At 36.9% G+C, this 72,089-nt stretch overlaps 1 protein-coding gene and 3 pseudogenes across 1 annotated transcript; 1 reads left to right on the forward strand and 3 right to left on the reverse strand.

Annotated features, from left to right (window-relative positions):
* Positions 1-13,658: 13,658 nt before the first annotated feature.
* On the reverse strand, positions 13,659-14,541 carry LOC124969849 (olfactory receptor 2M2-like; annotated as a pseudogene).
* A 21,922-nt stretch (positions 14,542-36,463) lies between these two features.
* On the reverse strand, positions 36,464-37,442 carry LOC124969918 (olfactory receptor 14C36-like; annotated as a pseudogene).
* A 10,978-nt stretch (positions 37,443-48,420) lies between these two features.
* LOC124969919 (olfactory receptor 2M4-like) lies at positions 48,421-49,174 on the forward strand (annotated as a pseudogene).
* Positions 49,175-65,169: 15,995 nt separating this feature from the next.
* Positions 65,170-66,105, reverse strand: LOC124969920 (olfactory receptor 2L13-like). The gene has a single exon (XM_047532938.1). It carries the CDS (start codon positions 66,103-66,105, stop codon positions 65,170-65,172), a length of 936 nt encoding a protein of 311 aa, XP_047388894.1.
* Positions 66,106-72,089: the final 5,984 nt, after the last annotated feature.

Here is a 72,089-nt window from a genome sequence, read left to right on the forward strand (position 1 = left end):
AATATGAGAAAACAAGGGAAGAAAATGTCCAAAACAAACCTAGATACTACATCAATAAAACCCAATGACAGCACAGCAGAAGAAATGTCAGAAAGGGAGTTCAGAATGTACATAATTAAAACAATCAGAGAAGCAAATGAGGACATGAAAGAGCAAATGCAGGCATTGAAGGAGGAGATGAAAGAGCAAATGCAGGAATTAAATGATCGCACCAATCAACAGTTAAAAGATCAAATACGGGAAGCAAGAGATCATTTCAATAAAGAGTTAGAGATACTGAAAAAAAACCAAACTGAAATACTTGAAATGAAGGAAACAATAAACCAAGTTAAAAATTCCATAGAAAGCATAACCAATAGGATAGAACACCTGGAAGACAGAACCTCAGACATTGAAGACAAATTATTTAATCTTGAAAACAAAGTTGGCCAAACAGAGAAGATGGTAAGAAATCATGAACAGAATCTACATGAATTATGGGATATCATGAAAAGGCCAAATTTAAGAATTATTGAGATTGAGGAAGGCTTAGAGAAACAAACCAAAGGAATGAACAATCTATTCAATGAAATAATATCAGAAAATTTCCCAAATCTGAAGAATGAAATGGAAAACCAAGTACAAGAGGCTTATAGAACTCCAAATATACAAAATTACAACAGACCCACACCAACGCACATTATTATGAAAATACCTAACATACAAAACAGACAGAATTTTAAAGGTCGCAAGAGAAAAGAATCAAATTACATTCAGAGGGAAACCAATAAGAATATCAACAGATTTTTCAATCCAGAAGCTAAAAGCTAGGAAGGGCCTGGAACAACAATTACCAAGCCCTGAAAGAAAATGGATGCCAACCAAGAATCTTATACCCAGCAAAACTTACCTTCGAATTTGACGATGAAATAAAATCCTTCCATGATAAACAAAAGCTAAAGGAATTTACAAAAAGAAAGCCAACATTACAGAACATTCTCAGCAAAATATTCCATGAGGAAGAGATGAAAACAATGATGCAAATCAGCAACAGGAGGCGCTAGCCTAAAGGAATAGCCAAATAAAGGAGAAACCAAATCATGTCAAAAAACAAATATGAATCAAATGACTGGGAATACAAATCATATCACAATAATAACCCTGAATGTTAATGGCCTGAACTCATCAATCAAAAGACATAGACTGGCAGATTGGATTAAAAAGAAAAATCCAACAATATGGTGCCTGCAAGAGACTCATCTCATAGAAAGAGATACCCATAGACTAAAGGTGAAAGGATGGGGAAAAACATACCTTGCACACAGACACAGCAAAAAAGCAGGAGTATCCATCCTCATTTCAGATAATGTGGACTTCAAGCCAAAACTAGTCAGAAGGGATAAAGAAGGACATTACATGCTGCTTAAGGGAAGCATAAATCAGCAAGACATAACAATCATGAATATCTATGCCCGAACATTGGCTCATCCATGTATGTCAAACAAATCCTTCTCAATTCCAGAAATCAAATAGACCATTAGACAATAATACTAGGCGATTTTAACAACCTCTCTCACCACTGGATAGGTCGTCCAAACAAAAATTGAATAAAGAAACCATAGATCTCAATAACACAATCAACAATTTAGACTTAACGGACATATATAGAATATACCATCCAACAAAGAACGAATACACTTTCTTCTCAGCAGCACATGGATCCTTCTCTAAAATAGACCATATTTTATGCCACAAAGCTACTGTTAGCAAATACAAGTAGATAGAGATACTACCGTGTACTCTGTCAGATCATAATGGATTGAAATTAGAAATAAATGACAATAAAAAACAGAAACTACTCCAATACCTGGAGATTAAATAATACACTATTATATGATGAATGGATAACAGAAGACATCAGGAGGGAAATAAAAAAATTCTTAGAAGTAAACAAGAACAAAGATACATCATATCAAAATCTCTGGGACACTATGAAAGCAGTACTTAGAGGAAGATTTATTTCATGGGGCTGCATTCAAAAAAAGAAGTAGAAATCAACAAATAAACGACTTAACACTACAGCTCAAAGCACTAGAAAAAGAAGAGCAGACCAATACCAAAAGTAGTAGAAGACAGGAAATAGTTAAAATCAGAGCCGAAATCAACGAAATTGAAACAAAAGAAACAATTGGAAAAATTAACAGAATAAACAGTTGGTTCTTTGAAAAAATAAACAAAATTGATAAACCCTTAGCCACACTGACAAAGAGAAAGAGGGAGAAAACTCAAATTACTAAAATTCGGAATGAACAAGGAAACATCACAAGAGACACGATTGAAATACAAAACACAATTAGAAGCTATTTTGAAAATCTATACTCCAACAAAACAGAAAACCTCGAAGACATCAACAAATTTCTACAGACATATGAATTGACTAAACTGAATGAGGAGGACATACACAACTTAAACAAACCAATTTCAAGCAATGAAATAGAAGAGGTCATCAAAAGCCTACCAACAAAGAAAAGTCCAGGACCAGATGGGTTCTCAGCCGAGTTCTACAAAACCTTTAAAGAAGAGCTCATTCCAATACTCCTCAAAGTATTCCATGAAATAGAAGAGGAGGGAACCCTCCCAAACTCGTTCTATGAAGCCAATATCACCCTGATACCTAAACCAGACAGAGACACATCGAGGAAAGAAAATTTCAGACCAGTATTCTTAATGAACATCGACGCAAAAATTCTCAACAAAATTTTAGCAATTCGCATACAAATATATATTAAAAAGATAGTGCACCACGATCAAGTGGGTTTTATCCCAGGGACGCAAGGTTGGTTCAACATTCGGAAATCAATAAATGTCATTCACCATATCAACAGACTTAAAGTTAAGAATCACATGATTATTTCAATAGATGCAGAAAAAACATTCGATAAAATACAACATCCTTTCATGCTCAAAACACTAGAAAAAATTGGAGTAATGGGAACATTCCTTAACATTATAAAGGCCATCTATGCTAAGCCCATGGCCAATATCATTCTAAATGGTGAAAAACTGAAAGCGTTCCCCCTAAAAACTGGAACAAGGCAGGGATGCCCTCTTTCACCACTTCTATTCAACATCGTCCTTGAGACTCTAGCCAGAGCAATTAGACAAACCAAAGAAATTAAAGGGATACGAATTGGAAAAAAAGAACTCAAAATATCCCTGTTTGCTGATGAAATGATTATATATTTAGAGGAACCTGGAAATTCCACCAGAAAACTTTTAGAACTCATAAGTGAATTCAGTAAGGTAGCATGTTACAAGATAAATGCTCATAAATCCAATGCATTTTTATACATAAGTTATGAATCTTCAGAAAGGGAAATTAGGAAAACTACCCCATTCACAATAGCATCGAAAAAAATAAAATACTGGGAATAAATCTCATAAAAGAGGTGAAAGATCTCTACAATGAGAACTACAGAAAACTAAAGAAAGAAATTAAAGGAAACCTTAGAAGATGGGAAGATCTCCCATGTTCCTGGATAGGCAGAATTAATATTGTCAAAATGGCCATACTACCTAAGTGCTATACAGATTCAATGCAATTCCAAATAAAATCCCAATGATGTACCTTGCAGAAATAGAGCAAGCAATTATGAAATTCATCTGCAAGAATAAGAAAACTAGAATAGCTAAAGCAATCCTAAGTAGCAAGAATGAAGCAGGGGGTATTGCAATACCAGATCTTCAACTCTACTACAAAGCAATAGTAACAAAAACGGCATGGTATTGGTACCAAAATAGACAGGTAGATCAATGGTACAGAATAGAGGACATGAACACAAACCCAAATAAATACAGTTTTCTCATACTAGACAAAGGGGCCAAAAATATGCAATGGAGAAATGATAGCCTCTTCAACAAATGGTGCTGGGAAAACTGGAAAACCATATGCAACAGAATGAAATTAAACCTCTATCTCTCACCCTACACAAAACTCAACTCAAAATGGATCAAGGACCTCGGAATCACACCAGAGACCCTGCATCTTATAGAAGAAAAGTAGGTCCAAATCTTCAACTTGTTGGCTTAGGATCAGACTTCCTTAACAGGACTACCATAGCACAACAAATAAAAGCAAGAATCAACAACTGGGATAGATTCAAACTAAAAAGCTTTCTCTCAGCAAAGGAAACTATTAGCAATGTGAAGAGAGAGCCTACAGAGTGGGAGAATATCTTTGCCAACTATACTTCAGATAGAGTGCTAATTTCCAGAATCTATAAAAAAAAAATAAAGAACTCAAAAAACTCTACACCAAGAATACAAATAATCCAATCAACAAATGGGCTAAGGAAATGAACAGACACTTCACAGAAGAAGATGTAAAGCAATCAACAGATATATGAAAAAATGTTCAACATCCCTAGTAATAAGGGAAATGAAAATCAAAATTACCCTAAGATTTCATCTCACCCCAATTAGAATGGCGATTATCAAGAACACAAGCAACAATAGGTGTTGGCGAGGATGTGGTGAAAAAGGAACACTCATACATTGCTGGTGGGGATTGCAAATTAGTGCAGCCACTCTGGAAAGCAGTATGGAGATTCCTCAGAAAGCTTGGAATGCAAACACCATTTGACCCAGCTTTCCCACTCCTTGACCTATACCCAAAGGACTTAAAATCAGCATACTACAGAGATACAGCCACATCAATGTTCATTGCTGCTCAATTCACCATAAGCAGATTGTGGAACCAACCTAGATGCCCAAGTTGATGAATGGATAAAGAAACTGTGGCATATATATACAATGGAATATTACTCTGCAATGAAGAATGATAAATTTATGGCATTTGCAGACTAATGGATGAAATTGGAGAATATCATGCTAAGTGAGATAAGCCAATCTCAAAAAACTAAAGGACGAATGATCTCGCTGATAAGCAAATGAGGACATATAATGGGGGGTGGGAGGTGTTAGCATTAGGTTTAGGGTTAGGTTTAGGGTTAGGGATAAGGAGTGTGGTAAGAATGAAGGAAAGAAGGACTGTATAGAGGGAATAGAGGGGTGGGAAGGGTGTGGGGGAAGGGAAAAAATAGTGAATCAAACATCATAGCCCTATGAAAACGTATGATTACACAAATGGTATGCCTTGACTTCATGTACAAATAGAGAAACAACATGTATCCCATTTGTGTACAATAATAATAAAAAAAGTTTATTATGTATTTCAGGGACATAGCAAGTTACAATAGGTTACATAGTACAGTTAGCTTTGTACAAGTCCAGATCACATAACTTGCTTGCTTGTCAGAGTCCACTAGTACCGAAGTTTATTATTATAAGATTATGTCTCCAGGTCTCAAAGACAGAGGAGTTGCAGAGCATCTCTAAGCCATTAAAAGAGAGACCATATTGTACCCAGAGTAGTTTCCTGGACTCAAAGGACTGTTTTTCCTCTGTAATTGACTGACCTAAAATCCCTACAGTGCAGTTTCCTCTGCACTGGGAATAGCACTGTTGGGATGGTGGAATGCAGAAGTGTGGGGAGGGACTGGGAAGGTTACTTTGCTTCATGATAATTAATGTAAATTCTGCAGGCACATCTGGCTTATGTCAGCCTGTCAGAACAGACAGCTCTGAGACAAAGTTAAGGAAGGTGGGACCTTCCATGCTGTGCTTTCCCTTGGTGATTATACATGACCCAGGGAAAGTCACATACCATCTATTTCTAAGCACATGCATAACCACCCGGCATTCTTGAAGTAAGGGGTAGAATTTACCAATTTGGCTGTTAAAGGATGTTTGAGTTTAGAGAATCCTACATCTATGCTGCTCAGAACACACCACACAGATCCACATGCAGAAATGACCAAGCAAACCACATGACAGACAACCAAGGGCATGTTCACAAGGGGCCAAGTTTTTTCATCTGAAAAGTGAATTTGGTCTCAACACTCTCCTGTGCTCCCAGAAAGCACCAGGAGGGAGGCTCCCAGGGTAGAGCCAGCATGACTGTCCACTTTACTCCTCACCTAGGACTTCCCTCAGTGAGGATGGTTCCAGAACTCTTCCTGTGTTCAGGTGATATTGAGACCATGGAAATTACAGGAGTCTATGACTGTGGACCAAGGCTTGTGTACTTTTGTTACCTTGTTGAGAGTTGACATCCAGTGAAAGGCTCCAAGGCAGGGGCAGCACACTAGAGAAAAGAGTGTGATGTTTCTGGAGTTGCCCTTTCTCATGTCAGTCTTGGTGGGAAATTACAAACCTCTTGATCCAGGAGGAAGATGGTGATGAGGACAGGCCCCTACCACACAATTAACATGCTGGTGCTGCCAATGTCATGCCCTCTTTGACCCAGTGTCACTTACTGAAAGAGGCAATCCACTCCCATTGCCAAGGAAAGCTCCATGTCATATGTCATGTACAATGACACATTTTCATACAAAATTTCATTTGAAAATAAAACAACAAACTCTTTCCCATGTAATTGGGGCATCTTACCTTGGCATTAGAGGGGCCTCTAACTCCAGCAGAGCTCCACAAAGTCTGTACAACACAGAGTAACTGTCAGTACATTGGTGTGACTTCTCATGAATCACTCAGGGAGTGAGCTCCATGTGGACAGGATAAGAGTGATAGAGGAGTTTGCTTCACCAGCCTGGACTGAGTTGCTGCTGGACCTCTGTTGTGGGTGGAAAATGCCTGGAGAGTAAAGAACAGCACAGGAATGAGGCTTAGGTCCTTAGGTGTGCAGTAGAAGGACACTATTTTCAACTAAAATGTTCAGTAAACAGATGGCACTATATTGTGTGTTCTGCTTTTCTGGAGGGCTCATGGCTCACATTCCTCCTGGGCTGTCCATATAAAATTCTTAGTCCAAGTTTGCATTGCTGCTGAGATTGAGAGTTTAAATTTAGATCCCATTGTTCACTAGCTATCCCATAGTGTCTCCCGAGTCAGAGTGGGTCTTCAAGGAGATCATGGAGATGGGCTGTCAACACACCTGCAGATGGAGTATGTGGGAACCATGTTCATGTAGATGAGACAATGCAGAGCCATCAGAGCAGAAGGCATTGTACCTGGGTGCTGTTGCAGGTGGCCTGGGCTCACACCAACGTGGAGCCCCATGGAACTGGGGAGGTCATGTAATCCTGTGTCCTCAGTTCCCTGTACTATCCTTTGAGCACTGAAATGTGCCTCCATATTGGTGTCCTGAGACTGAATGAAATCAAATGTAGGTAAAACTTCAGGAAAAATGACTGGCTCATTATATTTTATTTGTTTTTTTTTTTTGTTTCTTTAATGTGGTGCTAAGGATCAAACCCAGTGCCTCATGCATGCTAGGCAAGTGGTTTGTCACTGAGTTACAGCCCCTGGCTCATCATAAAGGAGCATGTCCTTCAATTTTAAATTTCTGGAAGGAAAAGTCACACATTGACTAGTGGCCGCATCCAGGGAGGCAGCTGTGTGGTTAACAAGAGGGAACGGTGAAGGGCTCCTCTCCTCCTTTGCTGTGTATGGTAATTGCAGCTTATGGGGAATGTTTGCATCATGACTTGTGATTCCCATGTCAACCCTGTGACACGGGCTAAGTAGAGATATTTCAAAACTGAGGACATTTTCATTTACAATAAGGGACATTCCAGAGCTACCAGACCTGGCATTGTAATGCAGGTCCTTCCCTGAGGAGAGAGACTCCTGATTCCTGAGATCTTTAGTCACACCCTGTATAATAGAACCAGGGGCTCCCCCCACAGTCTTCCTCAAACATCATGACAAAACATTTCTGCATGGAGAACAGCTGCCATCTTGGGAGAGGTGGTTGAGCCACAAGTGTTCAGGCCATTGACCAGCCTTCCATCTCTATGTTTCAGTCACTGACCCAAATGAGATGCACTTTACATCAAAGGAAGGTCCTCTGGAAGACAAGATGAAATTTTACATGGGGTCACACTTTGGCAAATCCACAGTGCCAGCTGCCTCATGGTGGACCTTCCTGGTGATGAGTACACCACTTGGGGTACCAGTGTCCACCTGGCTCTCCAACTGAATCAGAACACAGGACATTTCAAAGCATTTCTTGCTACCAAAAGGCACTTTCCTTCAACTGACCGGGGCTTGGCAAACATTTCCTGGTGACTCCTTTATAAGTGGAAATGAGTAGGTGTTTCTGTGGCTACTGAAGTAGGTCTATATTCCTCACTGTCTCACTTGACCTGGATTGAGAATTCTGCGTGCTGCCTGGACCATATCCTGTTGTCGATGGACATGGGTTGTGACTCATCTGAGTGTGCCTTTTCTGCTCATTCCTTCCTCACTGAAGGTATACCTACATACTCTCATCCCCCTGAGATCCCTGAGTCAGAAGGAACTGGTCAATCCTCTCTCAGAGGGATCCCTCAGTGGCCACAGCCGGTGACCTCAGTCAAGGACTGCCCCTGAGGAGCACCCAGGTTCTTCAACACTCTCTCACAAAATGTCTTCTCCTCAAACTTGTTGTGACTGTCAGTAATCCACACTCTTCCACTACTGAGTGGGAGTGTTTGAGAGGGTTAAGGATAGGATATTTAATTCTAGGCAAAACACTGCAAAGATTTTAATAATTAGAAGAGATATTTGGTTCTTCTGTTATTCAAACAAAACATTTTAATTTCTTGATTTGCTGAAAGATATGCTGTTAAATTTACATATATCTAGGGAAAAACAATCATTAAGAATGACAAAGCAGAGAACTGACACATGGAATTGTGTAACATCAATATTAAAATACTTTAAAAATATATAATGTAATATTAAATTATATGTACATTCCAGGAAATATGCTGGTAAATGATATCATTTGAATTCAACCTGGGTGACTTAGAAAATCCATATCTCATAACAAAAATTTAAAACAAGGACTAGTGGTGTAGATCAGTGATAGATGATTGCTTAGCATGTATGAGACCCTGGGTTCACTTCCAGCACCCCCAAAAAAAGTCATTGCCTAAAATTAAATTGTGTCATTATTGTACAATCCTGTGAACATATTAGGAGCCATGGAATTGTATCTTGTGTTTGTAAATTTCATGGTAATTGGAAATATATATATATATATATTACACTCTATTTATGTATGATCTATCAAAATGTAAAAATGCATTCTACTGCCATATACAACTACTTAGAACAAATAGAGTAAAATAAAAGACTGAATGACTATTTTCAGTTTTTAGTGAGATTGACTTTATTTAAACATATATTAATGGTGTTCATTAGATTTGTTTAAAACACTGCCACAATTATTTCCAGATCCCACTTGTCCTTACTGCTTGATATATCTTTTTTTAATTTCCCATGTCTGGAAAGCACTGAGCTGTTTCTGGGAGGATATGATCACTGTCATTTTACAGATGGGGAGGCTATGAGGAAGGCAGAGCTGGGAGCCTGCTCCTTCCAGGTAAGCTGGAAACTCTCTGCCCTGTACCCATCAGCTGCTGGGCAGGTGATATTCACACAGAGGTTCAGTGAAAGACCCTGGTCCAGTGCTCGCAACATGACACCTGGTGTCTTTCCCAAGTCTTTAAATTTCTGATTCTTTAATTTTAATGTCACAAAAAATTGAAGAAAGGAAAAATTCTTTTTGTCATCTCCTTAGAAAATAGTATGAATAAATGAGAAAATATTTAAAACAAACAAAAACAATAAAACAAACAGTATGATTATCCTTCATATAATAAATACTCTCAGTGGCCCAGATCAGAGTCCAGGCAACAGTTCTGCATGAGGAGGAAATGCCGGGAGCAGGTGGCAGTGGAGCTCCCAGCTTCCCTCTGTATCTTCTTAGAGGACCCACAAGCTTCTCATCCAGACCTGCATCCCTGGGGACCTGGGCTTTGCAATGGGTAAGGGAAGTTTCTGGAGACATCCATGGGGTTCCTTGGGTTTATCAGAAAGAAATACAGGCAAGTATAAGATGTGGGAAACAGCTTTTATTTCATGAGACCCTGGTAGTTCCTTGTCCATATAGCTCTAAGCATAGTGGAGAGTGGCCATAATCCTTACTAAAAGCTGGAGAAACCTCTCAGACACAGAGGGAAGGTGAGCTTAAGAAGTGATGCGTAATTTCCTAAACCATAAAGAGAGGTAGAAGACACACTGGAAAGACCTTCAGAAAGCACAGGTGTTAATATGCACAATACTAATCACCACAGATAGGAAATTGCAGATGGCCAACACCATGCAAGCAGGCCAAGCTGTGCAAAGATGATTTGTTCAGAAATGAACCTTAAATAGTTCAATAGCTGATAAGTAAATTAGAGTCTGTTTGATTCCCTCTTACACACACACAAACACACACACACACACACACACACACAAACAAATCCCTAATGATATTATTGACAAAATGCCAAAATTTATTCAATTATCATTTTAGTCTTAATGAAACATTTCTGTAAGTTGATAGAATTTCAATGAATTGAAACAAGAAGCATTTGCTTGTTTTCCTTCCTTCCTTCCTTTCTTCCTTCCTTCCTTCCTTCCTTCCTTCCTTCCTTCCTTCCTTCCCTTTCTTTCATCCATCCATCCATCCATACATCCATACATCCTTCATTTCTTTCTTCCTTCCTTCAAGGTAAGTAGTCTAGAATACTGGGCATAGGGGAATGTATGGGAAATAAACTGCATGCATGGAATGGAGAATATTCTATTAAATGCTGAGAAATAAGGTTGAAGAAGAAGCTGGAACTGGAGGATGAATCACAACAAACTAAGGTCATATTAGATTAGCTGATATTATGTGGAAGGAACAAAGCCATTTGTAATTGATTGACAGTGAATCATCTTCCAACGTGACTGTTCTGTTTTGCATTCAATCAGCAAAGAGAGTTCCAGCTGCTCCATAAATTTCCCTGCATTTAGTGTAGACATTTTTAAAAGACTGAGGCCACAATATTTAATTAGCTGGTACTGATATCTTGTTGTTTTATTTGCAATCCCCTGATGTAATACGATGCTGAACATTGTTCAAATGCTTATTTGCAATCAGTGTGTCTTATCTGGCGAGGTGTCTTACATTGTATTCAATTTTTTTATATAGGCTGTTCATTTTCCCATAGTTCAAATTTTATGCAATATATATAACAGTAATTATAACAGTAATTCCAGATAAGCACTTTGTTAATATCATTTCCTGGTCAAAGACTTGCATTATCATTCATTTTTATGATCATTCATATATATTTATATAAATATAATGAATATATATAAAATATAAATATATAATAAATAATACTCATGTATGTATACATATATCTGTGGAATTCATGGTGGTATTTCATGCATGGACATGCACAATTTCATTTCCCACTACTTCCCATGTCCTTCCATTCTCCCTCCACTAAATCCTCTTCCTGTACTATGTCAGTCTTCTGAAGAGAATATCTTTTTCCATCATTTTATGTGTTCCTTTTTTGAAAAAAATTCAGTTGATTACCTTTGCATAGCTCTAAATCAGTTGACTACATATATTTCATTGACTTCTTTGTGCATTTTTCAAAAGCAGTGCATTATTTTGGTTCTTATATATTCTCTGCCTTTCATATAAACTATAACAATAGTGTACACAAATAATTTTCAAGAATTTTGATTGTGATTGTATTAAGGATCTATTTGGGAAAAACTGATACCTTGACATTATTGAATCTTTCTATCCATGAACTTATAATTGTATTCAGTTTGTTCATTCCTTTATGTCTTTCAGGAAGATTTAAAAAAATTAATATACATGTACATATTTTGTTAGGTTTATGAGGGATTAAAAATTAATGTTTCATAATTGTAACCCGCATTGGCTATGTCTTCATATTTTCCTCAATGGGAATGCTTTTCAAATTTCAGTTTCTAACCTCAGATTATTCCTGAAATTCATTGTTGTATTTTCAAGTACATGCGTTAAACATCTTCTTTTGTTCCCCTAGGGTTTCAATCACAAGTGGCCTGAAGTTGAACACATTAACTTCTTTCCTTATTCATTTGTGACCACACTGAAACTCCACCCCCTTTGTCTCTTGATCCTACTCCTGCCCTTCCTTTTCCTCCTACTGTTTATTTTCTTGTTCATATTTTACCCATCACTTTATTATTATAATATGAAATATGTTAGGATTTGTCCTTTGATTGTTGATGCTGTTTGTTTGTTTGTTTAATAGAACTGAGGATATTAGGGCTTCATGACTGCTAGAAATGTTCCCTATCTCAATATTTCAATCCTAAATGCCAGGGATTGAAGGTGTTTGTCAGCACACCTGGTTCTTGGCTTTCTTTTTCATCCATAAAATATACCATCTCTTTATAGCCTCTCTCTTGAAAGTCATCTCTGGATTCTGTATATCATCTACCTCCTTGCATCATTACCTTTCTTACAGCCTCTAAAATATGCAAGTTAATTTAACATTGTATTTCAGGGTATTTTATCATGTAACCACAAATCAACCTTGCAATCCATACCTCCTCATATCAGTATTCATTTGGCAGCATGAATGAACATGTCAGCATATAAATGGGAGCAATGTGTTGTGAATGTACAGCACCATCTGAAAAAGACAAAGTGACCCTGAACTTTGAATGACACTTGAATTCCAGGCAACATTTGGATTTCAACATTGCAAGACCCTAAGCTGAAGTTCTAGTAATATTGGCACTGACCAATATAATTTATAACAAGACACATGGTTGTTCTTTATAGTACCCAGGTGGTGGTAACTTTTATACACAAAAGAAAACAAATACAGTGTGAATGCTATAATAGAGTTTTAAGAGAAAAGTTAAATTTTATATTAAAATATAATGTTTTTTCCTAAAAAATGCAAAAATCTCCAGAAGGGCATTAAATTCCATACAAACATCACAAAAATACATATATACTTTTGTTATACATAAAATATACACTCAATTATGGACTTCAGAAAATCTGGACTACCTAAAAAATTGACTGCATTTCCAAGCAACTGCTGTGTTTGACTCAAGTAAGAATCAGAATATCTATGGCGAGTAAGTTTATGCTTTGAAGAATCATGTTCATATTTCAACCTTCCAGATATGTAAATGATGTCTGTAGTATCAGAAAATAAGTGGAAACAAATCTACTGCAGTCTAGAGGAATATAGTGTCTATTACAAGATAATCTCAGTATTGCAAATAATCATTAAAATAATGATTTTTCTCCATTTGGTTAATTTTAATTAGTTTTTTAATACTTAAAATTAATTTGGTTACTTTTGGACAAATTTATCAGCCTAAGTTATGAATTGGACTCATGAGAGTTATTGGCCAGCAAATGTAAAAGTACTATTTGTTAAATGCTATTTGTTAAAAGATATAGTAGGTTTAATCAATGCAAACAATGGGTATTATGATGGGCAAATATAATGTGTTATTATTATGAAAATGAACAATGTAGTTCTATACTTCTTGCTACAAATATTCACTTACAATTGTACATCAAGTTTTGCCACAACAAGAAAAAGAGAAATATTTTTAGCAAATAAGTCTGTACAATATTCTTCAATTCCAAATCTTATGTGGTTGAGCATAAAATTTTCAGTGTAACAATTTTTGTTATCAACTTATATTGGTTAAAGTCATAAACTTAAAAATTAAGCATGGAATGTGTAACAATTAGAGCCAACTCACTCTCCAGATTTTCTCTTCCCTAGCACCTTCATGAATGCCCTGGACGCCTCCCTATTTTGCAGGCTGTGGATGAGGGGATTCAGCATGGGGGTGAGGATGGCGTAGAAGCCTGACACCATCTTTTTCTGGGTGGGGAACCTGTCAGAAGTGGGCAGCATGTTGATGAACCTGGTTGCTCTATAGTACTTGCTCACCACCATAAGGTGGGAGGAACAGGTGGCAAAAGCTTTGTGGTGACTCCTCAGACCCTATGAAAATGACAGCCAGAATATCATGAGCATAGATAGCAATGATGATTGCTACAGGGAATAGAAGCAAAATGATACAGCAGAAAAATATTATTCTTTCAAATGTCAAAGGGTCCATGCACATGAGGGTGAGCAGGGCAGGGACATTATAGAAAAAGTGAGGTATTCCTGAGAACCACAGTATGGAAAGGACAAAGCAACAAGGACCCAGAAATAAGAAGCTGTTAGGCCACAGACTTTCTAGCTTATGAGAACTGGGTATCTTAATGGGTGGCAAATGGCCACATAGAGGTCATAGGCCATTGCAGCCAAGAGGATACCTAGAAGAATATCTGGATCCCATGGCCTGCCAGAGAGATGGAGTTCCTGCCAGACAAGTAGTTGAAGGCCAACTTGGGAACGGAGGTGCAGATGAGCATGAAGTCCACAAGGGAGAGCTGACTGAAGAGGAAGTACATGGGGGTGTGTAGCTGGGCATTCAGGTAGGTAAGTAGGACCATGGTGGAGTTCCCCATGAAGGCCACTGTGAAGATTCCCAGGAACAGAGTGAAGAGGAAGGTGTGGATGGGATGTGATCAAAGATGCCCAGCATGAAGAAGATGGGGCTGAAGTTCTGGTTCCACCAGGCCATGGTGAGCAGCTCACTGTGGAGATACAGCACATAAGGAATGTCTAGGATTGTGTCATAGAATATCAAGATTTTCACTTTTAGAACAGCACATCTATAATGTTCCTTCTGAATGAGAAAATTATTTATTGAGAAATAGATTTTTTTAAAAATTTGTGCAATATGGGTGATGAGTCTCATTTTTAGGTTGAAGTGCCTTTTAAAGGCAACCCAATAGCCATGATACATTTTGAGTTAAGAACACAGGAGGTTTCTCAAGATGGTTCAAATCCATTTTGAGCAACAAATTAAGTCAAATGTGCGGGGTGGTTTATCCTCTAACCACTACACTAAGAGCCAGAAGAATCACATATTTAGGCAAGGTAGTGATATTTTCCCATCACTTTTCATTAAAATACCACACTTTCACTTTGTTTCTTATAACATTATTTCCACCAACATGTACAGAGAAGCATTTTCCAGTGGAAAGAAGTGCCTTAAAATTTATAAAGCAAGAGTTTCATTAAGATATAGTGTTGAACTTCATAGAAATGTGGCCTTGTTGATGATTCCCAAACTTCATTCCACCTGTAAAGGAGGTGTCTCCTGAGACATTCTAGCATACGCCACATACCTAAGGAGGAGGGTAAAGACAGTGTGCTAGGGCATGGTTCAATTACCTGCTAAAGATTATTTTAGCTGGGTGGTCTTAAACAATATTTTTTCTCAGCATTGCTTTAAAAATATGCATAGTATGTCGTAGAGTGTTATAAAGACTAATGTTATGTAAAATTATTTAGCACTTCATGTAGAATATACTTTATGCCATATAAATATTTATAAGTAAATAACTACTATTGGACAGAAGAGACTATTTCTATTTTATATTACAATTTTTATTTAAATAATTTTATTCATTTCTTATAGTAACGTTACAGCAGAAGCTGAGGACACATGAGAACATTCCTTTCAAACCTCGATTCTTATGATCAAGTCAAAAAGATCAGATACTTCACTCAGAATAACAGGCATGAGTTCATTGAAGGGATAGGGAAAGGAACACTCCAAAGAGACAGAGTAGGTCCTGTCAGAGAGGAGAGGTACAAGGTCCTCTCCTACCCTCCAGTTTTCATGAGGTCCCAGGGAAGTTTCCTGAGAGCCCCACCTAGGTCCACCTCTTGACTTGACTGACAGGAGGTGACAACAGATTTTTAAGTCCTACCTGCCATTACAACTGTTTGTCACCTTGGTTCATGATGACTGATTCTCATTGAGTTCTTAATCATGTATTCTTTCTTTCTTTCTTTGTCTTCCTTTCTTTCTTTCTTTTATAGAATGCATGTTGATTCATTGTACACAAATAGGGTAAACTTTTTCATTTCTATGGTTTTACACAATGTAGATTCACAACATTTGTGTAATCATACACATACATAGGGTAATAATGTCTGTCTAATTCTACTATCTTTTCTTTCCACACTTCCTACCACCCCATCTCCCTCTACAAAATCCAAAGTTCCTCCATTCTTCTCTTACCTTCCTGCCACCCCTGTTATGTATCATCATCCACTTATCAGAGAAAATATTTAGCCTTTGGTTTTTTGGCATTGGCTTATTTCACTTAGCATGATATTCTACAACTCTGTTCATTTACCATAAAATGCCATAATTTTATTCTTCTTTATGTCAGAGTAGTATTCCATTGTGTATATATATATATCGCATCTACTGAAGGGCATCTAATTGCTACTGAAGGGCAATCCAGATATTCTTAATTGAGCAGTTATAAATGTTGATGTGACTGCTTTACTGTAATAAGTTGATTTTAAGTCCTTTGGGTATTAACTGAGGAGTGGGATAACTGGGTTAAATGGTGAGTCCATTCCATGTTTTTTGAAGAATCTCCATATGGTTTTCCAGAGTGGCTCAACAATTTGCAGTTCAACCAACAATGTATGAGGGTGCCTTTTTTCCCATATCCATGCCAAAACTTATTATTGCTTGTGTTATTGATAATAGCCATTCTAATTGAGTTAGATGAAAACTTAAGGTAGTTTCAATTTGCATTTCTGTAATTACTAGAGATGATGAGCACTTTTACATATATCTGTTGATCATCTGTATATCTTTTTCTGTAAAATGTCTTCCCAGTTCCTTAGCCCATTTATTGATTGGGTTCTTTGTATTTTTGGTGTAAAGCTTTTTAAGTTCTTCATAAAGTTTGGAGATTAGTGTTGTATCTGAAATGAATATGGAAAAGATTTTCTCTCACTTTGTAGGTTCTCTTTCCACATTACTGATTGTTTCTTTTGCTGAGGAAAAAAAACGTTTTAGTTTGAATCCATCACATTTCTTGATTCTTACTTTTATTTCTTGGACTTTGGGAGTCTCCTTAAGGAAGTCTGTTCCTAAGTCAACATGAGAATATTTCAGGTCTACTTTTTCTCCTATTTGGTGAAGGGCTTCAGGTCTAATTCCTAGATATTTGATCCATTTTGAATTGAGTTTTCTGCAGGGTGAGAGATAGGTGTTTAATTTCATTTTACTACATATGGATTTCCAGTTTGCTCCCCACTATTTGTTGACGAGGCTATCTTTTCTCCTTTGTATATTTTTGGCTCCTTTGTCTAGTATAAAATAAATGGTTTTGTCTCTGTGTCTTCTATTCTTTACCTTTGGCTTACCTGTCTATTTTCATTCCAATACCATGCCATTTTTGTTACTATTGCTCTATAGTTGAGTTTAAGGTCTGATATTATGATACCTCCTGCATCATTTTTCTGTTCAGGACTGCATTATCTATTCTTGGTCTTTTATTCTTCCAGATGAATTTCATGATTGCTTTCTCTATTATTTCTAAGAGGAATATCATTGAGATTTTAATTGGAATTACATTAAATTTGTATAGAACCTTTGGAAATATGGACATTTTGACAATTTTTATTCTTCTATCCAATAACATGAGAGATCTTTCCATCTTTTAAGGTTTTCTTTAATTTCTATCTTTAGTGTTCTGTAGTTTTCATTGTAGAGGTCTTTCACCTCTTTTGTTAGATTGATTCCCAAGTATTTTATTTTATTTTATTTTATTTTTTGAGGCTATTGCGAATGGAGTAGTTTTCCTAAATTCTCTTTCAGAGGATTAATCACTTGTGAATAGAAATTCATTAGATTGATCATTGTTGATTTTAAATCCTGCTACATTGCTGAATTCATTTATTTGTTCTTGAATTTTTCTGGGGAGTTTCTCTAAATATAGAATCATGTCATGGTCTAATAATGATAACTTCAGCTCTTCTTTTCCTATTGGTATTCTTTTAATTTCTTTGGTCTGTTTAATTGCTCTGGCTAGTGTTTCAGGGATGATGTTGAATAGAAGTGGTGAAAGAGGACATCTTGTCTTGTTGCAGTTTTTAGAGGGAATGCTTTCAGTTTTCTCTCCATTAAGAATTACATTGTCTGTGGGTTTAGCATACATAGCGATTACAATGTTGAGGTATGTTCCTACTACCCCTATTTTTTCTAGGGTTTTTAGCATAAAGTGGTGTTTTATTTTATCAAGTGCTTTCACTGTGTCTATTGAAATAATCATATAATTCTTAGCCTTAAGTCTATTGATGTGATGAATTACATTTATTGATTTCTGAATGTTGATTCAACCTTGCATCTCCAGGATGAACCCCACTTGATCATGGTACACTATCTTTTTAATATGTTTTTGTATGCAATTTTCCAGAATGTTGTTAAGTATTTCGTGTCTAGGTGCATCAGAGATATTGGTCTCAAGTTTTCTTTCCTTGATACAACATTGCCTTGTTCTGGTATCAGGGTTATACTTGCTTAATGAAATGAGTTTGGAAGGGTTCCCTTCTTCTCTATTTCATAAAATACTTTGAGGATTATTGGTACAAGTTCTTCTTCAAAGGTCTTGTAGAACTCAGCTGAGAATCTAACTGGTCCTGGGATTTTCTTGATTGGTAGGTTTTTGATGGCTTCTTGTATTTCATTGCTTGAAACTGATCTGTATAAATTGTGTATGTCCTCCTGATTCAGTTTGGGACAATCATGTTTCTAAAAATTTGTCAATATTCTTGATATTTTCTATTTTGTTGGAGCATAGATTTTCAAAATAACTTCTACTTATGTTGTATATTTCAATGGTGTCTGTCTTGATATTTTTTTTCATCACAAATTTTAGTAATTTGAGTTTTCTCTCATCTACTCTTTATCAGTGTGGCTAAGGGTTTATCAATTTTTTTACTTTTCAAAGAACCAACTTCTTGTTTTGTCATTGTTTGAATTGTTTCTCTTCTTTCAATTTCATTGATATCAGCTCTGATTTTAATTATTTCCTGTTTTGTATTACTTATTATGGTGTTATTACTTATTATGGTGTTATTACTTATTATGGTGTTGATCTATTTTTTTAGGGCTTTGTGATGTAATATTAGGACACTTATTTGTAGACTTTTTATTCTTTTATTTAGTGAACTTAATACAACAAATTTTCTTCTTAGTACTGCTTTCCTAGTGTCCCAGGGATTTGGATATGTTGTATTCATATTCTCTTTTACCTCTAAGTGTTTGTTTTTATCTCCTCCCTGATTTCTTCTACTATCCATTCATCATTCAATGGTGCATTATTTAGTCTGCAGGTGTTGGAATAGTTTCTATTTTTTACTTTATCATTGATTTCTAATTTAATTTCACGATCTGATAGAATACAAGGTAGTATATATTTTTTGCATTTGCTAAGAGTTTCTTTGTGGCATAATATAGGGTTTATTTTAGAGAAGGATCCATGTGCTACTGAAAAGAAAGTGTATTCTCTAGTTGATGAATGGAATATTCTATATGTATCTGTTAAGTCTAAGTTGATTTTGTTATTGAGTTTATGGTTTCCATTTTCAGTTTTTGTTTGGAAGATCTTTCCAGTGAACAGCAGTGTGTTAAAGTCACGCAGAATTATTGTGTTGTGATCTATTTGATTCCTGGAATTGAGAAGGATTTGTTTGATATACATGGATGCAACATTATTTGAGGCATAAATATTTACAATTGTTAGGTCTTTCTGATTTATGGTTTCTTTAAGAAGTAACAAATGTCTTCCTTTATCCATTCTGACAAACTTGGCCTTAAAAGTCACTTAATCTGATATAAGGATGGAAACCCCCACTTTTTTTACTGAGTTCATGTGTGTGGTATGTTTTTCCCCCATCACCTTTAGTCTGTGGAAGTCTTTTTCTATGAGAAGAGTCTTTTGAAGGCAGCATATTATTGGGTATTTCTTTTTAATCCAATCTGCCAGTCTTTGTCTTTTGATTGATGAGTTCAGTCCATTAACATTCAGGGTTATTATTGAGATATGATGTGTATTCCTGGTCATTTTGGCTTATTTTTGGTTTTTAATTAGGTTTGGTCTATCTTTCAATTGGCTTTACCTTTACGGTAGTTTTTTCTTTGGTGACTCACATTGTTGATTTTCATTTTCTCCACGTAGAATATTTTGCAGAGAATGTTCTGTAGTATAGGATTTCTATTTATAAATTCTTTTAACTTTTGTTTATCATGGAAGTATTTTATTTCATCCTCATATCTGAAGGTATGTATAGCTGTTTATAGGATTCTTGGTTGGCAGCCATGTTCTTTCAGAGCTTGAAATATGTTATTCCAGGCACTTCTATATTTTAGAGTATGGACTGATATCCATGGTGGTTTCCCCCCCTATATGTAACCTGATACTTTTCTCTCATAGCCCTTAAAATTCTATCTTTATTTTGAATATTAAGCATTTTCATTATAAGGTGCATTTGTATGGATCTGTTGTAATTTTGTACACTTGGTGTTCTGTAAGTCTCCTGTATTTGATTTTCCATTTCCCAAACATCAGGTTTGCAAATTTTTCTGATATTATTTCATTAAATAGACTGTTCATTCCCTTTGTTTGTATCTCTGTGCCTTCCTCAATTCTGATAATTTTTAAAGTTGGTCTTTTCATGATATCCCATAGTTCTTAGATGTTTCATTCATGATTTTTAAAATATTCTCTGTGTGATAAACTTTATTTTCAAGAGGAAACATTTTGTCTTCGTTGTCTGAGGTTCTGTCTTCCAAGTGATCTAGTCCACTGGTGATGCTTTCTATTGTGTATTATGTTTTTTATTAGATTTATTGTTTTCTTCATTTCAAAGAGTTCTGTTTGTTATTTTTTTCACAATCTCTATTTCTTTATTGAAATGACCTTTTGCTTCCTGAAGCTGCTCTTTTAACTCTTTATTGGAGTTATCATTCATTGCCTGCATTTGCTCTCTTATCTCATTCTTTGCTTCATGGATCATTTTAATTATGTACATTCTGAATTCCTTTTCTGACATTTCTTCTACCATGTTGTCATTGGATTCTATTAATAAAGAATCTTGGTTTTGTTGGAACACTTTCTCACTGGTTTACTTATCTTACCCTCTGGCAGTGTGGATCTGGGCTATTGCAGTTTCCTCTGTTTTGGCTTATAGTGACCCTGCAAAACCTCTCCTTTAATGGGGAGATCAATATTAGCAGCACCTGGAACAGACAATGTGCAGCACTAAATCAAAGAGACCCTATGAATAAATTAAGAGTATAGTCATAATAAACAGAGAGGGTGAGTTTTATTATTATCTAGAGTATAATCAATAGATTTGCAATGAGATCTACAGTCTAATGGTAGACAAAAAAGGATGGGGAGGGGTGTAGGGTATAACTGTTAATGGAATAATAAAAGAGTATATAAAGATACTAGATCATAGGAAAAGTGAAAGCAGAATCAAATGAAATTTGTTGTTAGCATGAGAAAAGGAAGAGAGAGACTCTGAGGAAACAGGTAAACAAAGGGAAAATAGAGTGAGAAAAATAAAAAAAATAAGAACTTAAAATTCAAAAAGGAGAAAAAATCTATACCATAGCAGTTATACACTATTAAAATCTCCCAATATTCTGTAGCCTGATGCATGACATAGACTGGACATTGAGCTTCCAGTCTCCAGCAGGCATCTCAGGATAGGAGCTGCCCCATATAAAGATGGTCACTTCCACATCTGGGATAATCCAAGATGTCTGCACCAGCTTCCAAACACATTGGCAAATGTTGAATCACAGTGGACACCAAGTTCAGGTGGGGTAAGGTCGGGTTGGGGATCCTGAAATCAGGGAGCATCCTGTTGCACTGGGAGTCCTGAAGGCAGCGTGCAGGTGGGCAGACCTGGAGTCCTGAAGCAACCATGTATTCTTAACAAGTTTTATGACTAGTAGAAACTATCCTTCTATTCCAGGATCTAGTCTGTGAAAAGGGTCACAAACATCTCTCTCTTCAAAGAAACTTGGATTCCTCTTGTCAACATTTCCAAGCAGATGACAGGTAGTTTGCTGAGGAATGTGACATATCCTGTCCACTTAGACCAAATAGGGCTCCACATGAATTGCTTTTTGGCAAAGAAATTATGCAGGGGTCAGCAGTCAGCATATTTGGTCCATTTTATAGTTAGTCTCTTAACTAACCCGGCATTCCCACCATCCTCACCTCTCTGTCCTTTACCAGCAAGATACAAAGAGGATTTGTTCACAGTCAATAGCATCTTTTTAGTTCTTTACTTTCACATTCATCTTTTTTTCCACACTTTTTCCTGCCTTGTAGTCCAAGTGTCAAGGCCTTACCATCTTTTTTTTTCTTCCCATCTTCATGTGAAATTTTTCTCTTTGCAAGAGTAAATCACAGAATTTGGTCTTGTATTTTATTTCTAGATTTTAAAAAGTCAAAATTTCCATGTGGTTCAGTCAAATTTCCTAAAATTGAACATCAATTTGGTAAAACTCTAATTTCACATATATTGTTGTGCATTAGCCTGTTTTATTTTTGGGTCTGCAACAAAACAATCATGTTAGTGTAACATCACTTGAGTGACTATCTCCCTGGTAAATATCTCTACTGCCCTGTGAACAAACTAAGCATTCACTTTCTCATTCTTCATGGAACCCTTTCCCACTTTTCATGGGTACAGTATCACCAACTCCCACAGCCACACTGCAAGGAAGTTTTGTTTTATTTTTCCATCTACTTCACTTTCTTTCTCATTCACACTTGTTGACATCTCTAATCTTGTTTACTTGTTACCATAACTTTGTTTTAAAATTAATTCCCCTTTGCATTTTCAATAAACAGAAGCCCAGATGTGAAGTTTAAACATAACTATATTTGTATTACATAGCTCAGTTTTGAATTGGTATTTTGAATGACTCATTCACTATCCTGTGAACAAATTGTAAGCATCCCTTTTTCACCATGGAATCATTTCAAGCTTTTTATCTGTGTAATATCCATCAGTTTCATGAATGTAACCACTCAAAAATTCTAATTCAGATACTTCATTCTGAATTTTTAATTTACTCTAAATTATTTTGGAAATGTTTTTCATATTCATAATGCTTATCTAGAAAGTCTGTCTCTATTCTGTGAATGACTGTAGCACATGTTACTTGAAATTTTTAATAACTTTTTAATTTTTGCACACTTCTTTTATAAAATTTACTAAAATCATCCTTTGTCCTTCATCCTTATTCAATACTATCACCATATGCCATCCTTCCTCTCAAAAATAATAAGCATAAAACCTTGAGACAATTAACACTTAGCAAAACCTCAGGCTTTCTCATGCTTGTTGACTGAAATTTATTACTGAGCAGGAAGTTACCTCATCATCTAGTTAGGTGGTGACTCAACCATGAATGGAGAGCAGGAAAGGAGAGTGGAGGGGACCAATGACCACAGGGAGATTTATCTGACAAGCAGGCACTGGGTTGACAGCTCCTGATATGTCAAATCTTCCCCAGCCATAGTCATACTTTTGAGCAAAAACACTGTTCCAAGTTCAGGCCACTGCCTGCCAGGTGATCTGACCTCCCTGTTACAGAAGCTATCACCACCCAGTCACCCTTGCAATCAAACATCATGATCCTCACAAAGAATGTTGCTGAGAGCTATTTAAAGGGTAAAACACCAAGTAAAGGAGCAAGAAATTGAGGCACATTCAGGGACCCAATGTTCTCAGTGAGCACCACCCCAACTCTGGGCGAGGTCCATGCAGTTCCTATGTTGTCCATCAAAATTAAAATCAAAATTGAAGGTGGACTTGGGTAGGACTCTGGAAACTTATACAACTAAGAGGCAGGAGGGTGTACCATCCCTCTATTCTCTGGGAGAACCTACTCTTTCCCTTGATAGTATCCCATTATCTCTTTTCCATACCATCTAATAAACTCATGCCTGTAACTCTGAGTGACATGTCTGAAATTTTTCTGGCATGATTTCAAGAATTAGGGTTTGAATAGAGGTCTCTGTGCTGCCTCAGTTCCACAGGAGGCCTGTGCCCTTTGACAATTTGGTTTGATATAATTACAGCACCCCCTAGAAGCAATGTGTATTTTATCTGATGTGTCCTCTCACATGATTACACTTGTATGGGGTTATCTTAACCTCTCTTTTCAAACTGAAGTTTCAACTATTTACACTCCATCTTTGAAGTAGAAAAAGGACATCTGATTCATGGACTTTTACAAGTTGTACTTAAATTACGTAATTACTCATAGAAAACTTATTTTGGGGGCTGGGGAGATAGCTCAGCTGGTAGAGTGCTTACCTCGCAAGCACAAGGCCCTGAGTTTGATCCCCAGTACCGCAAAAAAAAAAAAAAAAAAAGAAAACTTATTTTGGTTAGTGCCCTGTGATAAGGACTAATAGACCTCCTTTGAAATTAAAAGCTCCAAATGTTATTAAATTCTTCATATTGAGAATGGTGCCTGAGGGCCTATCCCTATCACTACTAGAGAACCTGATACTGTGATATGTTCCCTGATTGCACAACCTAGCTAAATCTACATGCATATATCACCTGGACTTTGTTTCTACAAGCTGTTATAACTTATTCATAACTGATGGGGGCAATTTGACTGTTTGGTCAAATTGCATAAAGTACCTTTTCCCTTTTCCATCCTTTGCCTGCTTCTTAAGCAGCAAGGTGGCAGAATCCACTCAGTCAGGATCCAGGCAGGTTCCAGGTTGGGTTGTCCAATGCAAAACACACAGTTGTTGAGGCATTTATTACTGAACACAGTCAACTTAGGATTTTCCACATGTATGTCATGTAAGCATAGCTTTAGTTAATTGGCTCTGTGAGACTTAGAAGAATTCATTTAGTTACAGATAAAACAGTGAGAGAAAAACATTACACCCTCAATATAATTTTTAGATATTTCATTTTGTTTATTCACAGAAACTGCGGACTTCTGCAGACACAGGACTTGTCTCTGGATTGATGTCCTTTTCTAAGAAGAAATTCACGTCTATCTACTTTGGTAAAAAGCAAATAAAGACAATATTTTCTTAAGGTATCTCCACTCCTTTCTCTGCTGAGGAGTGGTCTTTCCACATGAAGAATGGTGCAGGTGTCTGACCTATTCCCAGAGGAGAGGGGGATCTCACCAGCATAAGAAGACAACATGGCTAGCTGTGCACATCTTTCTTTCAACCTTCCATGGCCCAACCCCTAGCAGTTAATGTGTGGGTTTTATACTTTCAGGCTAAAAAATAAACTGGGGTAGAAATAAGAGAAGAAGGGCATCAAGTTGGAGGGTGTGATGGAGACCCTTGAAAGTAAAGACTCCCATTTTCCTGCACGTGAATATCCTCATACTGATAACAGAAACTGTGAAACTGCCCCAGTCAGGGAAATTGGGGTTGCAGCCATTTCTGACTTGATAAATCTATCCATACTCCCTTCCCAGTCTTTGTTTCTATAGATTGTAACCACTCCTGTGGGACCCACTAAGGTGAGGTGACTGCCTCCTGGTTTCTGTGGAAGTGTGATTACCTTTGTTTCTGCTTTTCCACCACTGGCTTATTTCTTATGCAAACTGCTGAGATTCCTGGCTTGGCTGTTGGTAGCAATAGTGGAAATTAACGAATTATCAAAAGACAGAGAATATTAATGAAAAATGGAGTTGGAGGGAAACAAAAATAAGGCAATGGGGAGTTGGGTGGAAACAGATTGGAATCCTGGTTCCATTTATGTTCTTATTGTGCTGCATCCTGGCAGCAGACAAATCATTCACCTCCCTCCAAAAGGAGGTGCAAAGACAAAAACCTAAAGGAAAACTCTACTTTCTTCCAGATAGAAAACCGTAGAACACTTGTGTCCCACACAACCTCCCCCATCGTTCCATAAGAATAAAAGAGAAAGAAAAACTAGTACTGAATATTATCTAGATCTTGATATAGGCAATGTCATTTTGAAACACCCTTCATCTTAGAAAAAAGGGTAACCTCATAGTCACTCTGACTCAGCCTCACCTGAACCCCAGACAAAACTCCATCATCATGAAAGAAAAGGAAATTTTTACTTAGGGCTTGATCTTAAAAACACCTGGTTTAACTTAGAACAGTGACCCATCTCAAAGAATGGAGGTGCCAACCAAAAGGACCCTTCCCTGATAAATTCTTATCAATGTCCTAATTGAAAAATGCCCTCTCACTCCCCATCACCTACCCCAGGGTGTAAGTGGAAGACAGGTTTAAGTCTCCCCTGGGTCCTTCTCCACAGGTTTGTCCAGAATAAATAAACTTGAGTTACTATTGAGGCACCTCTCCATTCCCTTTTTTTTCCTTCCTTTGGTTTTTTCCTTACACTGAAACATTTTGGAATGGAGTCTCATTATCTTAGAAAAGTCTTCTTACATACATGTGTCCTCCTTACATCTCAGAGAAAATGAATCTACTCTTCATTAATTCAAAATCTCATTTCTGCACTCTTCATGATCAGACTGTACCATGCCTCCTCAATGCTCAAGGCTCAAAGCTTACATGACTGCAACATTCTGCAGAACTGACTTCTATCTCTTTACTGATCTCATTTGCAAGGTGTTGCAGAAAATTGTTTAAAGAGGAGTCCAATGTTGTTTGTTTTCCAGGGCAAACCCTGTGCATTTTTACTTACAGATTCCACAACTCTTAGCACAGTGTTTAGCCTCAGGGTGGTTCTATTATATTGAAGTCTTTCCCTTTCCACAATCCTTTCTTTTTAGTTGTTTTATTTTATTTGTTCTTATTAGTTGTACATGAAAGTAGAATGCATTTATACATTTTAATAGACCATAAATAAATGGAGTGTGATCTCTCATTTTTCTGAATGTACATACTATAGGATCACATTGGTCATGCAGTCATACATGCGCAAGAGGTAATAATGTCTGCTTCACTCTAATATCATTCCTACACTTTCCCCTCTCTTCACTTACCTCTACCTGATATAAAGTAACTCTATTCTTCAATAGGTCCCCATGTTCCTTTGTTAACCACATTCTCCTTTTAGTTCAAACATTCCTCATGTCTCCCTTTCATGCTATATGTAGCAGAACCCACTTGCACTTAACTCCTGGAAAACATGTGATCTTGGACTCTGTTTTACATGAAAGTCAAATTCCATGCACTTTTAAATAAGGCCAACCTGAGTTTGCCTTTTGACACTACCTGCAATTCCTCTGCCCCTAGGCATATTAGATAATCTCTCTAAGAGTTTTTCTTTTCCTCCAATTCTCAATGGGTTGTCAAACTATATAATGAGTTAATTCTTATAAATCCCCATTGAAATATGTCTTAAAGAACACATTTTTCTAATGAGTGTTACATTATTACTTAGTTTTTGTCACACTTCTTTTTAATCTTGTTATAAGCTCCAGTGTTATAAAAATATTTTTGAAAATATTGTTTTCTTTATCAGATGATTAGTTCCTGATTGTTAAACTATATGCATATTTCTTATATGCTTCATATTATACAGGAGAGATTCACACACAAGTGCAGTCCATCAGGTCCCCATAAAGATCTGAAGCATGAGTAGTAGACTAGATCTGCTGGAGAGTCTTGTGATAATTCTAGGTACATGTTTCCTTGATAAAACCTCACAATCACTTAGCACCTTCAGTGGCATTTTTTTCATTTAGTTTAAAAACTCTACTGTGATAAGTATTAGAAATTGTAATTTTACCAAAGATATAAAGGTACATGTTGCAAGTAAACATGAAAAATTTACCTCCCTCTTCATTGATTTAAGCAACAAAATTTCTAATATATAGCTGTTGAAAAACGTATGTTTTTCTCTTGATGAACTCAAGAAAAAATTAGATATTTTGGAATTCATAGTGTCCCTGAGATTTACCTTCTAGCTATTTCCATGAAGACACAGTACTACTTAGAGCTGAAAAGATTTTGTATTTTGGGAAAAAAATCTGTGGAACATGATTTTGTTAAATCTTCTGTGGTTCACATTTGCAATCCCTCCAGATGATTCAGTTCCTTGTCTTTAATTATAGTAAGAAATCTTGAGACAGTCAACCTCCTCCTAAAGAAAAAGGTCTTATGCCCTCCAAAGACCTTGACTCATGGCTGTCAGTTACTGAGAGCATAATTTGTGCTTTTCCTGTCTCTCACTTGATAGCTGTCAGTCTCAGTAGTCTCAGAAACCAGGTGCATGATTAGATGCATGGTGTCCTTGCCCTGGTCCACAAGAACTAGCAATACAAGAGATAAAACTGCTGAGGAATCTCCAAAAGAGTAAATTACCAGGCCTCTTAGCCTTCACTGGTATGATTTGGATTTTCTTCCATTCTCACCTGTGTGTTCTCCTAACACCTACAGCAACTCATTTTCATCCCATAGCAGAGGTGTTCCTGTAGGATCTGACATCACTGTGGTTGCCATGTTGACTAGCTGAATACTCCCTGCTCAATTTTGAAATGTTCATTCAGAAAAACAGTTTTTGAAAGGCTCCCAGTGTCAATCACTATTCATAAACTCCAGCCACCCCTACCACCATTTCACAGGAGTAAACAAGTTTTCTCTTTTATTCCTGGAGCCAATGTAGCACTCTTGGTCAGTGCTGAGTCTTCCTCTTGTTAAAGCAAGACATTAGAAGAGCGTCCTGCTCCCACAAGAGCAGAGCCTGTGTCTCTGCTTCCTCTGCTGGAGAGAACAAGAACCTCAGAGCTAGTAGCATTACCACCTAGGTGTCTTCTCCTGAAGCCCCACATCAAATTAGTTACATACCTTGGAAAAATGAATTCTCCTGAGATTGAAGATCTAATATAAAATTCTCTTGGCTTCTTGATGGATAAAATGAATTCTCCATTTCACTGCCTCTTTCTCCTGAATCATTCATACATCGATGACTCCAGTTTTACCGCCTTCCTTTTTAAATATCTCTTCAAATTGTTTCGTTTTTTAATCTCATAAGATTGAAGAAAAAAAGTTTTTGTTTTTTAATGTTTTTAAATACAATAGTCTTCCTTGTTTTTTGGCATTAGTTATCTATTAGTAAATCTCTGTTAAAGTTCACAAAATGTTTCTCAAATTTCTGAATCTAGTGGTCCCCTTCAGGTCATTATTTAACTTGATATGTCTATGTGCATGGTATTATCATATTATATACTATTATTTTTTGAAATTGATGGTTATTCTTCTGGTTCTATACTAGGTTCTGTCATTATCCTCAAATAGCAGGTTACTTCCCCTAATCTGAACACCTAAAATACCCTAAAATACCCTAAAGAGTTGTGGAACTCTTTAGCAGAGTTCTTGTCATCATTGGGTAAAGACCCTGCCCCAGCGGTTCCAACAGAACTCACACTGGCCTAATTTGCTTTCTCTCCATGGCTGCCTTGATTCATTTTTATTTCAAGATCTGCTCTTCTTTGACTTTTCTTCATACTTTTAATCCCTGCATCCAAATGATTCATGCAATTTGTTTTCTGAATCCCATGTGTTATGAAATGCATGACACATATTTTCTTTAATAGACCTTCCTCACTGCATGCTTGCAAGGCTCATGTCTGAACTCCAAATCTTTCCATGAATCCACTGTTGTTTTAATGCTGACTTTGGTTTTCAAGTCACCCTCCATCTTATGTATGACACACTTCACCTAGGCGTTCAGATATCTGCCTTTTCAAAAGTTTTTCCTGCTGGAATGGTATATTATTATATTATCATCCTCTTGAAGGCTGAGACAGGAAAATCCCAAGTTCAAGGTCAACCCAGGCAATTTAGCAAGCCTGTCTCAAAATAAAAAATTAAAAGGGTCAGGGACATAGCTCAATGACAAAATGTCTACCTAGCAGGTACAATGCCCAGAGTTAAGTCCTCAGGAAGTCAGACAAAAGAAACACAGTAGTGACAGCACACACCTAACTGCAAACAGAATCCTTGGACTTTTCTTCATTCTTACCATCTGTGTGCACAGAAAGAACTTCACTGTGTTCTCAAAATCATTTGGCATTGTTTAATGGCCTATTAATTTTTTGTGAACTTACTTTATGATAAATGATATCTCACTTTTTACATTAATACTCATTTTCCTTATTGATTTGAGGACTTATCTCATATATTTATTGCCAATTCTAATTTCTTCTTCAATTAATTCAATTTGAAACCACTAATGTTTTCTGAGATCAAAATAAAAATGTAATTTTATAAATTTCATATAAATTATCAATTTTGCAAGAATTATATAACTCTATACTGATTTATAATACCACCTAAGGTCATTTATCAAATGTCCATTCATAAAAATACATTTTCCTCAAATCTTTAAATTTATTTCTTTCAAAATTAGAATATTATCTGTTGATTAATTTTCATGACTTAAGAGCAAATATTGATAAAACCAAAGAAGGATTCTCTGGTTTTATGTTTGTTGTTAAGATTCTTTAAATGTTCTTTATCCTTTATCTTTCATCTCGAAGTGCTTAAATCTGGGTTTATTTATTTTTTAATTAAATAATTTTAATGGGAATTGGGAAGACAGCACAGTAGAGTGAACTGGACATCACTTTCCTATGTTCAAATATGAATACATGACTGGTGTAACTCTATGTTATGTACAACAACAAGAATAGGATGTTGTACTGCATGTACATATAATATGTCAAAATATACTCTGCTGTCATGTATACTGAAAAGAAAAGTAAATAAATAAATAATTTTGCATTTAAGTCATATAAACTAGGGAGTTTATGGTTAATAACAAAATAATTTCTGTTATTTATACAGTTTCTGTAGTCTGTAACTTTCTGAGAGTTTGATATGCATAACCATAAGTAGAATTAGTGACTTCTAGTTTACATGTGAGTATTAATTAACTAGTTACCATAAGGCTGCTCTCTGAGATGCCAGCATTTGACCATGCTCCCAAAAGTAGTTCACAGAATTCAGATCTGCCTACATTCTCTGAATCACTTAGCTTCATTCAGCTTTTGAAATTTTGTTAGCTTATTGGACAAACAAGTGATGTTTCACTGGTTTTTCTTGTTTTACTTCTCTGATAAATTAAGGAAAGCAAGTTTTCAAAGAAATGTAGATGTATATTTAATATTGTCAAACTTATTGAATTTTCCTAGATATAAAAAGTCATCATTTAATCTATCAGTGTGCTAGGTTTGGTAATAATGTGCTATGCTAAATAAATAATCTTAATTTATATGATTTAAGTACTATTTCATTGAACTTTTGTTGTTGAAATATGTCCTGTCAGGGACCAAGAAGAAGTTCTCATTCCGAGAACATTCTGACCTTTACAATAAGCAGCAGCGCCCCTCCCCCCTCCTGGTTGATAATTCTGACAATATGGCACCTATGGCGCCGTCCCTGCTTCTCTTCCGGGACTTCACCTTCCCGCCAGCGCGAACTTGCACCTTATCAGGAGCCCAATAGAAGAACACAGCCACCAGCCTGCACCTCGTCATACCCCTCATTCCCTCAGGATATAAATACCCGTGTGAATAATAAAAATTTGCAGCTTGATCAGAATTCCTGTCTTGCTGTCACTCCCTGTGTCTCTTGTCCCTTTCATTCCTTCTCTCTTAGGTTTGCCATCCTCATTGATGTCCTGTGGGTCGGGACAATGCCCTATCTACTTTATGAGAAATTCATGATTATACGTTATGTTTAAATCATTTTGTATTAATATAGTCTATGTTCATGTCTTTAAACAATCTGGAGTTCAGTTTCAATATATTTTTAGATAGGAACACAATTTATTTTACTCTGCATACTGAACAAATTTTCTCCAAACCAAACGAGAACATTTTTTTTCTTTTTATATTTGTTATTCTTTATTAGATAATGTTTTTAAAATTACAAGTTTTTTGTATTTTATTTATGAATTATAATTGCACATAATGGTGGAATTTATAGTCACATATTTGTACATGCACACAGTATGACAACCTAATGTGGACAATTTCATTACCCAGCATTTCCCTTTCCCTCCCTACCCCACCTTTACCCAACCATAAACTGAGTTCCCTCTTTTTTCCTTTTCCCCCTCTAGTCTCCACACATGAGAGAAAACATATAACCCTGTATTTACTGTTTGTCTTAATTCACTTAACAAAAATTCTCAAGTTTCATCCATTTCCTGCAAGTGAAAAATTTTATTTTTTGTGACTCAGTAAAACTATTTGTGTATATGTACCACGTTTTCATTTCATTCATCTATTGATAGACACCTAGGCTGGTACCATAGTTTGGCTATTGTCAGTTGTCCTGCTATAAACATGGTTCTGCATGCATCCCTGTAGTATGATGACTAATTCTTTAGGATAAATATTGAGGAATGGGATATCTGTGTCATATGGTGATTACATTCCTTGTCTTTTTCAGAACCTCCATACCAATTTCCACAGTGGTTCTATTAATTTACAATCCCACTCACAGTGGAAAAATATTCATTTTTCTGTACCTACTCTCCAGTATTAAATTAGAGTTTTATAATTATATATAAACAGGAATTCATGTGATACATTTGTGCATTAACATAGCATAATTTGGGATTCTCACTCTGTAGCTCTTCCCATATCCTCCCCTTCTTTTCTCTCAATCCACTTCCTTTACTGATCTCCCGTCTATTTTTATGAGATTCCATTTTATATTTCTTTTTATCTCTTTCTAGATTCCACATATGAAAGAGACCATTTGACTCTTCACTTTCTGAGTCTTGTTTTTTTCACTTAGCATGATGTTCCCCAGTTTATCCATTGACCAACAAGTGACATAATTTCATTCTTTTTATGGCTGAATAAGACTCCACCTTTTCTTTGCCCACTCTTCTGTTGTTGGACACTTAGACTGGCTACATAACTTGACTATTATGCATTGCATGATTAAACGCTGCAATGCATGTATTGCTATAGTATGCTGATTTCACTTCTTTTGACTAAAGACCAAGGAGTGGGGTAGCTGGGTCATATGGTGCTTCCATTCCTACTTTTTGAAGACTCTCTGTGTTTATTTCCATATTGGTTGTACTTATTCACAGTCACATCAACAACATATGAGTATTCCTTTCCCCCCACATCCTTGCCAGCAATTAGTGTTATTTGTGTTCTTAATGATTACCATTCTGACTGAGTGAGATGAAATCTTGGTGTAGTTTTGATTTGCATTTCCCTAATTGCTAATGGTGTTGAACATTTTTTCATTTATTTGTTCACCATTTGTATTTCTGCTTTTGAGAATTATTTTTATATATTTTGCCAATAGGTTGAGTGGGTAGTTTTAGTTTTTTGGTGTTAAGTTGGTTGAGCTCTTTATTCATTCTGGATATTAATACCCTATTGGAAGAAAAACTGGCAAAGATTTTTCTCCCATTCTGTAGGCTCTCTCTTCACAGTCACTTCCTTTGCCATGCATAAGCTCTTTTATTTGAAATCATCACACTGATTGATTCTTGGTTTTATCTTTTTAAGTTGTATGAATCCTATTGAGTAAGATGGGGTCTATGCCTTTATCTTATGTTTTTTCCCTAGAACTTGGAGAGTTTCTGGCCTAACTACTAGGTTTTTGATTCACTTTGAGTTGATTTTTGGGTAGGGTAGGAGATAAGAATCTAGTTTCATTCTTCTACATAAGAATTATTTTCCCTTTTTGTTTGAATAATGCTGACATTACTTATGGGCACCTCACCATGCAATTATACACTTTGATAATTATATTTTGAACTTGAGTCTTCTAACATATTTTTCTTATATTGTGATTTCATTCCTTATCATTGTTATTTCTCTTCTATGCAAAGTAAACTTAATCATTTAAGAAACACTGAAGCCCAATTAATACTGGGTATCAATCCCCAGTACAACCCAGCAGGCGTGATGTGGGTGCAATTAGGAATGCTGATGCAGACAGAATCTGCTCAGAGGTTTGCAGAACTTTTCTGTCCCTGAAGATAATTGAGCCCTAACATATTTTTATGTTCTTGTGTCTAAATTCTACTAATGCCTAATGTGAATGCTAAAAATATGTAACATAACTGTAAATTACTGAATAAAATCAATAAATTGAATTCTCTAAAAGGAAATTTGGAACAAAGCTGAACTGGGAATTTATTGAACTTTAACAAAATTTAATCTTTCTGCTTCCTGTTCCTCATGTATATACCACAGCTGGCTTTTGTGGGTGAATAAGATGACTTTTGCAAGTTCTGATAACAATGTTTCCCTCATGGTGGAATTCATAATTTTCTAATATTTTAAAATATAAATAATAGGTATTTATATTTTACATGTCTATATTCTTCAAATGGCACTCTTCAAAGTTTGGGACATTTCCCTAGGGGGTCAATATCACTTTATTACAGTTGTACCAGTGCAAGTGCAGTGAGGATCAAGAGTACCAGAGCATGCTCAGAACTGAAACCCTTACTGTGCCACATGTTAAATACAGGGAAGCCTGAAGGAACCTATATCATTACCCTCAGTGGAGTGACTGGCACATCTGCTGGAGAAGTATCAATAACATGATAGGCAACAAAAAGATCCAAAATCAAGAGAAGTTAAAAGGTGAAGAAGGAAATAGATAATGGAAGGAATAAAAAAGGTGCCTTTATCCAAATGAGTGCTCTTGCCCAGCCAACATGATAGCTCTAAACTCAGACATTCAACTGTCAAATGAAGAAACCTTATCAATCACATACAGTTATTGAAGTGTTGCTGACCTAAAGCATTTGAAGAACTTTACACAGTGCACACCACAATGCTTCAGTTTTATGGCTTGGGATTTTGCATATAGAATAAGCATATTGTATTAGGTGCTAGTAGTAACTGGGAGTGATCCAAGCACTCAGAGTCACCATCAGATCCTTAGGTAAGTAGATGCCACCCACTGACATTGCTGTTCTCCTCTTCTGAAACTGAGTGCATCCCTCCTGACAGTAGGTGTGGACCTGTAAGTGGGGCAATGAAATGTCAGCAGAGATGAAAGAAAGAAGCAGAGAATCAGTGTGCACTCTCTCACATTCTCAGTCTGGGAAGCCAACCTTCCACTGTGAAATTTGCCTTCTGATGCTCAAAACAATGTCCTGTCAAGTTTTCTAACTTCAAAACTGCTACACCTTCCTTTGATTTCACATGCACATCAGAACTTCTTCTCATGTGAGTGCTATTTTTTTATTATGAGTCTCATTGGAATTATAATATACATTTGAATTATTTTTGACCATAGATTATACATTATTTACTGTGGACCCTTATTTTGGAAACAAACACTTTGATTGCTTTAAACATTTACAAAAACTTGCTTACTTGTGAGTTCAAGGCTTTTTTTCCACATTGGTGTCAACCTTCTGAGAAGGCATGTGGGGTTGCTTAGATTTATGTTAATGCTTATGATGGAGCTTACAATGTGGACGGTTTTTGCTCTGAGGTGAAGCATTCTGATTGATGGGCCCTCTCATCATATTTTCCACATTTTTTTATTCAAATGTTTGCATGTTATATTTCAGTGATACTGCATTCTTATTTTGTGATGTTTCTCTCAAGGGTACACTGTGCAGAAAGCCCCTTCCCCCAAGATCTTCATTTGACAGGTATTGTAAACTGAAAATAAGGCTGGAGTGCTAGGATTATAGTTGCTATCACTGTATAACCTACTATACAACAGCTGATACTGTTGACAATCAAATTTTTTTTTCAGTGTTAAGGTTAAAATCTTTGCCTTGCAGGTGTTAGGCAAGTGCTTTGTCACTGAGATGTACACATCACTCTCAAAATAAATCTTTCACATACACGATGCTCAAAAACCAAAATAACATTATTTTAACCACAAAATGTTCTGAACCAATGTATGGAGTTTAATGAAGGAAGAGTGGTAAGAAAAAATAGTGTATATTTCTTTAATATATCTAGCAAACCATTTTTAAAACATATAAGCAAACAAATAAATGCCCCCAAAACCCTTGAATATGTTTTTGGAAAACACAGGTAATTTGGTGAGGGTGGTAGAGTAGCCTCTTTTTCTTGCTAAGGAAAGGAAACTTGTGAGACTCTGCAGTCACCCTGTTCTTACTCCCATTCCTCCCATTTATCTTCACAGGGCACACGTGTTCCTCATATATATTATTCATATTTAATTTTGGATGAGTAAATAATGTAATGCTTAAATTTCTTCTAAAATAACCCATTTTGCCTTTGAAAATAAATTGATCCATTTTAATCCTGAGTTTATTACTATTTAACAAATACATGACTACACAATAGAATTTTAACACAGAATACTTCTAAAAATACCATTTAGGCGTTCTAAGATGGGTTGTACTTCAGTGGTCAGGATTGAACCCAGAGTTTCACACCTGCTTGGCAAGCACAGTACCACAGAGCTACACATAGCCTCCTAAAGTTGGGTTTTTAGTGAGAGTCTTTTAAGTTGAATAACAGGTACATCAGGTCATTCTTAATGACAACTCTGTTACCCATGGCATATCCAAATTATCCAAAACTTTCTCAAAAGGAAAATGTTGATGTAGGATGTATTTTAATGGTCTTATGTATTACATTCACATAAGAAATTTGCAATAATCCATCCTAATGAATCACCTCAGTTTATTGCCAAAAATGTGACTAACTTAGGGCAAGACTCTTTCATTTCCAGTGTATTTCCTGAATTAAACATGCTGGTCAATATTTTCTTGATGGATCATTTTATTTGTTCATTTCTAAGACTGTAGATAACAGGATTAAAGAGTGGGGGGATTATGGAGAAGAATACAGAAAGCACCATGTCCTGGGTGCTGGCAGACACTGGAGATGGCCTCAAGTAGACGTAAAAACATGAGCTGAGGGGACTTACACCATAAGAATGTGGGGGACACATGTGGAGAAGGACTTTTCTATCTGCTCCAGCTGGCAACCTGAGCACAGTGGAGAAGATGCGAACATGAGACCTGAGGATGAAGACAAAGCAACATCCGCTGATCACCAGGCCAGAGACAGCAATGGTGACCTTGTTACTGAAAGCGTCAGAGCAAGAGAGCTTCAGCAGAGAAGGGATGTTGCAGAACAACTGCTGGACACTGTTCAACCTGCAGAAGGGCAGTCAGAATGTATTGCTGTTGTGCACAGCAGCATAGACCAGACCACTGAGCAGTGAGGTCAAGGTCATCCAGGTGCATGCACCAGGGCTCATGACCACTGGGTAGCAGGGCTGGCAGATGGCTATGTAGTACTCTGAGGCATGACAGTGAGAAACAGGAGTTACACATACACAGAGAAAACCACCAGGAACACCTGAGCTGCACGCTCTGCCTTGTAAATGCCACTGCTGCTTAGCAGGTAATTTATGCACGACTTAGGGACTGTCATTGAATTGTAGCAAACATCCAGGATGGACAGGCTCTGAGGAAGAAATACATAGGGGTGTGAAGACTCTTGTCGATGGTGGTGACAGCCATGATGAGTATGTTTCCCATTAGAGTCACAAAGTAAATCAGAGAGAAAGATGTAGCAAGGACCAGCAGGTCCTGTGCATCAGAGAACACCACCAGGAGAAAGTCCATCATCAAGGTGGAGTTGGGCATGTGTGGGCACAGCTCCTGTCTGGGAAGGGGTGAGAAGTCCCAGAGCCAAGTTAGCAAGTGAAATCTGCACCTTCTCTTAGTCACTTATGCATGCATTTTATGGTGCTGTGAATGGAAGCCAGAGTCTGGGATGAGCTGGGAAAGTTCTCTACCAATGAGCTGCCCACAAGCCCTTGATCTCTCCCTCTTCTAATCTGTACCCCCTGGGCCTAGCATTTTTAAAGTGATGCTTTATTGGAGTACATGACATTCTTTTTATTCAAATTGAGAAGATACTCCATTGTTATTGTTGCTATTTTTTTAAGTTTTAGAAGGATTAATTTATGCAACATTTTGTCTGTGATGGAGTAAAGTTTTTGATATTATATACTTGTTTTTAATACTGAATGTTATGGGTCACAACTTAAGAACAGACGGATTGCCACTGAGAAGTCCAAATTTGAGAGTTTTTATTAAGCCAGCTGGCTGACTGTCTCACACAATGCCCCAAAAAATGGCTATTGGGAGAACAGCCCTGACCACAGGGTTTTAGGGGTTCTTATACCGAAAATCACATTAATCATGAGTGTCTGTTACTGTGATTCAAAATTACACATTAACATCATGAGATCATTGAGAGAGGGGGAAGTACATCAAAATGACCCTTACCTAGGTACAAACTAAAAAATGGTTACTAACATCCACACAATCACTGTTCATATGGTACGTTGTTTAGGAGAAATAGGAATCAAAAGAGAGCAATTTTTCTTTACATAGGAATTATCATTCTGTATTGTTAAACATGTCACACCAAGTAACTGATGATGGGCACAGAGGCGGAGTGTTCCCAGATGTTCCCATGGGAGAAACTTATTTCCCACATAACATGGAGTCTCAGAGCAAAATGGAGTCTTTTTAGTCAATTCCCTTATAGTCTGGCCTATAACATTCTCATGGTACCAAATTTATTAGCCCATCACACTGAATAAGTTGCAACATCACAAAAATATTTTTCTCATTAATTCCTCATACATAGTTTTGGGTACAGAAGTTGGCAACTGTTCATCCTCATTACTATGATATTATCTTGATGTGTTTAACAATTGAACAAACAAATTCTGTGTTCTGGATAGGATTTTGTTGTTGTTTATTTGTTTTCATTGGGGGACATAGTAATTTCCAGAGATTAGGAGTATAACTTCTATTCCTATTTATCTAGTTCAAAATCCTAGTTTTTATTATGGTATAAAATGGGTATTTATTTGTTTGTGCATGCACTGGGATTGAACAAAACACCTTGTGTATACTAAGCATTTGGTTCAACGGTGAGCTACATATCAGACCCTGAGCTGGGGCATTATGAATAGGCCCAGATTTTGCTTCTTTATTTAGCCACAAAGAACTCTCTTCCTCCTATGGAACATGGACAAGATTAGATGAGCTAACATTCACACCACACTTGAGAATGACCCAGAACCCCACAATGTTGGTTTCGCTGTAAGGAATGTCCCCATTTTTATTGCCCTGTCTCAACATCTTCAGAGAATGTACAGTTATGAACACTTTCTAGGAAGAGTTTTCTTATTAATTCTGACTATCTTAAGGTCTGTGGAGTTAATACTTCAACCTCTTTACAGACAGGATTCCTGTCTGGTTTTCAAATGCTGTTTCATAACAGCTGCTGTTGCATATCAAGCTGTTCTCTGGTGGCTCTCCTCAGAGGCTGTACTCAGCAACCTGGAGCCCCTGCCCTTCCAATGTTTCTACCTATTTTGAAGGAGTGTCATTTTTGTGTGTGGGAGGGGGCTGAGAGGTATTGGGGATAAACCCAGGTCACATCCATGTGGGGCAAACTCCACCACTGAGATGCAACCAGGCCTATCCTCATGTTTTGTTTTGTTTTGTTTTGTTTTTAAATTTGTTTGTTTTGATGGTTTGGGGGTTGGAACCTAGGTCACATACACACCAGGTAAACCCTCCACCACACAGTCACACCCCAGCCCTGTGCTCATGGTTTCTTAAAATGATTAAAAGCTAGTTACAATTTTCTGCTCTTTTTTGTTTTGTTGATGATTTTATTAGAATTTTATTATACATAACTTTCATTTACTATTGTGCTAGATACATACAGCATGTGGCCAACAGATTTTTAGGCAAGGCAAACCAAGTCAAGTCTTACTGGGACCCTCACTGTAGAAGAGGGAGCCAGGAATTTTGATTCTTTTTCCACTCACCAGGCACATAAAGTGGCTTCCTTCTTCATCCAACAGAAATGCCTTCATCTGTAAAAACACAATAGAGGTTTGTGCTGTTGTGACCAACATAAATGACACAGGTTTATTCATTTATTTTATTAAATAATTAATTATAACCACAAATATGCACTAAGTGCTGCTATCACAGGAGTTTTTTGAGTAATAAATAAAGTCAAAGTCATTAAATCTCATGAAATTTTCATTTATTTGAAGAGACTGACAGTGTAGAGTTCAACATAAGAAGAAAATAAAATTTTTCTAATGGTTTTAGGTGATTCTGTGTTAGGAGAGAACAGCATAAGTGACTGGGGTGGAAGCAGAGTGTAGCCAATTCAGCAACAATTATGAAAAGTCAGCAAACCACTGTGGAAACAGAGTCCCATATTTTAACTCTTTCTGGGCCCCGATGTTTTGTTTCTGCTCTTTGTAAGGGGAAGTCTAACATGTGTCTATTGAATAGATTTAATAAATTAGATTATCACCCAAGATATTCATACATTGCTTTGAGCAAAAGACTGAGTTGTCAAACTTGAATCCTAATCCTACAAAAGACTTAAGATCAGTTTTGACATAATAATCTTATCCTGGCAGATGAACTAGAATAAAGAAAAAAATAACCTTTTGAAAGATTGAACTGACCTATAAACTAAGATTTCACTATTTAAAATATTTTTCTTATTGAAGAAACTTCTGAAGATTTGAGTAAACTATGTGTATATATATGAGATACATGTTTATTTAGAGATTCATAAATCTCCCTTACCACATCAATTAATATGCCTGAAAGATCTGACATTGTGAAAGTGATTTTAAAATTTTAATTTCAACACTTTCTACTATGTCTAAACTTGATTTCGTTGAAATAACACCACCAATAGGGATCTGCTTATAGATATCTGCATTTAGTGAATATGACTTTACTCTTCTTTGCTCCAGCAGCTGAAAAGTTACTGATTGGTCTCCATTGAAAAAGTACCATGGGCTGACCACATCCATGTATCATGGCATCAGGATGAGGGGAGAAGTCCTGGGATACACAGATTTCTATTGAATTTTATTAACGTGCTGTAATTAGCATAAATACGCATGTATATTTCTGTGCTGAATGAATTACAATTTTGCTTCAAAAAAACCATTCCAATATACATATTTAAATAATACAGTAGTTTTTATAAAATAACAAAATTTCTTGATACTTAATCAAAATCAAGATATTAAAAGAGCTTGTATTTGCACAGACACATCATGGTTTTCTAATTAAACAATCATTCACCACCCATAAATAGCCTGCTTAGTCCTAATTTATTTGAACAAATGACATAGTTAGTTTTGTTAAAATAGAGTCCTAAACCTAGGAAGATATATGCTGATGTATCTCCTTTATGTTTAGATGTCTGAGGGCATCTCAAAACACTGTCTTCATGGCATTAACTCCAATCATTGTAAAAAGTTGATTAAAAAAATCTTCATATTTCCTTAAAATGAAGTAAGCAAACATTTGAAACATCACTTTTCTCCTTCTTTTTTAAAATTTGTTGTATAAACTCTGAATAAAACTTGAAAATTTATGTGGCAAAATAAATTCCAGAAGCAGGAGATTTTTGGTTAAAAAGCATGTTTTTTTTTTTTTATTTGTTTAAGCCGATGATCAGTTCCACAAATACTCTTATCCATAGTACATGGCAGTGGCCTGTGTTTTAGAAGATTATTGTATGCAAACATCACCCAAAATATGAGATAATTAAAATGGTAGGTAGTTTAAAGGAAACTCCTCTATTTATTGACCATATGCCATGATAGATGTTCCCTTCAAATTATACACTTACCTCATATTAACAAAATGATCAAACATTCCATTCAAAAATTTTACTCCTTACTTTTATCAATTGTAGCTTGAATATTCAAGCTGACATTAGTCTCTCTAGGTAGTAATTTAGTGTCTTTTTAAAAAGATGAAGTAATGAATTTTTAAAATTTTCAAAATGGTATCATTAAATGGATATTCTCCTATTACCACAAGGGAAAGAGTATTTTCCTTAACATAAAATGAATATATAATATATGGCCTTTTGTGTAAAAGAAATAAAAAGTGCTTTTTGAATGTTGTAGAATTTAAAACAAAAGTCATTGATTAACATTTTAATTAAGTCACTCATGAAATCATCTATTTACAAATTCATATGTTTTCAGTCACTCAGGAAATCACGATTGTGCCTCTAATGTTTCTGTTTGTGGCCAGTTGCGAGGGACTGGATAGCAAATAAGAGATCACAATCTGGCTCTGATGGTGTTTATTCAAGGAGATAACACACAGTGCAGCATGTTTACAAATTCCTTAGAATAGTGACATTATTCTCTCTTTCAAGTCTTCTATTATACTTATATGTCTTTATTTTTCTCTAAAATCATAATTTTCCTTCTCAGGGGCAGCCTTAAATGCTTAGGTTTTAGGTGTGACCCCAATTCCACTGCTCAGGATTTGCATATAACCAGTTCATGATCATTATTTTTACTTATTTTCAGAGACAGCTACTACAGAGAAAACCCACTGTTTTGTTTTGATATCTTACCCATGTAAGCTTTGTGGGTCCATGGCAGCCTTCACTCTCTTTCTGCTTGTTCTATCTCTCAGCCACCAACTGACCTGCTTGTTTATTTGAATAAACCATTCAGTTTTATAACATTATTAGTTTGGGGACCACATTTCACTGGAATGGTCACCAGATGAGCTGTGTCATCAACTCAGACAGCTGTGTTTCAATGGAACTAATTCTGTCCTCTCAGATAAGACCAGGAGATGGTGCACAGCAGCAAACAGGAAGCCTCAGAAGTATGTGAGGGACAAGTCTCAGGATCAAGAGAGTCAGTACCACACCAGCCAACACATCCACACTGCAGAGGAGAAACCACACTTTCATGCTGGCTTCCACCACAGAAGGTGCCCAAATGTAGATGGACCAAGTTTTCAAATACCAGCAAAGCCTAAGTGTCTCTCATTTAAAGACCTCTGTAGGGGACTGGGGATGTAGTAGGGGGCAGAGGATTGACCACTGCATGCAAGTCCTGGATTCCACACAGCACCACACACAGGAAACTCCACTGGGAATTCTAGGGTCTAACTATGGTCACCACATTTATCAATATGTACACAGGCAACCATCCTTCATCATTCCAAGCAAGTATTTTAAGAACCCAATTCTAAATATCTCCAAGTCAGTTCCAGGAGGAAGTCAGAGAGCATTGTCTCCCAGCAGTGAATGAGTGTGGCACAGTTAAATCTTATGTGTGGTCTCTGGTGTTGCCTATGCATGTGGAAAGACCAATTCACATTAATTTTATCAATATCTCTCAGATTGACGGATTTTTATTTTTCATTCTAGCAAATAAAATGGTGGAAACCATCATCCTTATGGCTTATGAGAGGAAAACCTAGATGATATTGGTGCTTTGGAGTCCAGAAAGAGCTCTGTGGTAAAACCCAATGACACTACAGTTGTAAACTGGGTGATCACTAGTCACTGATACATATCCTGCAGAAGTTCTGGTCATGAAGAAATAATAGAGTATGACCTGTACTTGCACCAGTGAGCACACATGTGCACATTTGCAGTAAATAATTATTATCCAAGCACCCCTTGTGTTGGACCCTCCATTAGGGTGGGAAAAACCTGGCCCTTGGGCACTCACTCGCAGCTGACCAAGCTCCACCACAGGAGGATTGACACGGGGTGGCTCTGTGTCCAAGGATTAGTCATTCTTTCACTTTTATATATTACCCACTGGTGGTCATACTACCATACAATGCTGTTTATTGAGGACCTAATATTTGCTATGCATTATTATAGAATATGTAAATTAACTAAGAAAATAAAACCTGAAAAATAAACTATGATGTCACAAAGCCTTCATGTCTATTCAGGTTAGATGTGGAGGTAGAAGCAGGTTTCTAATTAAAAAAAATAATTATCTGCTTCATTAAGGGGTTAAATTGTAATAAAACTTTTAAAAAGGACACAGGAAGTATGGTGTTTTTAGGATAAGTATTGTTAAGTGTATTCATATGTTTTGAAACAGATTTCCTGAACTTTTTCATCTTCCAGAACTTATAAAATGCCTGTTATATAGCAAAACTCTCTTCTTCTAGTCTTTGGTGGCCACCATTCTACTTTCTGTTTCTATGTATTTGATAAAGTTTAATTCTTATGTAAGTTAAGTCCATCTTCTCAATTTTGGTTTCTTGTGGCTAGCTTATTTCATATAGCATATTGTCTTCAAAGTTTGCACATTGTTTCCTTTCTTTTTAAGACTGAATAACATTCTGTTTTATGTATACCATAATTTGTTTTTCCCCTCATTTGCTGATTGACCATCTGAGTTGCTTCTGACTCTTGATTCTTGTGAATAGTGCTGATGTGAAAATGAGTTTGAGGGCCTTGAAGGACAGTGTGACATTTAGAAATGCAGGTAGCTGAGGACTTTTCTGAAAGACTAGAAATGTGTGAGAAAGTGGTCCTCAGAGATCAACCACAGAACAAAAAATTTCATCATGAGGTTAAGTTGTTGAAGTTCAGGTTAAAAGGGTTGTACAAGAAAGTTTTATGTTTTGGAATTGAAATTTATAAGAGGGTGCTGAATAATTTGAAGTTTAAAATGGTGCCAGACTTTGCATTTTAGATAGAATATTGTTTTATGGAAATGAAAACTTTTGGAGTGGAGAGAGGTTAAGACAGAGAAAGTTGTTTCAAATTTTGAGAAATGAATTTACCAAAAATCCCACAGGATATACCATAAAGAGGTGGGCCATTCAGAAGTCCTTTTGGAGACTTTGGATCTATTTGATCTGTTGGATGGGTGCTCACAAACTTACAGTTTATTTATGCTTTTGCAGTCTGTTTTGAGGAGGCATCCTGGGAAGGAGGTAGAAATGTAAGTACCACTGAGAAGGCAGACTGATAACTTCAGTTGATTTTGAAATGAGTATTCCCTCTTTTAATCTCAACCTTCTTTTATTTTAAATTTGTGATGATGTACCTTCATCATTTGTGCTGTTCACTTCTGAAGGAGAAGAAGGCAGTCATCCTTTGAACTTCACAGTAAGTAATGTGTGACAAATGTCAACAGGATTAACTCGAATCTGGGAAAATTACTTCTCTGGAGATGTTCCAAGGGGGTGCAGGCTGTAGTTGAAGTCAGGGACTGAATGCTCCTGCAGGCGAATGAGTTAAGGTCCAGGATGCCCCGAGATGGGTGGGTGTCTGGAAGCTCTTTGGGCTAAGTGGTCACTTTAGAATCTTCTCTGGAGGAAAAATAAGGGAAGGCCAAGCACTGAGAAGGGAAGGCCAAGCACTGAGAAGAGAAGCAAGTATCACCTTGCAGAAATCAAAGAGCTAGAGCCTTGACCACCACCTGCGAGCAGGACAGCCTGGAGACAGGGCCAGATCTTCTCTTACACATGGTAGATGGAGAGAAAAGGTGGAAAAGGAGGATATCACAGAAACAAGAGGGAGAATGGAAGAGAGGAAGGGGTCAGGGAGAGAGGAGGGAGGGTAAATGAGGCTCCGGGAGCTTCATAGGTCAAGTGTGCCTTGTACATGTATGAGTACACCACGGGGAGATGGTATGTATGAAAGATGTGTTCAGAGCATCATATAGGATTGCACAAGTGTGAACATTACTTAGCCCAATTGTTGAAATTACTAAACATATTCTGAAAATTCTTCACATTGTGGATAGCTTTTCACATCTGTGATCCTGACTGTCCCTTTCAGGTTGAAAGCGAAGAAGGGAGAAAGGGACAAGCTCTTTTAATGATGAAATTATTTTGATTTAATAAAATATTTATTAAAATTTGATGATATATAAGTATCTTTTAGTTGGTAGGTTTTTATCCCAAAATGACTTCATAGAAAATCATGTGCCACGTGACTTCTGTTTTCTGCTTTGAAACACACTTATGAAAACATGGATGTAAAAATTCCACATATACCATCTAGTGCAAGCTTTTAGTTTACAAATAGTCATGGAGGTAATTTTTTGACCAATAGAAATGAAATTTCCTTATTTATGATTTGTCATTAATATTTACCAAATACACTAACAAAATTCTGGGAATAAATGCCAGAGAGATGAAGTAAAGAGGAACTGCAGGCAGTTTGATTTAGTCATGGCACCCAGAGTGTGAATCATCCTGAAGGCACTTTCTTCTCTTCCTCGAGAATGTGTTCCACCACCTCCCATGGGATTCTTCTCCAGGTTCCATCAACAGTTGACATGAAAGCTGATAGAAAAGTCAAGTAATTCCATCTGTGCGAGGATTCATGACTTCACATGGCTTTGTGACACAGTACAGAAGTCAAGGTGAGAACAATGGAAGAAGCTGCTGGCTCTAAATGTCAACAGATTGCAGTCTGGAAATATATTTGGCATTCACTTGGAGTCACAGGTATTTTTGTGTTTGTTTTAGAAAGTGTGAATTACTTTCATACACATGAAAAAATTAAAACAAGAGAAAGGAGGCAATATGTCCTGCTCAAGCAGATAAGTAAATGTGTGACCTCTGAAGGAGTTATTCTCCAATTTCAATATGGGCAAAGATCATTTCTTTTTTTTCTTTGTTTTATTTGTTATAATTCATTGTACATGACAGTTGTTCTCTTCCATGTTCAAAAGTTAGAACTGGGAATATAAATATTTCTTGGAATATTGACATTACATTTTTATTCAGTTAGTAAAAAAGCCATGTCATTTTTGAGTATCATTAAAACCAATAAAAGGGTCTCTATTATTTAGTTTGCATATTTTGAAATTAGTTCTACCTTGATTATAATTGGCAAAAATAATTTAGAATATTAACAAATAATAGAACATTTTCTGGGGAAAATGTCTACATCTAAAGTAGTTTAATGTTCATATCACAAATAAAGTTCTGTGATAAGCAAAGTGCACATACAATCAATATGTAACTTGGAATCTGCCCTATTCTTCGAAGAATATAATATTTGGTTGATGAACAAAATAGTACATATAGATTTTTGTTATTAAATAGAAATAAATTTTCTCTGTCTCCATTTTATCATACGTCAAGGAGATTTCTAATTTTCTATAATTTAATTTTTACAGTTAAACTGGAGTCTAATAGAGCAAATTTTAAATTAATTACCTGCTTAGTATTTTCTTTACAAAGGATAAATACTCACAAATGTACCATTCAGTTCTTAGAATAAGTCATTATCAAAAATGCAGATCAAGGAACCCAATAATATTTCTTTATCAATAACTGAAAAATAAATCAGTAGACAATAATGATAAAGATGTCATTATTTAAGGTTTGAATTTTAGGAATTTGGAAGAATTTTGGTGGTAGTGATATACACAAGACAGAAATAAAGGTAGGTCTACCTTTGGGAAATTTTATTTGGGATAAAATTAGTTTGAGGAAAAAGTCTATGGAGTATGATATTTTACAGGCACGATAAAAACCTGGAGGTTAAAGAAAATAACTGATAGCATTTTTAAAAGGTAAATCATTGATTTTTTTTCCAATACTCTCTCTTTTGCCTTCATTCATTTCCTGGGTTTTATTGACTCCTCTGGATGCAGGTATTTTCTCCTTGGTTTCCATGATTACAGACTTAACCCTTCTAATTCTTCAATTCAACATCTGAGAGATTGTTTCAATGAAAAATCATTTCATAAGATGCCACATCTGTACTCAACAGTTTAAAACACCTCTTGATATTTGCTGAATTAGAAACAGCTGAAGTGTGTAGAATAAATTTTGATTCTTTGTGCCTCAGGGTTCTCTTTCACTCACAAGCACCCCCTGGATGCTGTCCCTTGGGAGATGCACTAGGGAAAGTTCTGCTTGTCTTCACCCACAGTACATTACAAGTTCCAGTAGTTCTCAGGATGAAACATCACAGTGAAGCCATCAAAACCAGAGAAGGTCTCCTCTTTTGTCTTCTAGATGTTTATCCAATTCCATTTATTTTATGATAACAGGAGGAAATGAATTTTGAAAGTATAAACAAAAACAAAGAAACAAAATCCCCAGCACTACTCCATACACACAATTAGGAGAAGCAAAATTATTTCCCAAAGAAAAATGAATGAGATGTTCTTCAATGCAAGGCTATTTTAATGAATTTCTTCATACAATATAGATGAGACTCCAAAACTTGATCCATGTTGGGGAAGTTAAAACACAGTATGTCCACTCTTCTCTTAATTATTGTGCACAGGGTTCCCCACCAGGGAGCATCACTGACCTCATCTACTATTTCACTGGACTGGGGGTGATGGTAAGAGGAAAACATGAGAACAGGAATTCTAGCACTGAAGATGGCCAATCAGGAGGCACATGCAGACCAATAAAGCAAATGTTCAATAACAATTATTCTGGGGTCAGGGATGACTGTAACATTTCGCAATGAAGATGTATAACCATTCTTTTTCCTCTTAAGCTCTCTATTTCTTGGGAGTTTTTAGAAATTTTAGCACTCTTGTAGGTAAAACAAAAAAAATCAGACTAAAATCATTCTCTATGAAAGCTGAATGAAGAACAAAGCATAAGATATTGGAGTGAGACTCATGGTTCACTGCTATTTAGGGAGGTAGTTTGGGGTTGGTGAGGTCTCAGATATCCTGCCCAGCAAAGGTCTTTGCTGTATTATGCACTTAAAATATGAATTAATAGGGAAGCTTCTATGTTCCCTGGAAATTTCAGATCAGGCAAATTATTGAGGATGGCATCAGGAACAGAGATCTTCAACCCTGTCTTCATCCTACTGAACATCTTAAATCACATCCTACCTACACATTCCTCTTTACTCTGGGAATTTTCACAGTGGCCTTCATGGGGGACTCCCCCATGGTCCTCCTCATCTACCTGGATGCCCAATTCCACATCCCCATATATGTCCTCCTCACTCAGTTTTCCTTTGTGGACCTCATGCTCATCTGCACCACTGTCCCAAAGATGGCCTTCAAATACTTGTCTAGCAGGAATGTATATCTGCTGGGAACTGAGTTCTTCCTGTTGACTATCATGGTCTACAATTGCTATGTGGTCATTTGCCACTCACTTCAGTACACCATCCTCATGAGTCAGAAACTGTGTACTACCTCTCTCCTGCACAGACACATCTGCATTTTAAAGACTGTTTTTTGTCTGTTCTGTGGTGGTGCCCATCTTTCCAGCTTCAGTTATCATCATGTTCTATTCCTGTGTTCTCTGAGTCGTCCTTCCACATGGACTCTGGAGAAAGCCTGATCGAAGCCTTTGCCAGCTGCTTCTCCCACCTGTGTGTGGTGGGACTCTACTGCAGGGTTGCCCTGTTCATGTACATGAGACCAGCATCCACCTACAAATTAGAGTAGGAGAAAATGGTGTCTGCCTTCTACACCATTCTAACCCCCTTGTTGAACCACTTCATCTACAGCCTGCACAGCAGGGAGGTGTCCATGGCATTAAGGAAGGTCTTGAGGAAGGAAAGTTAATGTGATTTTATCCAGCATCTGCTGAGGGTCTGTGTGGGATGCTGGCCAGGCCATGTGTCAGTCTGCAGGTTCTGACCTTAGTTAAAAGCAGGAATCGCAGTCTGCTTTTGGAGAGATAACTCTTTGTTCCTGGATTCATTACCTGTCTGTACTTGTCTTTGGGTTTACTGACCCTCAGACCTGTCCAGGCTGTTTTAATCCTGATCCTTCTTTACTTCCTACCCATGCATTTAGGATTGAGGATTTTTTCCAAATAAGTTTTATGTCTATATAAAATAGCTGTTTGAAATCATTCTGTTTCACCTTTATATTAGAAGTGGAGACTTTAGTGAGTCCAAAAGGAACTCTTTCACTTGGTTGCAGGATTACTTTCATGATTGTGATTGCTTTACCACTTTTTCATTTTTACATCAGCAATCAGGATCTATTTGAAGAAGTTAGCAAACTCTCAGTTTCTAGAGCTCCTGATCATGATATTTTATACAACTCCAAAATGATTTATTATACTTGATCACATAAAACTCACTAAAGTTGTATTGAAAAATATTTCTGGCCTCTATATCTGTCCAAATTGGTTGATTAGTATTCACAATTTGCGCACACTTTGATAAAATGTTTATGTTCCCAAGTTGTTTCCACAAGATTGCAATCCATGTGTATAAACCTGAATTGAACTTAATCATTGCCTAGATTCATGTGTACATATTTTAAATCCAGTCTTTATTGTGTACTGTGTATTAATTTAATTTTTTACCTAAACCTTTATATTATGCTTTAAAGCCATGATCATGTGTTCCATGATCCACTGCACTCCTTGGGACACTAAAAAATACTTTGGGGCAAGTAGAATATTCTTAATGCTTTTCTGTTTTAGATAAAATCATGTCCCACAAAATTTATCATGTATACATGTACAATTCAGTGAATTTTAATATATTCATGTATCTGTGCAAACTTCACTGTTATTTAAATTTTATCATTCCAAAAGCAAAGCTCACAGTCCCTAGCAGTTATTCTTTATTCCCTCCTGGCCTGTTCTTGGCAGTCATGGTTTTGACTATAGATTTACTTGTTTTGAACCTTACATATTAATGGTATGTGTTCTTTTTGAACTGGCTTAGCATAATGTTTTCATGAGTCTTGTGGAAGCATGAGCAGCACTTAATTCTCACATGAAAATTACCAATATTTCTTAGAAAGACTGTTCTATATTTTGTTTGTTCACTTAACAGTTAAATCTTTGGATATTCATGTTTTGACTCTATGAAAAATGTGGCACATGAATCTCCAGGATTCATGTGCAGGTTTCATGGAACATGTTTACAAACCTCCTGAGCATATAACTCTATGTGGATTTGCTCCACCATATGGAAACTCGCTTTAATTTACTGGCATTGGTCAGCTGTTTTTCAAAGTGGCTGAAAATTTTTGTTTTCTTCATCAATATCTGAGAATTTCAATAGCTTCACATCCTCCCCATCCTGTGTTATTCTCCACTTTTGGGATTTTAGCTGTTCTATTGGGTGTGAAGTTGTATCTCATTGTCGTTTTGTCTCATATTATGAATAATAAGATTAAGAACTTTTCACTTGTTTGTGATCATTTGCATCATATCTTTTAAGGAATGTCCAGCAAGATCCATTTCGACTAGGTTGTCTTTTTGGTTTTGATTTTTTCAGAGCTCTTTATATCTTCTGAACATTGTACTCTTGTCAGATGTATAATTTGAAAATATTTTCCCTTATTTGCTGAGTTGCCTTTTTGCTGTATGGGTAATGTCTTTTGATTGAGCTCAACTTAGATGTATTTTAATGCTTATGACTTTAATATAATATCTAAAAACATTGTTTAATCTAAGTCAGAAAGATTTAAAACTAGATTTTCTTTAAGAGAATTGTGGCTATAATTATTTCATTAACATTGACCCACCTTGAAGAGACTCTGTATTTAGACGCAGGTGCTGTTCAGCTCCATTCTTTTGTAGGTGGCTTATCCAGTTGAGATATTACCATTAAAAAAATAACTGTGTTTCTCCTCTTGAATTGCCTGTATACTCTCATCAATATCTAGTTGACTCCAGATTCATTATTTACTTATGGACACCTAGTTCTGTTTTAGGGATCTGCCTCTCTCTTTTTTGTGACTTGGAATATGATAGTATCATGGTAAGTTTGGAGCTAGGAAGTAAGTGTTTCAATTCTGTTACTCTGGACAGTTTCAGCTATGTTAGGTCTCTTGAATTCCCATGTAAATATTAGAATCCTCTTGTAAATTTCTGAAAAACATAACAGCTAACAGTTCTAGGGGATAATATTGCTGTGCAGATTGGTTTTGGTGCATATCTATTTTAATACTCAGTCTAATTCATAGATACAGGTGTCTTTGATCCTTTCTTTCAACCTTCCTTCCTTTGAATATTTTCTAGTTTATGGGGTGTACAGACCTTCTATTTTTTATTATTTGAATTAAAGGCTAAGAGTTTATTCACTTTTATTCTTTTATAAATGAAGTTGTTTTCCTAATTACATTTTCTAATTGTTTACTGCTGGTTTAAGAATTCTGTTTTTTGATTCATTGATGATGCTACAGTTCACTGTGAACAGAGGTAGCATTAGGTCAAGCTTAAAGTGTGCATGGATGCAGCACTGGGTAAACAATTTAGCTATCAGTCCCTTTTTTAAGTCTCTCAATTTTGAGAGGTTGGTCAAAATATTAGGCAATGGAACCACCTTCTACCACCAGCACAACAGATTTGTTTGATATAGCAAAGAATGTACACTTCACAAGTCAAATGAGTTAGTGGATTCTCATAATTTCCTTATAATTTAGTTACTGACTGTAATGGGTTTGATTTATGTACAAAGGTTTTTCAGTGAGCACCACATATCAAGGATAGAGCCAAGAAACTGAAATAGACTCTGTAACACAGGTCTGCAGGTTTCACACTCAGCAATGTCAAATGATTCAAAGTTCAGGCAGTAAAGGTGGTTCAACATCAGTTGAGTCTTTGTTCTTTGTCTTTGCTTTGGGCCTGGTGGCAATTAAGAATGAGAGTTCTCAGTGAGGAAGCCTGATTTAAAGTGGCATGCATTTTGTAGTCAGCCTGGGAACATGGATGATAGTAATCTGGAGACCCAGAGACATAACTAGAAAACCTTGGATTGGTCAAACTTTCCATCTACCACTTCATTTTCTGGTAAGTTAGTGCCTAGCTATTCCCACAAATACAGTAAGCATTCACTTCCCTGGGAGATGTCCTGGCTATATTCAGTGGCAATATCTAGAGAAATGACTTTGCCAGTCACCTTTTAAATCAAGTTCCCTGTCAGAGTAAAATCATTTCTACAAAAGTAGAAATCAGAATGTTCATCATGAATAAATTTACAGACAAGAAAAATATCTAAAGAGTCATTCTGATTTACTAAGTGTTTTTGTTGGATAAACATTCTCATCCACCTGTTGGAAGATGACCTCTATTTATCTGTACCCATGGTAGGTCTGATTGGTTACAACATCCAAAAACTTTTCCCAACTTATGGGTTAACTTTAAATTCCACACAATCAGCACTGCATTATGTAGGTACGTATTCTCATGTACATTCAAGTGTTGTGAACCTCCAAGAGTCCTGTTAGTTGGAACATTTCCTGAGTGGAAACCAGCTTACCTTCTTCTATGAAAACGTTGGTCCTAATTTTGGCTACTGACCATTCTGACCTTGGTTTAAAGAAATGATCATGAAAACTTCCAGGGAAAACTATTCAGAAGGCAAAAGTCAGCAAGGCCAAGGAACAGAATCAGAATGAGAAAGGGCACAAACCTGAGTAAGAACTGTTCTCCATAGACTCAATATAGCCCTTGGGGAGTGGACAAGGGATCCTACAAAGGTGTGGACTGGGTCCCATCTGCTCACCTGTAGATCTGCATGACTCTGAACAGGGTCCAGTGGGAGACTCACTCCTGTGGGGTTCTCTTAAAACATGATAAAAGTGTACAAAACCACATTGGGAGCAAGGAGCCCTAAAAGACTTTGTCTAGTCTCATTATAGCAATTGTTTTTTCCTGTATAGGTATTTCCCAGGTCTGGAGTACAGGATGATGGAACTGCGAGATGCCTTCTGAAAGCCTCAATGAGGCAGTATTTCTATAACTGGTAGCACTTAGGTGCTCATTGGAGAGATCAATTATTGCTTCCAGTGAATGGGAGAAAGCAAGCCGATATGCAAAGTATTAATAACTAACTTCCCATCTTTTCTTTGGGGTTTCAGGATGACTCTTATTAGGGATATGTAGAGGTGAGCCAAAATGTTATTTTCACCTGTCTTTGTAGTATTAGTCTACACATCAAACAATTTTTCTCAGATCTTGCTAAAGTACAATCCTTTGCTTAGGCCATACCCAGATTATGGCCTTGTGGATTGTCCTATGAGGACAGGTTAAAGACTGAGACAGCTGGAAATGAAGGAAAGAGAAGATAAAGACAACTCTCATGTTGCCAGAGAAGACTGTCCCCATGATCATGGGAAAGCTGTCCACATCTGAGATGATTTTGCTTCTGGTGAAAACATCTACAGTCAGCATTAACTTAATAACTAAGTGTGTGTTTCCAGGGGTCTGGAGGGTCCCTTCCACTTGTGAGTTGTAGATATCTTAGTCTATTTTGTGTTGTGTTACTTTGTTGTGACTTGGAACTGTGTACTTTTTGAAGAAATGAGGCTTCTTGAGCAGTCTGTAGGTCCACTGCATTCTGCTGAGGGCTTTGTGGTGGTTGGCATCATACTGCAGGAGCATGCTTAAGAGAGGCGGTGTGGGGAAAGAGAGCAAAACACTGAAGAGGGGCTAGGCTCACTCTTTCACAGCAATAAAGAGCACTTGAGAAAGATGGCCACTGCTGTGAGACCCAAACACTCCCCAGGACTGGAATTATTCTCTTACAAGGCAGTCATGATTCCATCATTCCCTCAGGCTCCACCTCCTAAAGGCCCACCTGCCTTTTAATGCTGTTACCTTGAGGACAAAACTTCTAGCACATGACACTTAGGAAAACAAACCACATCCAAACTGTAGTGTGGGCCCATGGTTGCATTCCAAATCTGTGCTGCAGTGGAGTTGGTGGAATGAGCTGCATGTGACCTGTCCAGGCAGGTCAAGAGTCATCTTTCTCTTAGGCATTCTGGAAGAACCATTGTCCAGGTTCCAGATCATGAAAGGTGTGGCTGTCTTCAGTTGGTGGACCATAGGAAGTGTTTTTACCTAATGAAAGCACCCTTGGGCACAATCCATTGAAGTCTTGCAGTGTTCACTTGCACCAACATATGGGTAAGTGAGAATTACCTGAGTTTCTAAAATTAAGGGCATAGGCTTTTCAGTAATACTGCCAACCCCTGCATAGTGACATGTCCACCAGTAATGGCCTGTGTATGTGCAGTGGCCTCTATGAATGTAGTGGAGCTGAAAAGGAGATAAGGTCATAGCCATTGCCTGGCACATGGCACTTAAGAGGCTGTAGTGATGCTGGTGTACACATCTGTGCCTCCTGCTGAATGAAGACAGAACACAGGCAGCAAACCACCATGTACAATACTGAACAGTGTCAGCAAACCTCTACAGTATTGGTCTGCATGCTCTCTGTGCTCTGTTTTCACAGTTCCATTGTTTCTCAAGTGGATTTTAATGTAACTTTGGGAATTCTATTTTCTCATCATTTTCCCTTTGCACCCAAATTTTTGTGATCCTATCTTCCAGTGCTCTGTTGCTAGGACACTCAATTTACCAACTCCTGAATTCTGCTTTGAATACGCAGGAGAATAGCTACAATTTCAGTGCCTTTTCCAAAAAAGATTTCACTAATGGATTTCAATGAAACCTTGGGTATTTATTCTTCTCATCATTCCTACTTTGGTCTTAAAGTTTGGTGATTCTACCTTCCAGGGTACTCTAGCTAGTGCACTATATTTACTGGTTGCAGAACAGAAAGATCATTGTTGAGAATAGCTTCAATATAAGTGTATTTCCTGAAAAAGTTTTATAAATGGATTTCAAGGAAGCTTTGTTATTTTCTCTGCTTATCATTCCCACTTTGCTTCAGAAGTTTGGTGATCCTATATTACAGGGTGCACTTTTATGCAAGTTAATCTCCTGGACTGTGTTCTCAATATGCATGTGGAGAATAGCTGCAATTTCAGTGCCTTTTCTGAAAAAGTTTCACTAATGGATTTCAATGAAATTTTGGGAATTTACTTTTCTCATCATTTCCACTTTACTCCCAAAGTTTGGTGATCCTACCTTCCAGAATGCTATCAGTAGAACACTAGGCTTATGAATTCTTGCACTTTGCTTTCAATATGCAAGTAGAGGATAGATACAATTGCAGTGCTTTTTCTGAAAATTTTTCACAAATTGTTTTCAATGAAATTTAGTGTTTACTCTTCGCATCATTTCTACTTTGCTCCCAAAGTTTGGTGATCCTACCTTCCAGAGTGCTGTGACTTGAACACTTAGTTTATGAATTCCTGAACAGTGCTTTCCATATGCAGGAGGGGAATAATTGCAGTTTCTGTGACTTTTTCAAAAAGTTTCACAAAGGATTTCAGTGATACTTTGGAAATTCTCTCTGTTCATCATTCCCACTTTGATCCCATGGTTTGTAGATCCTACTGTCCTGGGTGCTCTTGCTTCTAGCTAAGTTTAACAATTCCTGAATTATACCTTCAGTAAGCAGGCAGAGAAGGCACTTCCAGAGACTTGTCTGAAAAAGTTTCACAAATGGATTTCAATGGAATATTTGGAATTTATTTTTCTCATCATTGCCACTTAGCTCCCAAAGTTTGATGATCATTCCTTCCAGGGTGCTGTTGTTAGAACACTAAGTTTATAAATTCTTAACTATCCTTTCAATATGCAGGCAACGAATGACTGCATTTTCAGTGACTATTGTGAAAAAATTTCAGGAATGTAACTTTTTCATATGGTTACTGGCTATGCAGCTCTTTTCTACCAGCAGAGTAAAATCACAGTTATACAAACTATAAACATTGTTGTCTAGAAAAAGCACCCTGGAATTTAGGATTAAAAAACTGGGAGCAAAGTGGGAATGGGAGAAGAAAAATTGGCAAAAGTTTCATTGAAATTAATTCTTGAAACTTTTTCAGAAAAGTCACTACAAGTGCCGCTATTCCCCAACAGCCTATTGAAAGCACATTTCAGCAACACGTAATTTATATGTGTTAGGAATATCAGCCTGGAAGGTAGAATATCCACACTTGGTGAGTAATCTGGGAATAGAGAGTGTAGTTATTTCCCAAAGTTTCACTGAAATCCATTCATGAATCTTTTCCAGAGAAGTTACTGAGTATGCAGCTATTCTACACAAGCATATTAAAATCACAGTTAAGCAACCCATAAACATTGTGTACTAGCAAAATCTTCCTGGAAGTTAGGATCAACAAACTGGGAACAAAGTGGGAATGGGAGAAAAGAAATTGAGAAAAATTTCATTGAAATCCATTAGTGAAAATTTTTCAGAAAAGATAGTATGTTCAGCTATTCTCCACCAGCATACTAAAGACACAGATCAGCAATCCATTAACTGAGTGTGCTAGCAAGATCATTGGATTCTACCTGGAAGGTAGAATCACCAAACCTTGGGAGCTAATTGGGAATGGTGAGAAGAGAAATTGCCTAAAATTTCATTGTCATCCTTTTGTGAAACCTTTACAGAAAAGTCACTGCAAATGTGCATATTCTAGACAATATATTAAAAGCACACTTCAGCAACATGTTATCCGGGTTTGCTAGCAAGATAACCCTGGATGGTAGAACCACCAACTTTGGGAGCCTATTGGCAAAGCTGAGAGGAGAAATTGCCCACTGTTTCATTGGAATCCAATCATGAAACTATTTGAGAATTGTCACTGAAACACAGCTATTCTCAGCCAGCCAATTGAAAGCACAGTTTTGCATTTTATAAACCAAGTGTGCTAGGAAGAGAAAACTTGAAGTAAGGTTATTCATTGTTTTGGAGCCATTAGGAAATAGGGAGAGGAGTACTTGCTGAAAGTTTCATTGAAATCCATTTATGAAACTTTCAGAAATGTCACTGAAACTGCAGTTATTCTCCACCTGCATTTTGAAAGCAGTTCATGAATTCATAAACTACGTGTTCTAGCAAGAGTGCCCTGGATAGTAGGATCTCCAAACTTTGGGAGCAAAGTGGAAATGATTAAAACAGAGGATACCCAAAGCTCAACTGAAATCCATTCATAAAACTTTTTCAGAAAATTCACTTAAATTGCTGCTATTCTCAACAAGCATATTACTGTTCTTCATCTTATAATCAAACAGTTTGAAGGTAAAATATCCAATAATAAGGAAACATATCAATTCAAAATGAAAAGTAACATATTTAAGGTTAAAATTGATGCTAGAGTTATTCAAAATTATCCATGCTATACTGAAGAAACTTCTTGAAAATTCCTTGTTTATATTTCATCAGAACTTGGGACATTTAGAAGATGCCCATCAATATTCAGTTTCACATCAATGTCTCCCTACATGTGGAGATTGTGATCACACCAGCTCACCTCTCATGCAATCCTAGGGAGTCCCTCAAAATTGGCGTGCCTTGTTTCCTACTTCCTTTCTGTTGTGTCAGAAGAGACAGTGCCTAATTTTCTGTGACTTATTAGCCAGTTTATTCCCTGTTAGAGGTTGTAGTCTTATGTGCTTATCTGAAGAAAACCTCTGTGTGTCCAGCACTGTAAAATCCAGTGTGGGATACCCCGTGCACATTTTGGAGTGTGTGAGGCATGGCTGTCTTTGGTAGCAGTATTTTGGTCTGATTGAGGAAGTACTGGGTGTCCACTGGGGGACTGTTCGTTGGATTGTTGCCCTTTCTGGAGTTCACAGGTTGCATATCAGTGGGCTTGTATCTGGGCTTGCTGTTTAGTGGCTCCTGTTTTTAAAGGTTTACAGAGTTGATGATCTGTAAGCCTTTAGGGCTGTAGTGTTTGTGTACATTTGAGGTTCTCCACTGGCTACTTAGTGTTGCCCTCAGGAATTATCCTGTGAGTCTGTGTGTGTGAATGAGAATTGAGTAAACTTGCAATTATGGGATTCACAGCTGTGTAGCCTCCTAGAGATTCTGGATTCCAGGAGCTGCTTGCCAGGTTGCAATGGATTTCTCAGCAGTTGGTTCTTGATCATCTGTCCAAGAATTTGCTAGCTATATTTTTCTATTTATATATTTTTTTGATTTTTATTTTGTTTGATTAAATATAAATGCACCCTTATTTCAGATTCATTTCCTAATTACTTCAGGTATAAGTTAGACCACGGATTTTTTTCAGCTTATATGTATATATTTACTTACAGAATGCAAAACACATTCATGTGTGTACATATATACATATATATCAAATGTATACATGCATGTAAAATTGTGTATTGTTTCATGTATGTGTGTGAATAGTTTAATAGCTGGAGTCTTATAAATCCTGCCTCTCAGTTGTGTCATTTTTAAGATATGAATGATGAATATCTACCTTAGTGAGATTATATCTGACACATACAGGAGGGAACCTGTCACATTCCAGCAGCCAGCACATGAGAAGTGTCAACCGAAGTCAATGCATCTGTCCTGCCTTTTTTGTAGGACACAGTGCAGATTAAATCTCCACTCTTCTACTTGGTGAGAAGCCTTTACTGGAGTTTCTCCCACCTGCTCTCCTCCTGCATGCAGGTCATCACTGCTAGGGTGGAGACTGCACGATTCTGAGGTAAATTAAGAAAATCAAAGGAAGATTAAAATATTGTAACATGGGCTTCCACCAAGATACTTGCAACTGTTTCAATAGATAAAAATTAAAGTGGACAAATTATCTCAATTTTATTCATTTTTACATAACAAAAAAAGTCCTCACATTATTGAAACCAAAGCATGATGTTTAAGACTGCTTCCATGTGAAGTGCCAGCTCTGTTTTATTAACAATGTTATATCATAGGTGTTTTAATGTTGGCAGACCTGAACATAGGTAATGAAAGGAATGCTGTGTTGGCTATCATGGCACAAAATAAAATACATCACATGTATGTTTCATTCATTATCTCCCTTCCCTTCTCTTTTTCCAAAATTTTAAATCAGGATAGTTTTGATCATCTCATGGGACATGAGTCATTTACAGTCCTATATAAAATATAAATGACAGAAATTATTATAGTGTTAATTTCAAATAGTAGGTTTTTACTTGCTAATAACTAAATTATTTAAACTGCTTATATAAATAATATATGATGTCATTAGTCTAAACTGCTGATCTCATATTTTGAATTGAAATGACATTTAGAGAAATGATTTACTCTCCTCAAATTTTTTTTGCAAATTATTATAGTTCATACCATAATTAAATATTACTTGCTCCAAAAAGACTCAAAGTCCTATCTTAATTATCTTAAAATTCATTTGGAAATTCAAATTTGGAATAATTGAAGGCCATTCAAAAGTTTTGACTTTTATATTGGAGTAAAGATATTTAAGATAAAGTGAATCATTTTAACACTTTTATGCATACAATTTTGTGCCATTAAGAGAATCCATACTGGTGTACAAGCATCACTACCATGCATCTTCAGAGGTTCTCAATTAGTCCAAACAAAAACTCATGGAAAGGCTCTCACCCCTTCCCTCAGTCCCAGACAACCACCACATTCTTCTAATCTTCCTGATTTTAGAGGAAATGTTTTATGTTTTCTTCATTCAGTGAGATATTACTTTTTTTCATATAAACCCATTAGATTGGTGAAGTAAGTTCCTTGTATCTCTATCAGTGTTGAGGTAAGTTTTGCCAGGGTGCTTAACATGAGTAGTTGCTGGATTTTTTTGAAAGTTAGTTTGTTCTATTGAGATCATCATCTGATTTTTGTCCTTAATTCTATGTATGTGGTGAATGTCTTGCATGTGTTGAATAAATCTTGCCTCCCCGGGACAAAACCCATTTGATCATAGTGTATTATCTTTTTAATATGTTTTTGAATGTGGTTTTTCAATATTTTATTAAGGATTAAGCATATATGTTCATCAGGGATACAGAACTGAAGTTTTATTTTCCTTATATGTCATTGTCTGGTTTTGGTATTAGGGTGGTATGAATTTGTGAATGTTTCTGTTTAAGTCAGCTTTTTTCTTTTTTGTGACTAAAAGACCCAACCAGAACAATTTTAGAGGAGGAAAAAGTTTATTTAAGGCTCATGGTTTCAGAGGTCTTAGTCAATAGAAGGCTGGCTCAATTCATTGGGGCTCAAGGTGAGGCAGAATGTCCTGGCAGAAGAGTGTGGCAGAGAAAAAGAGCTCACATGATGATATGGAAGCAGAGACAAAGGTCCCCATTTGCCAGATACAAATATATATATCAAAGTCAAACCCACAACTCCTACCTCCTCCAACCACATCCTACCACTTCAATTACCACTCAGTTAGTCCCTATCAGGGAATTAATTCACTGATTACGTTAAGACTTTCACACCCAATCATTTCTCCTTTGAGCCATCTTGCATCGTCTCACATGTGAGCTTTGGGGGGGCCACCTCCAAAGCATAATAGTTTTCTTCCTTTTTACATCATGGAATAATTTGAGGAGAATTTCATTGGTACTTTTTAAAGTCTGATTGAAGTAATATGAGATTCCTTCTGTTTCTTGCTTTCTCTTTGTTGAAAGGTTTAATTACTGATTCTCATTGCTTGATATTAGTGTATTTGAATTTTTTATATCCTTGTGGTTTAATTTGGGCAGATAATATGTATCTAGAAATTTGTCCATATCTCACAGATTTTACAGTTTATTAGAGTATAAATTTCAAAATATTTTCTAATGATCATCTGGATTTTAGAGGTATTTGGGGTGATATCTTTTATTCATGTCTAATTTTCTTGATTTGAGAGTTCTCCCTCTTTCTTTTGATTATTTTTGTCTTAAAAGCTAAGCAATCTTGCTTATGTTTCAAAAAAACAACACTTTGTTTTATTGATCCATTGTATTGTTCATTTTTATTCTCAATTTCACTGATTTCAGCTCTGATCTTAATTTTTCTAATTTTCCACTGATTTTTAATTAGTGTGTTTATATTTTATAGGGTCTCAAATTGTAACATTTTTATTTGTGATATTTTTATTTTATAATGTAGGAACTCAAAGCTATAAATTTTCCTGTTACAACAGCATTTATAGTCTCCCAAAGTTTTGATGTGTTATATCTCTCCTCTCATTTGTTTCATTTTTTTTTGTTTTCTTCATTGATTTCTCTTATGATACCTTCTCCATTCAAAGATATGTTATGCAATCTTCAAAGGCTATACTGGTTTCTGTTGTTTTTAGTCTTGCTCTTTTCTAATTTTATTACTTTATGATCTGATAGACTGCTTTGGACTATCTCTAATTTATTGCATTTGTTAACTTGGCTTGGACCTTAAAGTATGATGTATTTTCAAGAAAGTTCCATGTGCCACTGAAACTGAATGTACAAATAAAACTATTGTAATAACCACCTGAGGTAGACCTGAGATGCCAGAAGAAAAACAGTAAGGTCACAACTTTTCCAGGAACTGCCCCACTAGGTCAATCCACGGAAAAATCCTGGTCTTTAAGACTCTATGTTTTGTTCTTGGCATATTTGATGAAACTGCCAATCATTACCTTAAGATTAGCTTTACACAGTAACCACAGGACCTATCTCTGTTTTCTAGTTTCCTTAATGAGTCGTGCTGATAGATTCCATTTCAAAATTCTTAGCGATTTGATATGAGGTGTCTTCCCCAAGTTCATGTGTGAGATGATGCAAGAATTTTCAGAGGTAAAATGATTAGTATGAGAAGTGTGGCCTAATCAGTGGATTAATACACTGATATAGGTCAACTAGTTGGTAACTATAGATGGTAGAATGTTAGTGGAGAAGAAATGTTCCTGTGTGTGTTACTTTTGGGTTTATATTTTTCCCTGATGAGTTCAGTGCTTGTTCTCTCTCTCTCTCTCTCTCTCTCTCTCTCTCTCTCTCTCTCTCTGTCTCTCTCTCTCTCTCTCCTCTCTCTCTCTCTCTCTCTCTCTGCTTTTTGACCCATGAGGGTGGCAACTTTCCATCATCATGCCCTTATGCCCTTCCAGCAGGATATGCTGCCTGACCTTGAAGTTAGGACAATCAAGTTGGTTGTGTATGAACTTAGACCTCTGCAACTGTGAGTCCCAAATAAATGTTTCTCCTCTATGCTGTTGTCATCAGGTCTTTTGGTAGAGAAAACTGAATAAAACACAGATAAATCCCTCAACCATTCCTGTGTTCTCCACATGCAAGAGTTCCCTCAGTCTTCTTTTTTCCAGGATTCTGCAACCCTATTCTTTATTCCCAGATGGAGACTCATTTGTATATATTTAGTGTTTTGTTCTTGTTTTACTGGTTTCCACACAGATTTTCCAATGAAGGCCAGAGATGGTATTATTTTCATTCCATTAACTCTTTGCTATCAGTAAATATACAGAAGTTCAAGGACATCAGGAAAGACTTTCTGAAATCCTTTAACCTAGTAGCTCCTTTGGCCCAGGAGAATGATATAGTCATGTCCACTGCCATGTGACTACACCCAGAGGCTCTCCTTCCCCTGAAGTCCCTGGCATTTGGAGGAGGAATGTGGAAAGAAGTGGCATTGCTCAGATTTCTGCCATCTGCTACATTTTTTCTTACCATCTACTCCAGATGGTCTGGAATGTTGTGTGATGTTGCATCTCAAGGAGAGTGACCCAAATCATCTCCACCTCAGTGTCCTAATTCCCTACTCAACATACATCACACTGACCATTTTTAACCCAATTGTTAACCTGTAGTCATTATTTTGCACTTCCTATCATTTTTCCCCTCCAACTGTTAGGTGCAAATTTTGTAGCACGTGATATCTATTTGAATCACCTTAATGCTCACTTCTTACATATTACTTCAGCAAAGTTGAATATGAATAAAATGAAATGAGTATTTTTCCTATCTTTCTCATCACAATTACAGTTCAGCAGTGTGATAACATGGAATGTAGTTACAATGAATGTATAAGTTTTACCACAAATTTATTATGCACTTTTTATTGCCTTTAAATCTAGAGGGAAAAAAGCACTTGCTTTAAAGAGCAAATGTATCAGTCTCTGAACACTGAGTACTGACATCATTTTAGTGGACATAAATGTGTAAGCATACCATAAGTTGGAGACCAATTTGATATTTGACCCTTAAACTGAGTTCTTCTATTCCTTTTCCAGAACTCTAAACAATTATAAAACAATCTTAATTTTCAGCCAAATATTAAAACTTTGTTTTAAACCTCCTTCAGCAATATAGTCACTGCTCTTATTTTCCAAAATATTTTCAAGCCACAGTTAAATTGACATTTACAAGCTGTACCACCCAGGGTTCTTAATTGAAAGAGGAAGAAATAAATCAATCCCCATTGAGATAAAATGTAAACATCTCAAAATATACTGGTTCATAAACTCTCCAGAAACACATAGGAACCAGACTGATGTGAACACACCAAGAATAATGCTCAGAACAGGCATGAAAGAGAATGATTACAAGATGTCACCTGGTCAAACCTCAGCTAGATGTGCTGACTCACTCTGAGACTGTCAGGTCAAGGGACCTCAAGACAGCTCATAATCCTAGGTTTGGGGGAATACAGACAGGGAATGGAAGGGAGAATTACCTCCTGGAAAGAACTGAACATGTGACTGATGGCTCCTGGAACTGACCATCCAGATAGATTAGAATGGATGGGATACAGCAATAGCTGTATGCACAAGGCTGCCTGTGAGATGTAAGATATTAAAACTAAGGTACCCTCACAGAAGCACACTTATTAACTAGTTAAATTTTTTTAGAGAACTGGAGATCCCACATTCAGCTCAGATGCGCCACTGATGACAAAACCAAGGATGAACTTTAAGTGAAAACAAGGATCATAGCAAGTGCTCAAGCACAAGAATGTGAAAAGGGCAAAGAGAGAAAATTGTGGCATTGGCCCCTGTGGTAGATAGTTTCTTTATGTATTGTTTGACTGGAGAAAGATTACAGATATAAATAATTGTGCTTTCTAGGAGTCATTTAGATTTCAATATCTCTAGAAATATTAAAACAGAAATTAGAAGAGTAGAAATGGGTTTTTGTTGTTGTTCCTGGTTTTTCTATTGGTACTGGGGATCGAACCCAGGGCTATTTAGCCACTGAGTCAGTCCCCTAGCCCCTTTAAATTTTTATTTTAAAACAAGATCTTCCTAAGATGCTGAGGGCTTTGCTAAGTTGCTGAGGATATCTTTGAACTTGTGATCCTCCTGCTTCAGCCTCCCTAACCACTAGGATTACAGGAATATATCACCACACTCAGGTGAAATAGCTCTTTTGAAGTGTTCAGAGTATAATTCTTTGTTCCAAGACCAGGAATCATACTGAGAAGAACAAGTCATAGGTCATCCTGAAGGAGAGGAATAAGAGTTAACCAGAAGTTCCATATATTTAGAAACTCAGTCCCCATGTTGTGGTGGAAAATTAAAGTGTATACAGTGCAATTTGCTAATGGGACATAACTCTTAAAGACATGCAATGTTTGAAAAAAAATGAAAAAATCAGGATAAAAGCACAGCAAGAATAAAATGTCAAATAAAAACAGATATAACATTTCAATATTAATATATTACTACTTTAAAATATTGTGTGAACAAACATTAAATTATATATTATATATAATATAAAATAATACCAACACTGTTAATATTAACATTTTGAATTTTCAATTAAATAAATATATTAATATCAATATAGTTATATAAAAAACAATAATTTAATTTTACTTTTAAATGTGTTGCTAGAAATCTAATTAAATATGCATAATCACATTAAATTTTTATTGGTCAGCACTGCTGAAGAGTGTATTATTCAGCACAGAAAGAAGCAATTCAGAGGATCAGGGACAGTATTACTTCCTGCGTTTAAACATCCCATACACTCTTCTCATGGCCCCCAGGACCTCCTTGTTCCTTAGGCTGTAGATGATGGGATTGAGCATAGGGGTGAGGATGGTGTAGAAGACAGCCAGGTTCTTATCCTCTGCTGGTGAGCGGAGACTCTTGGGCCGGAGATAAGTGTAGACAAAAGGTGCATAGTAAAATGTCACCACAGTTAGATGTGTGGAGCATGTGGCGAAGGCCTTCCTTTTTCCCTCTTTTGAACGCATGTGGAAAACAGCAAAAAGGACCCGTCCATAGGAGGTAGTGATACCAAGGAAAGGAAGGAGAAGAACCACTACTGCACTAAAAATAATCATGTACTCATAGGCCCAAGTGTCTGTACAGACAAGAAGCATCATGGCTGGGATGTCACAGAAGAAGTGACCAATGGCCCTGGACCTGCAGTATGGAAGATGAAGTGTATACACTGAGTGTAATAGGCCATTGAGGGAACCCAGTGCCCAGGACCCCATGATCATCTTCACACACATTTTTTTGCTCATATGGATGTGATAATGGAGGGGGTGGCAGATGGCCACAAAGCGGTCATAGGCCATGGCAGCCAGTAGTAAGCCTTCAGAACTTGCCATGGTCACAAAGAAGAAGCTTTGTACACCACAACTTAAGAAGGAAATGCTTTTCTGACCAGAGAAGAAGTTGTATGCCATCTTGGGGACGGTGGTGGAGATGTACATCAGGTCCATGAGGGAGAGCTGGCTCAGGAGAAAGTACATGGGGGTATGAAGCCGGGGGTCCAACAAGATGAGGCCAATCATTCCTGAGTTCCCCAAACAGGCGAGAACGAACACAAAGATGATCAGGAGTGAGAGAAGTAGGCCAGTTTGGTTTTGAGGAAACAACCCCAACAAAATAAAATCATTTGAAGTTTGATTCCAAATCTCCATGAAAACCTACTTCTTCAATTCCTTGAAAGTAAATACAAAATAAAACCTGAACATTAACCATGAAATAATATAGTAAAAAATAACAAACATGAATTGACTTTGTTAGTGTTTGTTTAGAATTAATTGTTTTCTTTCTAATTGTACCTTTCCATGAATTGATTTTGAGACCTGAATTGAATGTTTCTGCCCCACTTCTCTCTGGTAACCATCTCAGCCATTCACAGGCACATATGTGGTCTTGAAATACAAAGTCTAGTACCAGGCACAGCACACCCAATGTCATAGCTGGAGTCTTACTTTCTGCTGACTGCTGGAAGGAGCATTTCTCAGGACTATGCACCAGTGTAACTTCCTGAGGAAGCTAGGGTCATGCTTCCCCTTCCTCAGCTCAGCACTCATGTTTACCACACACCTGGGCTGTGTGACTCAGATGTTCCCCGTGTGCTTGAATCTGCATCCTTACTGACCTTCCTGCTCCACATCTTTAGTTACTGCTTTTTCCTCCCTTGGTCACTCACTACTGCAGGTGAGTAACCATGGTCTTCTCCCAAAAGCTGTGCTGCTCACCTTTTAAACTGAAGCTTCTCTGCTGGTCCTGAAAGCAGGTCAGCATCAAAAGAGTGTTCTTGTCCTGGGAAGCTATTGTGTGTTCTATAAAATCCACCTTAATTATATGTTCTTTGGATATGTCTCCTCCCTAAGGAGGTTTCCATTTTCTGAATTCCTAAAAACTCAAACACACAATATTTGATGCCCATTTTTCGTTTTTGTGCAAGCACATTACACATGATAAAAATTACACATTAAAATAATATGCAAGCTTTTGTTCTGCTTTAATACAGCAATCTTAACTCATGTGGTGATAGATGTATAACATAATTTTGATAATAGAAACACACACTCAGATGCTTTTTCTAATGATATAGCAATCTCTGAGATGCCATCACTTTTGTGAACTCTTTCTCATATTACCTCACTTATTCTAATTCATACAAAGCCCACATTCTGTAAATCTAGACAATAGTGTGTTCATTTTCCAAGTATTAAAAGTAGACTTTATTGATGTGAAGAGAAATTTTCAAAGCTACAGCATGGCCTCAGAGAGGGAATTGAGCCTGTGTGACTCCTTCATGTTTCTAATCATTTACTAGCTATTTGGTAAATTTGTTACTGTTTGTACAATAACATATTCAGTGCCATTTCTGTAAGTTTGACTGCCCTCCATAGATGAGTCATATTTTCATATCTGCGACTAGGTCAAAGAATGAAGACCTTAGAGAAGATGTTTATTTTCTCTTCCTGGCCTGAAGTTTGGTTTACAAACAGAATAGTCTGCTGGGTGAATCTGCTGCTAAGCTGTTCAACTAGGAAGGAGTGTGAACAGCAGTATGCTCCTTCTTTATAGCTCATGTATGTACACATTTGTCCTCTTCACATTTAATTAAGTAAAGTAAAACAAAAATCATGTGTTCAGAGTAAATAAATTACAGCAATATGAAAATGCATCATTTTCTCTTTCTAGACAACTTTTCTCTTCCTTTTCATATCTGGACCTTCACTTGGAAATTTATATCTGTACCTCTTATGGCCTCTCTTTTTCTCTATATGACATCTCAGTTGGGTACTACAATGTTTTCCTTTTATGCATTCTCTCACATACTCATAAAATCTGATGGTGACGTTTCTCCTGTAAGTGATTGACTTCTTCTTATAACTACTCATAGTGTGAGATTTTCTGCTTTGTAAGTTTCTACTCCTCTATTTTAAAGGTAGTCACCTTGGATTATTAAACAAGAAAAAATAGCAATGAACAACTTGTTGCCAATTTTCACATTCAGTAACTTAAATTATTGCCTTGTGTTTTATTGGCAAACAATAATAAAATTGTAAAAGAGAGCTTAGGAATAAAAGCATGATTTCATTTGGTAGCTGCCATGGTGACAAGCACTGACAGTGAAAACTGCATGGTCAGGAACCCAGCAGGAGCAGAATCACTCCATGTGAGGGAGAGATGGGATCAAAGATGCCTCTTCTTCTAACAACTTATGGAAACAAAGCTCATGACCTCACAGAAAAGGTAAAACACAAGACTCATCATCAGGTTACATTCGCCCTACCAAACATGCTCACTCTGTTTTTTGGATGTGTCACTCAGTATTTACTTGCTTTAGGCATTATATTACACAAGTTTCTGTAATAGGCAGTTACTATTTAGTGCATGATACAGATAAAGAGCAATCTCAAACATATGCTATGAGGTTGTGTAGTCAAAAGTATCAGAACAAAAAATAGAACAGGGAAGAAGGACAGAGAGACAGTTGGGCAGCAGCATGAGAACCACCCTAAGGTGTTGCCACAGGAGCCTCTGGAATACTCTGGGATACTCTGCACAGACTAAAAATATGGAGCAGCCCTGGAGGGAGCCTGTCTGACTCATCAGAACCACAGCAGAGACGAGTGAAGTTCAGGCACCAGGGCAAGTGTGTAGGGAGGAATGAGAAATCTGTTCTGGACCAGGCAAGAGGCCAGTGTGCGTGGCATGGGCTCTTGTCCCCTCCTGGAGCTCACTCAGGAGGCTCTGCCTGAGCAGAGATCTAAGAGGAGGAGCCCATGGTGCAAACCGGGCAGTGATAAATGAGGACAGTGGGGCTTCCCTGGGTTCATCAAAGGAAGCCAAGCATTCTAGGGACCCCTGAGGCCTGAGCATGTCAACACAACTGGGTGCAGCTTAGTGACAGGATGGAACCCATTGAATCCTCTGTCTCTGCCCCTTGGCTCAGGGGTTATTGCATAATGAGCTCTCAGCAAATCTTCTGATTAACTGAGCCAATTATTAGCCTTAGAAGTATGTAATATGAGTAGAAAATGTTTTACATCAGTCATGTACCTTGAAAACCAGGACATGGGAGCCTTTTGAGGTACTTTTTCCACTTCTTTTTATTGTCCAGGTTTAAGTTCACTGGCAGTACCAAGACCTGAACACACAGTCTGCTGTACTTTTATGTCTTTCATAATCCAGTCATTTAATAAGGAGACCCATGTTTACATTTAGATACTTAACTACAGGGACTCAGCATATCATAAAATAGTTGGTGGTGATTGCTATGTTAATTATCATTCTTCCTAAGTTGAAAAATTTCAGCAGTCAGACAATGGATGCAAATATTCACTTTGGAATCCCATTCATCTGGAATTGAAGTTTTGAGGATCTGGGACATTGGAGTTAGATATGAGAGGCTATTTCAATTGATGACCTGCGAAGTACTATATTGTGTATTGGACCTTATTTTATGTACCAGAGTTCCTTCAAACATCACACTATTGGCAACATTACAACATGGAGAATATTGCCTCTATGGCTACAAGGTGTGTCAAGGATTAATTTCCTTTGATTATTTTACATTTCTCTAGTATCTAGAATTTTAAAAAATAACCTTCATTTGACAGTTCCTAATACATGTAACTGCAGCAAGTGTAACATGATATGAGTTTATTTTGCAAAAGTTATAAGAAAGCATAATTACTACAATGAAAATTAACGTTCCAAAAAATGTGTTACAGACAATGAGCCCAAGACCAATAGGCAAATTGCTTGTCTGAGCTTCAGTTAACTCACTCCCAACAACCTCACATGAGAGTTGCAAAGATGGAATTAAGTGAGCTCTGGGTTTGGCACATAGAGTCCTGAATAAATGTATCTCTTCTTTCTTCCTTTCATACTTTAAATGGGGATAACTCAGGCCCAGAGAAATTAGTTGTCTCAATTAGGATCACATCCTGAAGAGTTGCACATTCTGGAATTTTAACAGGTTCACATCAACTTATTTTACCTTTAAATTTATTCTTACCTCTTACAATTTGTTATGGGATGGCCTGTTCTGTATGCAAAATAAATGCTTCCTTATGATTAGAAAACCTTACCTCCAAAATAGTTTCTTAGTTAAAGCTGATACAAATCAACTTAGTACAATATTACTTTGACTTACTTTATCTGAAATTCTAAGACTGCATTTTGAGAGAAGAAGTCATTTAATTACAGCATACCATGACTATAGTGCATTGACTACTTAAAATGTTTAAAACCCAAGTTGTGCTCCCACTATGCCATGCTAAGCAGCTAGGTCCTGACACTGAGCAGCAGCCCTGGGTCTCTTCATGTTGCCCTGATGTGAGAATCCAAAGGCACCAGGAAAGAATTCTAAGAACACATTCAGTGCCTACTTCTCCCACTTCTAGTATTCTCTTTTGCTAAACTCACGGAGTTCTTCACTTTGGGAGGTGCTTCCTTATGTCATTGCTTTGCTCAGTCCTCTGCCTTTGCCGTTTCCTTGGTCCAGTGAAACAAATATGCCACACTTAGTTCCTCATGTCTGGAGAGTGGGCAGGAAGGATGAATCTGCCTCTGATGTGCAAGATCTTCCTCCTTTAAGCCTTACATTCCTCCTTCCTTTAATTGATCCCCAATGTTCAAGCCCATGGGGAGAGAAAACTTGGTCATTTCATCTGAGTTTGCTTTCTTCAAGGTGAACTCGGTCGATGTTTGGAGCAAATCAGCCAACCCACTCAGTACTGCAGCTCTCACCTGTTGTCCAGAATTAGTCTCAAGAGGGATGAGCTCAGTTATTCCAGAACATGACAGAGAGCTATTTGGTGTGTTAGTCAATGTCTACTGAAATCCTCCCTTTTTGTAAGTTAGAGACTCAGGATCAACAAGATGCAGTGTTCAGTTGAGTAATAGAATGTCAGTAGCAGGAGCAGTTACCTTCTACAGTCTAGTCAGTTTCTAAAACAAATTTTTGGCAATTGTGACTAAATTTAAGTATGCTATGACAAATACTTTCTTCTATATGTAGAAATATATGAATTGATTTGTGCAAATATTAATGAAATCAGCAATTCTCCTAAAGTGAAAACTTGATTTTGAGGTTTTTCTGATAAAATGAGTGACTCCACCACTGACTAATGGGTCAAACTTGGAAAATCCATTTAGACATTATTCTCTTGTCAGTTTCTTTTGTCTATTGTTACAAGATGTTTATCCAGGGTGCTTAAACACTGAGCTACATCCCCAGCCCTTTTTCTGTTTTATTTGAAACAGGGTTACACTAATTTGCTCAGGGTCTTTCTAAACTGCTGAGGCTGCCTTTGAATGTGTGATCTGCTGGAATTACAGGCATCCTCCACCATCCTGGTGGTTGTCAAATATTTAAAAATGTACAACTGCAGGCACATTATGGGAATTGAGTGGAAGTGTGCATGCAGATGTTTACAAAGTGCCTGTTGCGTGGGTAGCATTGGTAGACATGAGGATCTCTTACTATCCTAGCAAACCACAGATTTGTACATCAGGGAAGGGTACATTTCTTATTATCTGTGATACTTAAGTGTGACTGGGATTCATCATATATGAAGAAAATACCATCTGACTTACTGAGTCTGACTTTTTCATGTAGCAAGATGTTTTCTCAAAGATACCAACAAACTTCTAGAGACATATGATCCATCATACTGAATCAGGAGGACATATACAATTTATTTATTTATTTATTTTAATTTATTTTTATTGCAAACAAATGAGATGCATCTGGTTTCTCTGTTTGTACATGAAGTAGAGGAATACCATTTGTGTAATCATACATTCACATAGGGTAATGATGTTTGATTCATTGTTACTTTTTCCCTTCCGCCCCACCCATCCCAACACTCTTTTCCCTCTATACAGTCCCTCCTTCCTCCATTCTTGCCTCCCTCCCACCCCCCATTATGTGTCATAATCCATTTATCAGCTAGATCATTTGTACTTTGTTTTTTGAGATTGGCTTATCACACTTAGCATGATATTCTCCAATTTCATCCATTTGCCTGCAAATGCCATAATTTTATTATTCTTTATGGCTGAGTGATATCCCATTGTTTATATATACCACAGTTTCTTTATCCATTCATCAATTGAAGGGCATATAGGTTGGTTCCACAATCTGGCT

This window comes from Sciurus carolinensis, chromosome 18 (assembly GCF_902686445.1).
Source record: "Sciurus carolinensis chromosome 18, mSciCar1.2, whole genome shotgun sequence".
Lineage (NCBI taxonomy): Eukaryota > Metazoa > Chordata > Mammalia > Rodentia > Sciuridae > Sciurus > Sciurus carolinensis.

Bases quoted from the DNA above. Each gene is read 5' to 3' on its own strand.
- LOC124969920 (XM_047532938.1), bottom strand. From the start codon at position 66,105: ATGGAGATTTGGAATCAAACTTCAAATGATTTTATTTTGTTGGGGTTG.